This window comes from Falco biarmicus, unplaced genomic scaffold, assembly GCF_023638135.1.
Source record: "Falco biarmicus isolate bFalBia1 unplaced genomic scaffold, bFalBia1.pri scaffold_70, whole genome shotgun sequence".
NCBI lineage: Eukaryota > Metazoa > Chordata > Aves > Falconiformes > Falconidae > Falco > Falco biarmicus.
The window spans coordinates 272,725-342,950 of record NW_026612000.1 but is presented as its reverse complement, the minus strand read 5'-3'; positions in this window follow the sequence as shown (position 1 = coordinate 342,950).

Genomic DNA, 70,226 nt, shown 5'->3' with positions numbered 1-70,226 from the left:
GTTTCTGGCACCTTCCCCGGTGGAGTTGTGCATGGGGTGTGTTTGGAACATTTTGTCACCAGCCGAGTCCAAAACTCATTGATTCCCCATCTCAGCCCAGAAAGCAGGTAGAATAAGTTTTGTGGTGCCTTTCTCTTGCCTACCGGGGTAGTGTAAAAACTACCAACAGAACTTGTTTCTGGCACCTTCCCCGGTGGAGTTGTGCATGGGGTGTTTTTGGAACATTTTGTCACCAGCCGAGTCCAAAACTCAGCTGTTCCCCATCTCAGCCCAGAAAGCAGGTAGAACAAGTTTTGTGGTGCCTTTCTCTTGCCTACCGGGGTAGTGTAAAAACTACCAACAGAACTCGTTTCTGGCACCTTCCCCGGTGGAGTTGTGCATGGGGTGTGTTTGGAACATTTTGTCAACAGCCGAGTCCAAAATTCAGCCGTTCCCCATCTCAGCCCAGAAAGCAGGTAGAACAAGTTTTGTGGTGCCTTTCAGCTGCCAACCGGGGTAGTTTAAATCTACCAACAGAACTCGTTTCTGGCACCTTCCCTGGTGGAGTTGTGCATGGGGTGTGTTTGGAACATTTTGTCACCAGCCAAGTCCAAAATTCAGCTGTTCCCCATCTCAGCCCAGAAAGCAGGTAGAACAAGTTTTGTGGTGCCTTTCTCTTGCCTACCGGCGTACTGTAAAAACTACAAACAGAACTCGTTTCTGGCACCTTCCCCGGTGGAGTTGTGCATGGGGTGTGTTTGGAACATTCTGTCACCAGCAGAGTCCAAAATTCAGCTGTTCCCCATCTCTAGCCCAGGAAGCAGGTAGAACGGGTTTTGTGGTGCCTTTCAGCTGCCTACCGGGGTAGTGTAAAAACTACCAACAGAACTTGTTTCTGGCACCTTTGCCGGTGGAGTTGTGCATGGCGTGTGTTTGGAACATTTTGTCAACAGCCGAGTCCAAAATTCAGCTGTTCCCCATCTCAGCCCAGAAAGCAGGTAGAAAAACTTTTGTGGTGCCTTTCTCTTGCCTACCGGGGTAGTGTAAAAACTACCAACAGAACTCATTTCTGGCACCTTCCCCGGTGGAGTTGTGCATGGGCTGTGCTTGGAACATTTTGTCACCAGCCGAGTCCAAAATTCAGCCGTTCCCCATCTCAGCCCAGAAAGCAGGTAGAACAAGTTTTGTGGTGCCTTTCAGCTGCCTACCGGGGTAGTGTATAAACTACCAACAGAACTCGTTTCTGGCACCTTCCCCGGTGGAGTTGTGCATGGGGTGTGTTTGGAACATTCTGTCACCAGCAGAGTCCAAAATTCAGCCGTTCCCCATCTCAGCCCAGGAAGCAGATAGAACCGGTTTTGTGGTGCCTTTCAGCTGCCTACCGGGGTAGTGTAAAAACTACCAACAGAACTCGTTTCTGGCACCTTCCCCGGTGGAGTTGTGCATGGGGTGTGTTTGGAACATTTTGTCACCAGCCGAGTCCAAAACTCATTGATTCCCCATCTCAGCCCAGAAAGCAGGTAGAACAAGTTTTGTGGTGCCTTTCAGCTGCCAACCGGGGTAGTTTAAATCTACCAACAGAACTCGTTTCTGGCACCTTCCCCGGAGGAGTTGTGCATGGGGTGTGTTTGGAACATTTTGTCACCAGCCGAGTCCAAAACTCAGCCGTTCCCCATCTCAGCCCAGAAAGCAGGTAGAACAAGTTTTGTGGTGCCTTTCAGCTGCCTACCGGGGTACTGTAAAAACTACAAACAGAACTCATTTCTGGCACCTTCCCCGGTGGAGGTGTGCATGGGGTGTGTTTGGAACATTTTGTCACCAGCCGAGTCCAAAATTCAGCCGTTCCCCATCTCAGCCCAGAAAGCAGGTAGAACAAGTTTTGTGGTGCCTTTCAGCTGCCTACCGGGGTAGTGTAGAAACTACCAACAGAACTCGATTCTGGCACCTTCCCCGGTGGAGTTGTGCATGGGGTGTGTTTGGAACATTTTGTCAACAGCCGAGTCCAAAACTCAGCGATTCCCCATCTCAGCCCAGAAAGCAGGTAGAACAAGTTTTGTGGTGCCTTTCAGCTGCCTACCGGGGTAGTGTAGAAACTACCAACAGAACTCCTTTCTGGCACCTTCCCCGGTGGAGTTGTGCATGGGGTGTGTTTGGAACATTTTGTCAACAGCCGAGTCCAAAACTCAGCGATTCCCCATCTCAGCCCAGAAAGCAGGTAGAACAAGTTTTGTGGTGCCTTTCAGCTGCCTACCGGGGGAGTGTAAAAACTACCAACAGAACTCGATTTTGGCACCTTCCCCGGTGGAGTTGTGCATGGGGTGTGTTTGGAACATTCTGTCACCAGCCGAGTCCAAAATTCAGCTGTTCCCCATCTCTAGCCCAGGAAGCAGATAGAACCGGTTTTGTGGTGCCTTTCAGCTGCCTACCGGGGTAGTGTAAAAACTACCAACAGAACTCGTTTCTGGCACCTTCCCCGGAGGAGTTGTGCATGGGGTGTGTTTGGAACATTTTGTCACCAGCCGAGTCCAAAACTCATTGATTCCCCATCTCAGCCCAGAAAGCAGGTAGAACAAGTTTTGTGGTGCCTTTCAGCTGCCAACCGGGGTACTGTAAAAACTACAAACAGAACTCATTTCTGGCACCTTCCCCGGTGGAGGTGTGCATGGGGTGTGTTTGGAACATTTTGTCACCAGCCGAGTCCAAAATTCAGCCGTTCCCCATCTCAGCCCAGAAAGCAGGTAGAACAAGTTTTGTGGTGCCTTTCAGCTGCCTACCGGGGTAGTGTAGAAACTACCAACAGAACTCGTTTCTGGCACCTTCCCCGGTGGAGTTGTGCATGGGGTGTGTTTGGAACATTTTGTCAACAGCCGAGTCCAAAACTCAGCGATTCCCCATCTCAGCCCAGAAAGCAGGTAGAACAAGTTTTGTGGTGCCTTTCAGCTGCCTACCGGGGTAGTGTAGAAACTACCAACAGAACTCGTTTCTGGCACCTTCCCCGGTGGAGGTGTGCATGGGGTGTGTTTGGAACATTTTGTCACCAGCCGAGTCCAAAACTCAGCGATTCCCCATCTCAGCCCAGAAAGCAGGTAGAAAAACAAGTTTTGTGGTGCCTTTCAGCTGCCTACCGGGGTACTGTAAAAACTACCAACAGAACTCGATTTTGGCACCTTCCCCGGTGGAGTTGTGCATGGGGTGTGTTTGGAACATTCTGTCACCAGCCGAGTCCAAAATTCAGCCGTTCCCCATCTCTAGCCCAGGAAGCAGATAGAACCGGTTTTGTGGTGCCTTTCAGCTGCCTACCGGGGTAGTGTAAAAACTACCAACAGAACTCGTTTCTGGCACCTTCCCCGGTGGAGTTGTGCATGGCGTGTGTTTGGAACATTCTGTCAGCAGCCGAATCCAAAATTCAGCTGTTCCCCATCTCAGCCCAGAAAGCAGGTAGAACAAGTTTTGTGGTGCCTTTCAGCTGCCTACCGGGGTAGTGTAAAAACTACCAACAGAACTCGTTTCTGGCACCTTCCCCGGTGGAGTTGTGCATGGGGTGTGTTTTGAACATTCTGTCACCAGCAGAGTCCAAAATTCAGCTGTTCCCTATCTCTAGCCCAGGAAGCAACTAGAACCGGTTTAGTGGTGCCTTTCAGCTGCCTACCGGGGGTAGTGTAAAAACTACCAACAGAACTCGTTTCTGGCACCTTCCCCGGTGGAGTTGTGCATGGGGTGTGTTTGGAACATTCTGTCACCAGCAGAGTCCAAAATTCAGCCGTTCCCCATCTCAGCCCAGAAAGCAGGTATAAACAAGTTTTGTGGTGCCTTTCAGCTGCCTACCAGGGTAGTGTAAAAACTACCAACAAAACTCGCTTCTGGCACCTTCCCCGGTGGAGTTGTGCATGGGGTGTGTTTGGAACATTTTGTCAACAGCCGAGTCCAAAATTCAGCTGTTCCCCATCTCAGCCCAGAAAGCACGTAGAAAAACTTTTGTGGTGCCTTTCTCTTGCCTACCGGGGTCGTGTAAAAACTACCAACAGAACTCATTTCTGGCACCTTCCTTGGTGGAGTTGTGCATGGGGTGTGTTTGGAACATTCTGTCACCAGCCGAGTCCAAAATTCAGCCGTTCCCCATCTCAGCCCAGAAAGCAGGTATGAACAAGTTTTGTGGTGCCTTTCTCTTGCCTACCGGGGTAGTGTAAAAACTACCAACAGAACTCGTTTCTGGCACCTTCCCCGGTGGAGTTGTGCATGGGGTGTGTTTGGAACATTTTGTCACCAGCCGGGTCCAAAACTCAGCGATTCCCCATCACAGCACAGAAAGCAGGTAGAACAAGTTTTGTGGTGCCTTTCTCTTGCCTACCGGGGTAGTTTAAACCTACCAACAGAACTCGTTTCTGGCACCTTCCCCGGTGGAGTTGTGCATGGGGTGTGTTTGGAACATTTTGTCACCAGCCAAGTCCAAAACTCAGCGATTCCCCATCTCAGCCCAGAAAGCAGGTAGAACAAGTTTTGTGGTGCCTTTCAGCTGCCTACCGGGGTAGTGTAGAAACTACCAACAGAACTCGTTTCTGGCACCTTCCCCGGTGGAGTTGTGCATGGGGTGTGTTTGGAACATTTTGTCACCAGCCGAGTCCAAAACTCAGCGATTCCCCATCTCAGCCCAGAAAGCAGGTAGAACAAGTTTTGTGGTGCCTTTCAGCTGCCAACCGGGGTAGTGTAAAAACTACCAACAGAACTCGTTTCTGGCACCTTCCCCGGTGGAGTTGTGCATGGGGTGTGTTTGGAACATTTTGTCACCAGCCGAGTCCAAAACTCAGCGATTCCCCATCTCAGCCCAGAAAGCAGGTAGAACAAGTTTTGTGGTGCCTTTCAGCTGCCTACCGGGGTAGTGTAGAAACTACCAACAGAACTCGATTCTGGCACCTTCCCCGGTGGAGTTGTGCATGGGGTGTGTTTGGAACATTTTGTCAACAGCCGAGTCCAAAACTCAGCGATTCCCCATCTCAGCCCAGAAAGCAGGTAGAACAAGTTTTGTGGTGCCTTTCAGCTGCCTACCGGGGTAGTGTAGAAACTACCAACAGAACTCCTTTCTGGCACCTTCCCCGGTGGAGTTGTGCATGGGGTGTGTTTGGAACATTTTGTCAACAGCCGAGTCCAAAACTCAGCGATTCCCCATCTCAGGCCAGAAAGCAGGTAGAACAAGTTTTGTGGTGCCTTTCAGCTGCCTACCGGGGGAGTGTAAAAACTACCAACAGAACTCGATTTTGGCACCTTTGCCGGTGGAGTTGTGCATGGGGTGTGTTTGGAACATTCTGTCACCAGCAGAGTCCAAAATTCAGCTGTTCCCCATCTCTAGCCCAGGAAGCAGATAGAACCGGTTTTGTGGTGCCTTTCAGCTGCCTACCGGGGTAGTGTAAAAACTACCAACAGAACTCGTTTCTGGCACCTTCCCCGGTGGAGTTGTGCATGGGGTGTGTTTGGAACATTTTGTCACCAGCCGAGTCCAAAACTCATTGATTCCCCATCTCAGCCCAGAAAGCAGGTAGAACAAGTTTTGTGGTGCCTTTCAGCTGCCAACCGGGGTACTGTAAAAACTACAAACAGAACTCATTTCTGGCACCTTCCCCGGTGGAGGTGTGCATGGGGTGTGTTTGGAACATTTTGTCACCAGCCGAGTCCAAAATTCAGCCGTTCCCCATCTCAGCCCAGAAAGCAGGTAGAACAAGTTTTGTGGTGCCTTTCAGCTGCCTACCGGGGTAGTGTAGAAACTACCAACAGAACTCGTTTCTGGCACCTTCCCCGGTGGAGTTGTGCATGGGGTGTGTTTGGAACATTTTGTCAACAGCCGAGTCCAAAACTCAGCGATTCCCCATCTCAGCCCAGAAAGCAGGTAGAACAAGTTTTGTGGTGCCTTTCAGCTGCCTACCGGGGTAGTGTAGAAACTACCAACAGAACTCCTTTCTGGCACCTTCCCCGGTGGAGGTGTGCATGGGGTGTGTTTGGAACATTTTGTCACCAGCCGAGTCCAAAACTCAGCGATTCCCCATCTCAGCCCAGAAAGCAGGTAGAAAAACAAGTTTTGTGGTGCCTTTCAGCTGCCTACCGGGGTACTGTAAAAACTACCAACAGAACTCGATTTTGGCACCTTCCCCGGTGGAGTTGTGCATGGGGTGTGTTTGGAACATTCTGTCACCAGCCGAGTCCAAAATTCAGCCGTTCCCCATCTCTAGCCCAGGAAGCAGATAGAACCGGTTTTGTGGTGCCTTTCAGCTGCCTACCGGGGTAGTGTAAAAACTACCAACAGAACTCGTTTCTGGCACCTTCCCCGGTGGAGTTGTGCATGGCGTGTGTTTGGAACATTCTGTCAGCAGCCGAATCCAAAATTCAGCTGTTCCCCATCTCAGCCCAGAAAGCAGGTAGAACAAGTTTTGTGGTGCCTTTCAGCTGCCTACCGGGGTAGTGTAAAAACTACCAACAGAACTCGTTTCTGGCACCTTCCCCGGTGGAGTTGTGCATGGGGTGTGTTTTGAACATTCTGTCACCAGCAGAGTCCAAAATTCAGCTGTTCCCTATCTCTAGCCCAGGAAGCAACTAGAACCGGTTTAGTGGTGCCTTTCAGCTGCCTACCGGGGTAGTGTAAAAACTACCAACAGAACTCGTTTCTGGCACCTTCCCCGGTGGAGTTGTGCATGGGGTGTGTTTGGAACATTCTGTCACCAGCAGAGTCCAAAATTCAGCCGTTCCCCATCTCAGCCCAGAAAGCAGGTATAAACAAGTTTTGTGGTGCCTTTCAGCTGCCTACCAGGGTAGTGTAAAAACTACCAACAGAACTCGCTTCTGGCACCTTCCCCGGTGGAGTTGTGCATGGGGTGTGTTTGGAACATTTTGTCAACAGCCGAGTCCAAAATTCAGCTGTTCCCCATCTCAGCCCAGAAAGCACGTAGAAAAACTTTTGTGGTGCCTTTCTCTTGCCTACCGGGGTCGTGTAAAAACTACCAACAGAACTCATTTCTGGCACCTTCCTTGGTGGAGTTGTGCATGGGGTGTGTTTGGAACATTCTGTCACCAGCCGAGTCCAAAATTCAGCCGTTCCCCATCTCAGCCCAGAAAGCAGGTATGAACAAGTTTTGTGGTGCCTTTCTCTTGCCTACTGGGGTAGTGTAAAAACTACCAACAGAACTCGTTTCTGGCACCTTCCCCGGTGGAGTTGTGCATGGGGTGTGTTTGGAACATTTTGTCACCAGCCGGGTCCAAAACTCAGCGATTCCCCATCACAGCACAGAAAGCAGGTAGAACAAGTTTTGTGGTGCCTTTCTCTTGCCTACCGGGGTAGTTTAAACCTACCAACAGAACTCGTTTCTGGCACCTTCCCCGGTGGAGTTGTGCATGGGGTGTGTTTGGAACATTTTGTCACCAGCCAAGTCCAAAACTCAGCGATTCCCCATCTCAGCCCAGAAAGCAGGTAGAACAAGTTTTGTGGTGCCTTTCAGCTGCCTACCGGGGTAGTGTAGAAACTACCAACAGAACTCGTTTCTGGCACCTTCCCCGGTGGAGTTGTGCATGGGGTGTGTTTGGAACATTTTGTCACCAGCCGAGTCCAAAACTCAGCGATTCCCCATCTCAGCCCAGAAAGCAGGTAGAACAAGTTTTGTGGTGCCTTTCAGCTGCCAACCGGGGTAGTGTAAAAACTACCAACAGAACTCGTTTCTGGCACCTTCCCCGGAGGAGTTGTGCATGGGGTGTGTTTGGAACATTTTGTCACCAGCCGAGTCCAAAACTCAGCGATTCCCCATCTCAGCCCAGAAAGCAGGTAGAACAAGTTTTGTGGTGCCTTTCAGCTGCCTACCGGGGTAGTGTAAAAACTACAAACAGAACTCATTTCTGGCACCTTCCCCGGTGGAGGTGTGCATGGGGTGTGTTTGGAACATTTTGTCACCAGCCGAGTCCAAAATTCAGCCGTTCCCCATCTCAGCCCAGAAAGCAGGTAGAACAAGTTTTGTGGTGCCTTTCAGCTGCCTACCGGGGTAGTGTAGAAACTACCAACAGAACTCGTTTCTGGCACCTTCCCCGGAGGAGTTGTGCATGGGGTGTGTTTGGAACATTTTGTCAACAGCCGAGTCCAAAACTCAGCGATTCCCCATCTCAGCCCAGAAAGCAGGTAGAACAAGTTTTGTGGTGCCTTTCAGCTGCCTACCGGGGTAGTGTAGAAACTACCAACAGAACTCGTTTCTGGCACCTTCCCCGGTGGAGTTGTGCATGGCGTGTGTTTGGAACATTTTGTCACCAGCCGAGTCCCAAATTCAGCTGTTCCCCATCTCAGCCCAGAAAGCAGGTAGAACAAGTTTTGTGGTGCCTTTCTCTTGCCTACCGGGGTACTGTAAGAACTACCAACAGAACTCCTTTCTCGCACCTTACCCGGTGGAGGTGTGCATGGGGTGTGTTTGGAACATTCTGTCACCAGCCGAGTCCAAAATTCAGCCGTTCCCCATCTCAGCCCAGAAAGCAGATAGAACCGGTTTTGTGGTGCCTTTCAGCTGCCAACCGGGGTACTGTAAAAACTACCAACAGAACTCGTTTCTGGCACCTTCCCCGGTGGAGTTGTGCATGGCGTGTGTTTGGAACATTTTGTCACCAGCCGGGTCCAAAACTCATTGATTCCCCATCACAGCACAGAAAGCAGGTAGAACAAGTTTTGTGGTGCCTTTCAGCTGCCAACCGGGATACTGTAAAAACTACAAACAGAACTCATTTCTGGCACCTTCCCCGGTGGAGGTGTGCATGGGGTGTGTTTGGAACATTTTGTCACCAGCCGAGTCCAAAATTCAGCCGTTCCCCATCTCAGCCCAGAAAGCAGGTAGAACAAGTTTTGTGGTGCCTTTCAGCTGCCAACCGGGGTAGTGTAGAAACTACCAACAGAACTCGTTTCTGGCACCTTCCCCGGTGGAGTTGTGCATGGGGTGTGTTTGGAACATTTTGTCACCAGCCGGGTCCAAAACTCAGCGATTCCACATCTCAGCCCAGAAAGCAGGTAGAACAAGTTTTGTGGTGCCTTTCAGCTGCCTACCGGGGTAGTGTAGAAACTACCAACAGAACTCATTTCTGGCACCTTCCCCGGTGGAGGTGTGCATGGGGTGTGTTTGGAACATTTTGTCAACAGCCGAGTCCATAACTCAGCGATTCCCCATCTCAGCCCAGAAAGCAGGTAGAAAAACAAGTTTTGTGGTGCCTTTCAGCTGCCTACCGGGGTACTGTAAAAACTACCAACAGAACTCGATTTTGGCACCTTCCCCGGTGGAGTTGTGCATGGGGTGTGTTTGGAACATTCTGTCACCAGCCGAGTCCAAAATTCAGCCGTTCCCCATCTCTAGCCCAGGAAGCAGATAGAACCGGTTTTGTGGTGCCTTTCAGCTGCCTACCGGGGTAGTGTAAAAACTACCAACAGAACTCGTTTCTGGCACCTTCCCCGGTGGAGTTGTGCATGGGGTGTGTTTGGAACATTCTGTCAGCAGCCGAATCCAAAATTCAGCTGTTCCCCATCTCTAGCCCAGGAAGCAGATAGAACCGGTTTTGTGGTGCCTTTCAGCTGCCTACCGGGGTAGTGTAAAAACTACCAACAGAACTCGTTTCTGGCACCTTCCCCGGTGGAGTTGTGCATGGGGTGTGTTTGGAACATTTTGTCACCAGCCGAGTCCAAAATTCAGCCGTTCCCCATCTCAGCCCAGAAAGCAGGTATGAACAAGTTTTGTGGTGCCTTTCAGCTGCCTACCGGGGTAGTGTAAAAACTACCAACAGAACTCATTTCTGGCACCTTCCCCGGTGGAGGTGTGCATGGGGTGTGTTTGGAACATTTTGTCACCAGCCGAGTCCAAAATTCAGCCGTTCCCCATCTCAGCCCAGAAAGCAGGTAGAACAAGTTTTGTGGTGCCTTTCAGCTGCCTACCGGGGTACTGTAAAAACTACCAACAGAACTCGTTTCTGGCACCTTCCCCGGTGGAGTTGTGCATGGGGTGTGTTTGGAACATTCTGTCACCAGCAGAGTCCAAAATTCAGCTGTTCCCTATCTCTAGCCCAGGAAGCAACTAGAACTGGTTTAGTGGTGCCTTTCAGCTGCCTACCGGGGTAGTGTAAAAACTACCAACAGAACTCATTTCTGGCACCTTCCTCGGTGGAGTTGTGCATGGGGTGTGTTTGGAACATTCTGTCACCAGCAGAGTCCAAAATTCAGCCGTTCCCCATCTCAGCCCAGAAAGCAGGTATGAACAAGTTTTGTGGTGCCTTTCAGCTGCCTACCGGGGTAGTGTAAAAACTACCAACAGAACACGTTTCTGGCACCTTCCCCGGTGGAGTTGTGCATGGGGTGTGTTTGGAACATTTTGTCACCAGCCGAGTCCAAAATTCAGCTGTTCCCCATCTCTAGCCCAGGAAGCAGATAGAACCGGTTTTGTGGTGCCTTTCAGCTGCCTACCGGGGTAGTGTAAAAACTACCAACAGAACTCGTTTCTGGCACCTTCCCCGGTGGAGTTGTGCATGGGGTGTGTTTGGAACATTCTGTCACCAGCCGAGTCCAAAATTCAGCTGTTCCCCATCTCAGCCCAGAAAGCAGGTATGAACAAGTTTTGTGGTGCCTTTCAGCTGCCTACCGGGGTAGTGTAAAAACTACCAACAGAACTCGTTTCTGGCACCTTCCCCGGAGGAGTTGTGCATGGGGTGTGTTTGGAACATTTTGTCAGCAGCCGAGTCCAAAACTCAGCTGTTCCCCATCTCAGCCCAGAAAGCAGGTAGAAAAACTTTTGTGGTGCCTTTCAGCTGCCTACCGGGGTACTGTAAAAACTACCAACAGAACTCATTTCTGGCACCTTCCCCGGTGGAGGTGTGCATGGGGTGTGTTTGGAACATTTTGTCACCAGCCGAGTCCAAAATTCAGCCGTTCCCCATCTCAGCCCAGAAAGCAGGTAGAACAAGTTTTGTGGTGCCTTTCAGCTGCCTACCGGGGTAGTTTAAACCTACCAACAGAACTCGTTTCTGGCACCTTCCCCGGTGGAGTTGTGCATGGGGTGTGTTTGGAACATTTTGTCAGCAGCCGAGTCCAAAATTCAGCTGTTCCCCATCTCAGCCCAGAAAGCAGGTAGAACAAGTTTTGTGGTGCCTTTCAGCTGCCTACCGGGGTACTGTAAGAACTACCAACAGAACTCGTTTCTGGCACCTTCCCCGGTGGAGTTGTGCATGGGGTGTGTTTGGAACATTTTGTCAACAGCCGAGTCCAAAACTCAGCGATTCCCCATCTCAGCCCAGAAAGCAGGTAGAACAAGTTTTGTGGTGCCTTTCAGCTGCCAACCGGGGTAGTGTAAAAACTACCAACAGAACTCATTTCTGGCACCTTCCCCGGTGGAGTTGTGCATGGGGTGTGTTTGGAACATTCTGTCACCAGCAGAGTCCAAAATTCAGCCGTTCCCCATCTCAGCCCAGAAAGCAGATAGAACCGGTTTTGTGGTGCCTTTCAGCTGCCTACCGGGGTAGTGTAAAAACTACCAACAGAACTCGTTTCTGGCACCTTCCCCGGTGGAGTTGTGCATGGGGTGTGTTTGGAACATTTTGTCACCAGCCGAGTCCAAAACTCAGCGATTCCCCATCTCAGCCCAGAAAGCAGGTAGAACAAGTTTTGTGGTGCCTTTCAGCTGCCAACCGGGGTAGTTTAAATCTACCAACAGAACTCGTTTCTGGCACCTTCCCCGGAGGAGTTGTGCATGGGGTGTGTTTGGAACATTTTGTCACCAGCCGAGTCCAAAACTCATTGATTCCCCATCTCAGCCCAGAAAGCAGGTAGAACAAGTTTTGTGGTGCCTTTCTCTTGCCTACCGGGGTAGTGTAAAAACTACAAACAGAACTCATTTCTGGCACCTTCCCCGGTGGAGGTGTGCATGGGGTGTGTTTGGAACATTTTGTCACCAGCCGAGTCCAAAATTCAGCCGTTCCCCATCTCAGCCCAGAAAGCAGGTAGAACAAGTTTTGTGGTGCCTTTCAGCTGCCTACCGGGGTAGTGTAGAAACTACCAACAGAACTCGTTTCTGGCACCTTCCCCGGTGGAGTTGTGCATGGGGTGTGTTTGGAACAGTTTGTCACCAGCCGAGTCCAAAACTCAGCGATTCCCCATCTCAGCCCAGAAAGCAGGTAGAACAAGTTTTGTGGTGCCTTTCAGCTGCCTACCGGGGTACTGTAAAAACTACCAACAGAACTCGATTTTGGCACCTTCCCCGGTGGAGTTGTGCATGGGGTGTGTTTGGAACATTCTGTCACCAGCCGAGTCCAAAATTCAGCTGTTCCCCATCTCTAGCCCAGGAAGCAGGTAGAACCGGTTTTGTGGTGCCTTTCAGCTGCCTACCGGGGTAGTGTAAAAACTACCAACAGAACTTGTTTCTGGCACCTTCCCCGGTGGAGTTGTGCATGGGGTGTGTTTGGAACATTCTGTCACCAGCAGAGTCCAAAATTCAGCCGTTCCCCATCTCAGCCCAGGAAGCAGATAGAACCGGTTTTGTGGTGCCTTTCAGCTGCCTACCGGGGTAGTGTAAAAACTACCAACAGAACTCGTTTCTGGCACCTTCCCCGGTGGAGTTGTGCATGGCGTGTGTTTGGAACATTTTGTCAACAGCCGAGTCCAAAATTCAGCTGTTCCCCATCTCAGCCCAGAAAGCAGGTAGAAAAACTTTTGTGGTGCCTTTCTCTTGCCTACCGGGGTAGTGTAAAAACTACCAAAAGAACTCATTTCTGGCACCTTCCCCGGTGGAGTTGTGCATGGGGTGTGTTTGGAACATTTTGTCACCAGCCGAGTCCAAAATTCAGCCGTTCCCCATCTCAGCCCAGAAAGCAGGTATGAACAAGTTTTGTGGTGCCTTTCAGCTGCCTACCGGGGTAGTGTAAAAACTACCAACAGAACACGTTTCTGGCACCTTCCCCGGTGGAGTTGTGCATGGGGTGTGTTTGGAACATTTTGTCACCAGCCGAGTCCAAAATTCAGCCGTTCCCCATCTCTAGCCCAGGAAGCAGATAGAACCGGTTTTGTGGTGCCTTTCAGCTGCCTACCGGGGTAGTGTAAAAACTACAAACAGAACTCGTTTCGGGCACCTTCCCCGGTGGAGTTGTGCATGGGGTGTGTTTGGAACATTCTGTCACCAGCCGAGTCCAAAATTCAGCCGTTCCCCATCTCAGCCCAGAAAGCAGGTATGAACAAGTTTTGTGGTGCCTTTCTCTTGCCTACCGGGGTAGTCTAAAAACTACCAACAGAACTCGTTTCTGGCACCTTCCCCGGAGGAGTTGTGCATGGGGTGTGTTTGGAACATTTTGTCAGCAGCCGAGTCCAAAACTCAGCTGTTCCCCATCTCAGCCCAGAAAGCAGGTAGAAAAACTTTTGTGGTGCCTTTCTCTTGCCTACCGGGGTACTGTAAAAACTACCAACAGAACTCATTTCTGGCACCTTCCCCGGTGGAGGTGTGCATGGGGTGTGTTTGGAACATTTTGTCACCAGCCGAGTCCAAAATTCAGCCGTTCCCCATCTCAGCCCAGAAAGCAGGTAGAACAAGTTTTGTGGTGCCTTTCAGCTGCCTACCGGGGTAGTGTAGAAACTACCAACAGAACTCGTTTCTGGCACCTTCCCCGGTGGAGTTGTGCATGGGGTGTGTTTGGAACATTTTGTCACCAGCCGAGTCCAAAATTCAGCTGTTCCCCATCTCAGCCCAGAAAGCAGGTAGAACAAGTTTTGTGGTGCCTTTCAGCTGCCAACCGGGGTAGTTTAAATCTACCAACAGAACTCGTTTCTGGCACCTTCCCCGGAGGAGTTGTGCATGGGGTGTGTTTGGAACATTTTGTCACCAGCCGAGTCCAAAACTCATTGATTCCCCATCTCAGCCCAGAAAGCAGGTAGAACAAGTTTTGTGGTGCCTTTCTCTTGCCTACCGGGGTACTGTAAAAATAACAAACAGAACTCATTTCTGGCACCTTCCCCGGTGGAGGTGTGCATGGGGTGTGTTTGGAACATTTTGTCACCAGCCGAGTCCAAAATTCAGCCGTTCCCCATCTCAGCCCAGAAAGCAGGTAGAACAAGTTTTGTGGTGCCTTTCAGCTGCCTACCGGGGTAGTGTAGAAACTACCAACAGAACTCGTTTCTGGCACCTTCCCCGGTGGAGTTGTGCATGGGGTGTGTTTGGAACATTCTGTCACCAGCCGAGTCCAAAATTCAGCGGTTCCCCATCTCAGCCCAGAAAGCAGGTAGAACAAGTTTTGTGGTGCCTTTCTCTTGCCTACCAGGGGTAGTGTAAAAACTACCAACAGAACTCGTTTCTGGCACCTTCCCCGGTGGAGTTGTGCATGGGGTGTGTTTGGAACATTTTGTCAGCAGCCGAGTCCAAAACTCAGCGATTCCCCATCTCAGCCCAGAAAGCAGGTAGAACAAGTTTTGTGGTGCCTTTCAGCTGCCTACCGGGGTACTGTAAAAACTACCAACAGAACTCGATTTTGGCACCTTCCCCGGTGGAGGTGTGCATGGGGTGTGTTTGGAACATTTTGTCAGCAGCCGAGTCCAAAATTCAGCTGTTCCCCATCTCTAGCCCAGGAAGCAGATAGAACCGGTTTTGTGGTGCCTTTCAGCTGCCAACCGGGGTAGTGTAAAAACTACCAACAGAACTCGTTTCTGGCACCTTCCCCGGTGGAGTTGTGCATGGCGTGTGTTTGGAACATTTTGTCACCAGCCGAGTCCAAAATTCAGCCGTTCCCCATCTCAGCCCAGAAAGCAGGTATGAACAAGTTTTGTGGTGCCTTTCAGCTGCCTACCGGGGTAGTGTAAAAACTACCAACAGAACTCGTTTCTGGCACCTTCCCCGGTGGAGGTGTGCATGGGGTGTGTTTGGAACATTTTGTCACCAGCCGAGTCCAAAATTCAGCTGTTCCCCATCTCAGCCCAGAAAGCAGGTAGAACAAGTTTTGTGGTGCCTTTCAGCTGCCTACCGGGGTAGTGTAAAAACTACCAACAGAACTCGTTTCTGGCACCTTTCCCATTGGAGTTGTGCATGGGGTGTGTTTTGAACATTCTGTCACCAGCAGAGTCCAAAATTCAGCTGTTCCCTATCTCTAGCCCAGGAAGCAACTAGAACCGGTTTAGTGGTGCCTTTCAGCTGCCTACCAGGGTAGTGTAAAAACTACCAACAGAACTCGTTTCTGGCACCTTCCCCGGTGGAGTTGTGCATGGGGTGTGTTTGGAACATTTTGTCAACAGCCGAGTCCAAAATTCAGCCGTTCCCCATCTCAGCCCAGAAAGCAGGTATGAACAAGTTTTGTGGTGCCTTTCAGCTGCCAACCGGGGTAGTGTAAAAACTACCAACAGAACTCGTTTCTGGCACCTTCCCCGGAGGAGTTGTGCATGGGGTGTGTTTGGAACATTTTGTCACCAGCCGAGTCCAAAATTCAGCCGTTCCCCATCTCAGCCCAGAAAGCAGGTATGAACAAGTTTTGTGGTGCCTTTCAGCTGCCAACCGGGGTAGTGTAAAAACTACCAACAGAACTCGTTTCTGGCACCTTCCCCGGTGGAGTTGTGCATGGGGTGTGTTTGGAACATTTTGTCAACAGCCGAGTCCAAAATACAGCTGTTCCCCATCTCAGCCCAGAAAGCAGGTAGAACAAGTTTTGTGGTGCCTTTCTCTTGCCTACCGGGGTACTGTAAAAACTACCAACAGAACTCGTTTCTGGCACCTTCCCCGGTGGAGTTGTGCATGGGGTGTGTTTGGAACATTTTGTCAGCAGCCGAGTCCAAAACTCAGCGATTCCCCATCTCAGCCCAGAAAGCAGGTAGAACAAGTTTTGTGGTGCCTTTCAGCTGCCTACCGGGGTACTGTAAAAACTACCAACAGAACTCGATTTTGGCACCTTCCCCGGTGGAGTTGTGCATGGGGTGTGTTTGGAACATTTTGTCAACAGCCGAGTCCAAAACTCAGCGATTCCCCATCTCAGCCCAGAAAGCAGGTAGAACAAGTTTTGTGGTGCCTTTCAGCTGCCAACCGGGGTAGTGTAAAAACTACCAACAGAACTCGTTTCTGGCACCTTCCCCGGTGGAGTTGTGCATGGGGTGTGTTTGGAACATTTTGTCACCAGCCGAGTCCAAAATTCAGCCGTTCCCCATCTCAGCCCAGAAAGCAGGTAGAACAAGTTTTGTGGTGCCTTTCAGCTGCCAACCGGGGTAGTTTAAATCTACCAACAGAACTCGTTTCTGGCACCTTCCCCGGAGGAGTTGTGCATGGGGTGTGTTTGGAACATTCTGTCACCAGCAGAGTCCAAAATTCAGCCGTTCCCCATCTCAGCCCAGAAAGCAGGTATGAACAAGTTTTGTGGTGCCTTTCAGCTGCCTACCGGGGTAGTGTAAAAACTACCAACAGAACACGTTTCTGGCACCTTCCCCGGTGGAGTTGTGCATGGGGTGTGTTTGGAACATTTTGTCACCAGCCGAGTCCAAAATTCAGCTGTTCCCCATCTCTAGCCCAGGAAGCAGATAGAACCGGTTTTGTGGTGCCTTTCAGCTGCCTACCGGGGTAGTGTAAAAACTACCAACAGAACTCGTTTCTGGCACCTTCCCCGGTGGAGTTGTGCATGGGGTGTGTTTGGAACATTCTGTCACCAGCCGAGTCCAAAATTCAGCTGTTCCCCATCTCAGCCCAGAAAGCAGGTATGAACAAGTTTTGTGGTGCCTTTCAGCTGCCTACCGGGGTAGTGTAAAAACTACCAACAGAACTCGTTTCTGGCACCTTCCCCGGAGGAGTTGTGCATGGGGTGTGTTTGGAACATTTTGTCAGCAGCCGAGTCCAAAACTCAGCTGTTCCCCATCTCAGCCCAGAAAGCAGGTAGAAAAACTTTTGTGGTGCCTTTCAGCTGCCTACCGGGGTACTGTAAAAACTACCAACAGAACTCATTTCTGGCACCTTCCCCGGTGGAGGTGTGCATGGGGTGTGTTTGGAACATTTTGTCACCAGCCGAGTCCAAAATTCAGCCGTTCCCCATCTCAGCCCAGAAAGCAGGTAGAACAAGTTTTGTGGTGCCTTTCAGCTGCCTACCGGGGTAGTTTAAACCTACCAACAGAACTCGTTTCTGGCACCTTCCCCGGTGGAGTTGTGCATGGGGTGTGTTTGGAACATTTTGTCAGCAGCCGAGTCCAAAATTCAGCTGTTCCCCATCTCAGCCCAGAAAGCAGGTAGAACAAGTTTTGTGGTGCCTTTCAGCTGCCTACCGGGGTACTGTAAGAACTACCAACAGAACTCGTTTCTGGCACCTTCCCCGGTGGAGTTGTGCATGGGGTGTGTTTGGAACATTTTGTCAACAGCCGAGTCCAAAACTCAGCGATTCCCCATCTCAGCCCAGAAAGCAGGTAGAACAAGTTTTGTGGTGCCTTTCAGCTGCCAACCGGGGTAGTGTAAAAACTACCAACAGAACTCATTTCTGGCACCTTCCCCGGTGGAGTTGTGCATGGGGTGTGTTTGGAACATTCTGTCACCAGCAGAGTCCAAAATTCAGCCGTTCCCCATCTCAGCCCAGAAAGCAGGTAGAACCGGTTTTGTGGTGCCTTTCAGCTGCCTACCGGGGTAGTGTAAAAACTACCAACAGAACTCGTTTCTGGCACCTTCCCCGGTGGAGTTGTGCATGGGGTTTGTTTGGAACATTCTGTCACCAGCCGAGTCCAAAATTCAGCCGTTCCCCATCTCAGCCCAGGAAGCAGATAGAACCGGTTTTGTGGTGCCTTTCAGCTGCCAACCGGGGTAGTTTAAATCTACCAACAGAACTCGTTTCTGGCACCTTCCCCGGAGGAGTTGTGCATGGGGTGTGTTTGGAACATTTTGTCACCAGCCGAGTCCAAAACTCATTGATTCCCCATCTCAGCCCAGAAAGCAGGTAGAACAAGTTTTGTGGTGCCTTTCTCTTGCCTACCGGGGTAGTGTAAAAACTACAAACAGAACTCATTTCTGGCACCTTCCCCGGTGGAGGTGTGCATGGGGTGTGTTTGGAACATTTTGTCACCAGCCGAGTCCAAAATTCAGCCGTTCCCCATCTCAGCCCAGAAAGCAGGTAGAACAAGTTTTGTGGTGCCTTTCAGCTGCCTACCGGGGTAGTGTAGAAACTACCAACAGAACTCGTTTCTGGCACCTTCCCCGGTGGAGTTGTGCATGGGGTGTGTTTGGAACAGTTTGTCACCAGCCGAGTCCAAAACTCAGCGATTCCCCATCTCAGCCCAGAAAGCAGGTAGAACAAGTTTTGTGGTGCCTTTCAGCTGCCTACCGGGGTACTGTAAAAACTACCAACAGAACTCGATTTTGGCACCTTCCCCGGTGGAGTTGTGCATGGGGTGTGTTTGGAACATTCTGTCACCAGCCGAGTCCAAAATTCAGCTGTTCCCCATCTCTAGCCCAGGAAGCAGGTAGAACCGGTTTTGTGGTGCCTTTCAGCTGCCTACCGGGGTAGTGTAAAAACTACCAACAGAACTTGTTTCTGGCACCTTCCCCGGTGGAGTTGTGCATGGGGTGTGTTTGGAACATTCTGTCACCAGCAGAGTCCAAAATTCAGCCGTTCCCCATCTCAGCCCAGGAAGCAGATAGAACCGGTTTTGTGGTGCCTTTCAGCTGCCTACCGGGGTAGTGTAAAAACTACCAACAGAACTCGTTTCTGGCACCTTCCCCGGTGGAGTTGTGCATGGCGTGTGTTTGGAACATTTTGTCAACAGCCGAGTCCAAAATTCAGCTGTTCCCCATCTCAGCCCAGAAAGCAGGTAGAAAAACTTTTGTGGTGCCTTTCTCTTGCCTACCGGGGTAGTGTAAAAACTACCAAAAGAACTCATTTCTGGCACCTTCCCCGGTGGAGTTGTGCATGGGGTGTGTTTGGAACATTTTGTCACCAGCCGAGTCCAAAATTCAGCCGTTCCCCATCTCAGCCCAGAAAGCAGGTATGAACAAGTTTTGTGGTGCCTTTCAGCTGCCTACCGGGGTAGTGTAAAAACTACCAACAGAACACGTTTCTGGCACCTTCCCCGGTGGAGTTGTGCATGGGGTGTGTTTGGAACATTTTGTCACCAGCCGAGTCCAAAATTCAGCCGTTCCCCATCTCTAGCCCAGGAAGCAGATAGAACCGGTTTTGTGGTGCCTTTCAGCTGCCTACCGGGGTAGTGTAAAAACTACAAACAGAACTCGTTTCGGGCACCTTCCCCGGTGGAGTTGTGCATGGGGTGTGTTTGGAACATTCTGTCACCAGCCGAGTCCAAAATTCAGCCGTTCCCCATCTCAGCCCAGAAAGCAGGTATGAACAAGTTTTGTGGTGCCTTTCTCTTGCCTACCGGGGTAGTCTAAAAACTACCAACAGAACTCGTTTCTGGCACCTTCCCCGGAGGAGTTGTGCATGGGGTGTGTTTGGAACATTTTGTCAGCAGCCGAGTCCAAAACTCAGCTGTTCCCCATCTCAGCCCAGAAAGCAGGTAGAAAAACTTTTGTGGTGCCTTTCTCTTGCCTACCGGGGTACTGTAAAAACTACCAACAGAACTCATTTCTGGCACCTTCCCCGGTGGAGGTGTGCATGGGGTGTGTTTGGAACATTTTGTCACCAGCCGAGTCCAAAATTCAGCCGTTCCCCATCTCAGCCCAGAAAGCAGGTAGAACAAGTTTTGTGGTGCCTTTCAGCTGCCTACCGGGGTAGTGTAGAAACTACCAACAGAACTCGTTTCTGGCACCTTCCCCGGTGGAGTTGTGCATGGGGTGTGTTTGGAACATTCTGTCACCAGCCGAGTCCAAAATTCAGCGGTTCCCCATCTCAGCCCAGAAAGCAGGTAGAACAAGTTTTGTGGTGCCTTTCTCTTGCCTACCAGGGGTAGTGTAAAAACTACCAACAGAACTCGTTTCTGGCACCTTCCCCGGTGGAGTTGTGCATGGGGTGTGTTTGGAACATTTTGTCAGCAGCCGAGTCCAAAACTCAGCGATTCCCCATCTCAGCCCAGAAAGCAGGTAGAACAAGTTTTGTGGTGCCTTTCAGCTGCCTACCGGGGTACTGTAAAAACTACCAACAGAACTCGATTTTGGCACCTTCCCCGGTGGAGTTGTGCATGGGGTGTGTTTGGAACATTTTGTCAGCAGCCGAGTCCAAAATTCAGCTGTTCCCCATCTCTAGCCCAGGAAGCAGATAGAACCGGTTTTGTGGTGCCTTTCAGCTGCCAACCGGGGTAGTGTAAAAACTACCAACAGAACTCGTTTCTGGCACCTTCCCCGGTGGAGTTGTGCATGGCGTGTGTTTGGAACATTTTGTCACCAGCCGAGTCCAAAATTCAGCCGTTCCCCATCTCAGCCCAGAAAGCAGGTATGAACAAGTTTTGTGGTGCCTTTCAGCTGCCTACCGGGGTAGTGTAAAAACTACCAACAGAACTCGTTTCTGGCACCTTCCCCGGTGGAGGTGTGCATGGGGTGTGTTTGGAACATTTTGTCACCAGCCGAGTCCAAAATTCAGCTGTTCCCCATCTCAGCCCAGAAAGCAGGTAGAACAAGTTTTGTGGTGCCTTTCAGCTGCCTACCGGGGTAGTGTAAAAACTACCAACAGAACTCGTTTCTGGCACCTTTCCCATTGGAGTTGTGCATGGGGTGTGTTTTGAACATTCTGTCACCAGCAGAGTCCAAAATTCAGCTGTTCCCTATCTCTAGCCCAGGAAGCAACTAGAACCGGTTTAGTGGTGCCTTTCAGCTGCCTACCAGGGTAGTGTAAAAACTACCAACAGAACTCGTTTCTGGCACCTTCCCCGGTGGAGTTGTGCATGGGGTGTGTTTGGAACATTTTGTCAACAGCCGAGTCCAAAATTCAGCCGTTCCCCATCTCAGCCCAGAAAGCAGGTATGAACAAGTTTTGTGGTGCCTTTCAGCTGCCAACCGGGGTAGTGTAAAAACTACCAACAGAACTCGTTTCTGGCACCTTCCCCGGAGGAGTTGTGCATGGGGTGTGTTTGGAACATTTTGTCACCAGCCGAGTCCAAAATTCAGCCGTTCCCCATCTCAGCCCAGAAAGCAGGTATGAACAAGTTTTGTGGTGCCTTTCAGCTGCCAACCGGGGTAGTGTAAAAACTACCAACAGAACTCGTTTCTGGCACCTTCCCCGGTGGAGTTGTGCATGGGGTGTGTTTGGAACATTTTGTCAACAGCCGAGTCCAAAATACAGCTGTTCCCCATCTCAGCCCAGAAAGCAGGTAGAACAAGTTTTGTGGTGCCTTTCTCTTGCCTACCGGGGTACTGTAAAAACTACCAACAGAACTCGTTTCTGGCACCTTCCCCGGTGGAGTTGTGCATGGGGTGTGTTTGGAACATTTTGTCAGCAGCCGAGTCCAAAACTCAGCGATTCCCCATCTCAGCCCAGAAAGCAGGTAGAACAAGTTTTGTGGTGCCTTTCAGCTGCCTACCGGGGTACTGTAAAAACTACCAACAGAACTCGATTTTGGCACCTTCCCCGGTGGAGTTGTGCATGGGGTGTGTTTGGAACATTTTGTCAACAGCCGAGTCCAAAACTCAGCGATTCCCCATCTCAGCCCAGAAAGCAGGTAGAACAAGTTTTGTGGTGCCTTTCAGCTGCCAACCGGGGTAGTGTAAAAACTACCAACAGAACTCGTTTCTGGCACCTTCCCCGGTGGAGTTGTGCATGGGGTGTGTTTGGAACATTTTGTCACCAGCCGAGTCCAAAATTCAGCCGTTCCCCATCTCAGCCCAGAAAGCAGGTAGAACAAGTTTTGTGGTGCCTTTCAGCTGCCAACCGGGGTAGTTTAAATCTACCAACAGAACTCGTTTCTGGCACCTTCCCCGGAGGAGTTGTGCATGGGGTGTGTTTGGAACATTTTGTCACCAGCCGAGTCCAAAACTCATTGATTCCCCATCTCAGCCCAGAAAGCAGGTAGAACAAGTTTTGTGGTGCCTTTCTCTTGCCTACCGGGGTACTGTAAAAATAACAAACAGAACTCATTTCTGGCACCTTCCCCGGTGGAGGTGTGCATGGGGTGTGTTTGCAACATTTTGTCACCAGCCGAGTCCAAAATTCAGCCGTTCCCCATCTCAGCCCAGAAAGCAGGTAGAACAAGTTTTGTGGTGCCTTTCAGCTGCCTACCGGGGTAGTGTAGAAACTACCAACAGAACTCGTTTCTGGCACCTTCCCCGGTGGAGTTGTGCATGGGGTGTGTTTGGAACATTCTGTCACCAGCCGAGTCCAAAATTCAGCGGTTCCCCATCTCAGCCCAGAAAGCAGGTAGAACAAGTTTTGTGGTGCCTTTCAGCTGCCTACCGGGGTACTGTAAAAACTACCAACAGAACTCGATTTTGGCACCTTCCCCGGTGGAGTTGTGCATGGGGTGTGTTTGGAACATTTTGTCACCAGCCGAGTCCAAAATTCAGCCGTTCCCCATCTCTAGCCCAGGAAGCAGATAGAACCGGTTTTGTGGTGCCTTTCAGCTGCCAACCGGGGTAGTGTAAAAACTACCAACAGAACTCGTTTCTGGCACCTTCCCCGGTGGAGTTGTGCATGGCGTGTGTTTGGAACATTCTGTCACCAGCCGAGTCCAAAATTCAGCTGTTCCCCATCTCTAGCCCAGGAAGCAGATAGAACCGGTTTTGTGGTGCCTTTCAGCTGCCAACCGGGGTAGTGTAAAAACTACAAACAGAACTCGTTTCTGGCACCTTCCCCGGTGGAGTTGTGCATGGGGTGTGTTTGGAACATTTTGTCACCAGCCGAGTCCAAAACTCAGCCGTTCCCCATCTCAGCCCAGAAAGCAGGTATGAACAAGTTTTGTGGTGCCTTTCAGCTGCCTACCGGGGTAGTGTAAAAACTACCAACAGAACTCGTTTCTGGCACCTTCCCCGGTGGAGGTGTGCATGGGGTGTGTTTGGAACATTTTGTCACCAGCCGAGTCCAAAATTCAGCTGTTCCCCATCTCAGCCCAGAAAGCAGGTAGAACAAGTTTTGTGGTGCCTTTCAGCTGCCTACCGGGGTAGTGTAAAAACTACCAACAGAACTCGTTTCTGGCACCTTCCCCGGTGGAGTTGTGCATGTGGTGTGTTTTGAACATTCTGTCACCAGCAGAGTCCAAAATTCAGCTGTTCCCTATCTCTAGCCCAGGAAGCAACTAGAACCGGTTTAGTGGTGCCTTTCAGCTGCCTACCAGGGTAGTGTAAAAACTACCAACAGAACTCGTTTCTGGCACCTTCCCCGGTGGAGTTGTGCATGGGGTGTGTTTGGAACATTTTGTCAACAGCCGAGTCCAAAATTCAGCTGTTCCCCATCTCAGCCCAGAAAGCAGGTAGAACAAGTTTTGTGGTGCCTTTCTCTTGCCTACCGGGGTACTGTAAAAACTACCAACAGAACTCGTTTCTGGCACCTTCCCCGGTGGAGTTGTGCATGGGGTGTGTTTGGAACATTTTGTCAGCAGCCGAGTCCAAAACTCAGCGATTCCCCATCTCAGCCCAGAAAGCAGGTAGAACAAGTTTTGTGGTGCCTTTCAGCTGCCTACCGGGGTACTGTAAAAACTACCAACAGAACTCGATTTTGGCACCTTCCCCGGTGGAGTTGTGCATGGGGTGTGTTTGGAACATTTTGTCACCAGCCGAGTCCAAAATTCAGCTGTTCCCCATCTCTAGCCCAGGAAGCAGATAGAACCGGTTTTGTGGTGCCTTTCAGCTGCCAACCGGGGTAGTTTAAACCTACCAACAGAACTCGTTTCTGGCACCTTCCCCGGTGGAGTTGTGCATGGGGTGTGTTTGGAACATTCTGTCACCAGCAGAGTCCAAAATTCAGCCGTTCCCCATCTCAGCCCAGAAAGCAGATAGAACCGGTTTTGTGGTGCCTTTCAGCTGCCTACCGGGGTAGTGTAAAAACTACCAACAGAACTCGTTTCTGGCACCTTCCCCGGTGGAGTTGTGCATGGGGTGTGTTTGGAACATTTTGTCACCAGCCGAGTCCAAAACTCAGCGATTCCCCATCTCAGCCCAGAAAGCAGGTAGAACAAGTTTTGTGGTGCCTTTCAGCTGCCAACCGGGGTAGTTTAAATCTACCAACAGAACTCGTTTCTGGCACCTTCCCCGGAGGAGTTGTGCATGGGGTGTGTTTGGAACATTTTGTCACCAGCCGAGTCCAAAACTCATTGATTCCCCATCTCAGCCCAGAAAGCAGGTAGAACAAGTTTTGTGGTGCCTTTCTCTTGCCTACCGGGGTAGTGTAAAAACTACAAACAGAACTCATTTCTGGCACCTTCCCCGGTGGAGTTGTGCATGGGGTGTGTTTGGAACATTTTGTCACCAGCCGAGTCCAAAATTCAGCCGTTCCCCATCTCAGCCCAGAAAGCAGGTAGAACAAGTTTTGTGGTGCCTTTCAGCTGCCTACCGGGGTAGTGTAGAAACTACCAACAGAACTCGTTTCTGGCACCTTCCCCGGAGGAGTTGTGCATGGGGTGTGTTTGGAACATTTTGTCACCAGCCGAGTCCAAAACTCATTGATTACCCATCTCAGCCCAGAAAGCAGGTAGAACAAGTTTTGTGGTGCCTTTCAGCTGCCTACCGGGGTAGTGTAGAAACTACCAACAGAACTCGTTTCTGGCACCTTCCCCGGTGGAGTTGTGCATGGGGTGTGTTTGGAACAGTTTGTCACCAGCCGAGTCCAAAACTCAGCGATTCCCCATCTCAGCCCAGAAAGCAGGTAGAACAAGTTTTGTGGTGCCTTTCAGCTGCCTACCGGGGTACTGTAAAAACTACCAACAGAACTCGATTTTGGCACCTTCCCCGGTGGAGTTGTGCATGGGGTGTGTTTGGAACATTCTGTCACCAGCCGAGTCCAAAATTCAGCTGTTCCCCATCTCTAGCCCAGGAAGCAGGTAGAACCGGTTTTGTGGTGCCTTTCAGCTGCCTACCGGGGTAGTGTAAAAACTACCAACAGAACTTGTTTCTGGCACCTTCCCCGGTGGAGTTGTGCATGGGGTGTGTTTGGAACATTCTGTCACCAGCAGAGTCCAAAATTCAGCCGTTCCCCATCTCAGCCCAGGAAGCAGATAGAACCGGTTTTGTGGTGCCTTTCAGCTGCCTACCGGGGTAGTGTAAAAACTACCAACAGAACTCGTTTCTGGCACCTTCCCCGGTGGAGTTGTGCATGGCGTGTGTTTGGAACATTTTGTCAACAGCCGAGTCCAAAATTCAGCTGTTCCCCATCTCAGCCCAGAAAGCAGGTAGAAAAACTTTTGTGGTGCCTTTCTCTTGCCTACCGGGGTAGTGTAAAAACTACCAAAAGAACTCATTTCTGGCACCTTCCCCGGTGGAGTTGTGCATGGGGTGTGTTTGGAACATTTTGTCACCAGCCGAGTCCAAAATTCAGCCCGTTCCCCATCTCAGCCCAGAAAGCAGGTATGAACAAGTTTTGTGGTGCCTTTCAGCTGCCTACCGGGGTAGTGTAAAAACTACCAACAGAACACGTTTCTGGCACCTTCCCCGGTGGAGTTGTGCATGGGGTGTGTTTGGAACATTTTGTCACCAGCCGAGTCCAAAATTCAGCCGTTCCCCATCTCTAGCCCAGGAAGCAGATAGAACCGGTTTTGTGGTGCCTTTCAGCTGCCTACCGGGGTAGTGTAAAAACTACAAACAGAACTCGTTTCGGGCACCTTCCCCGGTGGAGTTGTGCATGGGGTGTGTTTGGAACATTCTGTCACCAGCCGAGTCCAAAATTCAGCCGTTCCCCATCTCAGCCCAGAAAGCAGGTATGAACAAGTTTTGTGGTGCCTTTCAGCTGCCTACCGGGGTAGTCTAAAAACTACCAACAGAACTCGTTTCTGGCACCTTCCCCGGAGGAGTTGTGCATGGGGTGTGTTTGGAACATTTTGTCAGCAGCCGAGTCCAAAACTCAGCTGTTCCCCATCTCAGCCCAGAAAGCAGGTAGAAAAACTTTTGTGGTGCCTTTCTCTTGCCTACCGGGGTACTGTAAAAACTACCAACAGAACTCATTTCTGGCACCTTCCCCGGTGGAGGTGTGCATGGGGTGTGTTTGGAACATTTTGTCACCAGCCGAGTCCAAAATTCAGCCGTTCCCCATCTCAGCCCAGAAAGCAGGTAGAACAAGTTTTGTGGTGCCTTTCAGCTGCCTACCGGGGTAGTATAGAAACTACCAACAGAACTCGTTTCTGGCACCTTCCCCGGTGGAGTTGTGCATGGGGTGTGTTTGGAACATTTTGTCACCAGCCGAGTCCAAAATTCAGCTGTTCCCCATCTCAGCCCAGAAAGCAGGTAGAACAAGTTTTGTGGTGCCTTTCAGCTGCCAACCGGGGTAGTTTAAATCTACCAACAGAACTCGTTTCTGGCACCTTCCCCGGAGGAGGTGTGCATGGGGTGTGTTTGGAACATTTTGTCACCAGCCGAGTCCAAAACTCAGCGATTCCCCATCTCAGCCCAGAAAGCAGGTAGAACAAGTTTTGTGGTGCCTTTCTCTTGCCTACCGGGGTACTGTAAAAATAACAAACAGAACTCATTTCTGGCACCTTCCCCGGTGGAGGTGTGCATGGGGTGTGTTTGGAACATTTTGTCACCAGCCGAGTCCAAAATTCAGCCGTTCCCCATCTCAGCCCAGAAAGCAGGTAGAACAAGTTTTGTGGTGCCTTTCAGCTGCCTACCGGGGTAGTGTAGAAACTACCAACAGAACTCGTTTCTGGCACCTTCCCCGGTGGAGTTGTGCATGGGGTGTGTTTGGAACATTCTGTCACCAGCCGAGTCCAAAATTCAGCGGTTCCCCATCTCAGCCCAGAAAGCAGGTAGAACAAGTTTTGTGGTGCCTTTCTCTTGCCTACCAGGGGTAGTGTAAAAACTACCAACAGAACTCGTTTCTGGCACCTTCCCCGGTGGAGTTGTGCATGGGGTGTGTTTGGAACATTTTGTCAGCAGCCGAGTCCAAAACTCAGCGATTCCCCATCTCAGCCCAGAAAGCAGGTAGAACAAGTTTTGTGGTGCCTTTCAGCTGCCTACCGGGGTACTGTAAAAACTACCAACAGAACTCGATTTTGGCACCTTCCCCGGTGGAGTTGTGCATGGGGTGTGTTTGGAACATTCTGTCACCAGCCGAGTCCAAAATTCAGCTGTTCCCCATCTCTAGCCCAGGAAGCAGATAGAACCGGTTTTGTGGTGCCTTTCAGCTGCCAACCGGGGTAGTGTAAAAACTACCAACAGAACTCGTTTCTGGCACCTTCCCCGGTGGAGTTGTGCATGGCGTGTGTTTGGAACATTTTGTCACCAGCCGAGTCCAAAATTCAGCCGTTCCCCATCTCAGCCCAGAAAGCAGGTATGAACAAGTTTTGTGGTGCCTTTCAGCTGCCAACCGGGGGAGTGTAAAAACTACCAACAGAACTCGTTTCTGGCACCTTCCCCGGTGGAGGTGTGCATGGGGTGTGTTTGGAACATTTTGTCACCAGCCGAGTCCAAAATTCAGCTGTTCCCCATCTCAGCCCAGAAAGCAGGTAGAACAAGTTTTGTGGTGCCTTTCAGCTGCCTACCGGGGTAGTGTAAAAACTACCAACAGAACTCGTTTCTGGCACCTTTCCCATTGGAGTTGTGCATGTGGTGTGTTTTGAACATTCTGTCACCAGCAGAGTCCAAAATTCAGCTGTTCCCTATCTCTAGCCCAGGAAGCAACTAGAACCGGTTTAGTGGTGCCTTTCAGCTGCCTACCAGGGTAGTGTAAAAACTACCAACAGAACTCGTTTCTGGCACCTTCCCCGGTGGAGTTGTGCATGGGGTGTGTTTGGAACATTTTGTCAACAGCCGAGTCCAAAATTCAGCCGTTCCCCATCTCAGCCCAGAAAGCAGGTATGAACAAGTTTTGTGGTGCCTTTCAGCTGCCAACCGGGGTAGTGTAAAAACTACCAACAGAACTCGTTTCTGGCACCTTCCCCGGTGGAGTTGTGCATGGGGTGTGTTTGGAACATTTTGTCAACAGCCGAGTCCAAAATTCAGCCGTTCCCCATCTCAGCCCAGAAAGCAGGTATGAACAAGTTTTGTGGTGCCTTTCAGCTGCCAACCGGGGTAGTGTAAAAACTACCAACAGAACTCGTTTCTGGCACCTTCCCCGGTGGAGTTGTGCATGGGGTGTGTTTGGAACATTTTGTCAACAGCCGAGTCCAAAATACAGCTGTTCCCCATCTCAGCCCAGAAAGCAGGTAGAACAAGTTTTGTGGTGCCTTTCTCTTGCCTACCGGGGTACTGTAAAAACTACCAACAGAACTCGTTTCTGGCACCTTCCCCGGTGGAGTTGTGCATGGGGTGTGTTTGGAACATTTTGTCAGCAGCCGAGTCCAAAACTCAGCGATTCCCCATCTCAGCCCAGAAAGCAGGTAGAACAAGTTTTGTGGTGCCTTTCAGCTGCCTACCGGGGTACTGTAAAAACTACCAACAGAACTCGATTTTGGCACCTTCCCCGGTGGAGTTGTGCATGGGGTGTGTTTGGAACATTTTGTCAACAGCCGAGTCCAAAACTCAGCGATTCCCCATCTCAGCCCAGAAAGCAGGTAGAACAAGTTTTGTGGTGCCTTTCAGCTGCCAACCGGGGTAGTGTAAAAACTACCAACAGAACGCATTTCTGGCACCTTCCCCGGTGGAGGTGTGCATGGGGTGTGTTTGGAACATTCTGTCACCAGCAGAGTCCAAAATTCAGCCGTTCCCCATCTCAGCCCAGGAAGCAGATAGAACCGGTTTTGTGGTGCCTTTCAGCTGCCTACCGGGGTAGTGTAAAAACTACCAACAGAACTCGTTTCTGGCACCTTCCCCGGTGGAGTTGTGCATGGGGTGTGTTTGGAACATTTTGTCACCAGCCGAGTCCAAAACTCAGCGATTCCCCATCTCAGCCCAGGAAGCAGGTAGAACAAGTTTTGTGGTGCCTTTCAGCTGCCAACCGGGGTAGTTTAAATCTACCAACAGAACTCGTTTCTGGCACCTTCCCCGGAGGAGTTGTGCATGGGGTGTGTTTGGAACATTTTGTCACCAGCCGAGTCCAAAACTCATTGATTCCCCATCTCAGCCCAGAAAGCAGGTAGAACAAGTTTTGTGGTGCCTTTCTCTTGCCTACCGGGGTACTGTAAAAATAACAAACAGAACTCATTTCTGGCACCTTCCCCGGTGGAGGTGTGCATGGGGTGTGTTTGCAACATTTTGTCACCAGCCGAGTCCAAAATTCAGCCGTTCCCCATCTCAGCCCAGAAAGCAGGTAGAACAAGTTTTGTGGTGCCTTTCAGCTGCCTACCGGGGTAGTGTAGAAACTACCAACAGAACTCGTTTCTGGCACCTTCCCCGGTGGAGTTGTGCATGGGGTGTGTTTGGAACATTCTGTCACCAGCCGAGTCCAAAATTCAGCGGTTCCCCATCTCAGCCCAGAAAGCAGGTAGAACAAGTTTTGTGGTGCCTTTCTCTTGCCTACCAGGGGTAGTGTAAAAACTACCAACAGAACTCGTTTCTGGCACCTTCCCCGGTGGAGTTGTGCATGGGGTGTGTTTGGAACATTTTGTCAGCAGCCGAGTCCAAAACTCAGCGATTCCCCATCTCAGCCCAGAAAGCAGGTAGAACCGGTTTTGTGGTGCCTTTCAGCTGCCTACCGGGGTACTGTAAAAACTACCAACAGAACTCGATTTTGGCACCTTCCCCGGTGGAGTTGTGCATGGGGTGTGTTTGGAACATTTTGTCACCAGCCGAGTCCAAAATTCAGCTGTTCCCCATCTCTAGCCCAGAAAGCAGATAGAACCGGTTTTGTGGTGCCTTTCAGCTGCCAACCGGGGTAGTGTAAAAACTACCAACAGAACTCGTTTCTGGCACCTTCCCCGGTGGAGTTGTGCATGGCGTGTGTTTGGAACATTCTGTCACCAGCCGAGTCCAAAATTCAGCTGTTCCCCATCTCTAGCCCAGGAAGCAGATAGAACCGGTTTTGTGGTGCCTTTCAGCTGCCAACCGGGGTAGTGTAAAAACTACAAACAGAACTCGTTTCTGGCACCTTCCCCGGTGGAGTTGTGCATGGGGTGTGTTTGGAACATTTTGTCACCAGCCGAGTCCAAAACTCAGCCGTTCCCCATCTCAGCCCAGAAAGCAGGTATGAACAAGTTTTGTGGTGCCTTTCAGCTGCCTACCGGGGTAGTGTAAAAACTACCAACAGAACTCGTTTCTGGCACCTTCCCCGGTGGAGGTGTGCATGGGGTGTGTTTGGAACATTTTGTCACCAGCCGAGTCCAAAATTCAGCTGTTCCCCATCTCAGCCCAGAAAGCAGGTAGAACAAGTTTTGTGGTGCCTTTCAGCTGCCTACCGGGGTAGTGTAAAAACTACCAACAGAACTCGTTTCTGGCACCTTCCCCGGTGGAGTTGTGCATGTGGTGTGTTTTGAACATTCTGTCACCAGCAGAGTCCAAAATTCAGCTGTTCCCTATCTCTAGCCCAGGAAGCAACTAGAACCGGTTTAGTGGTGCCTTTCAGCTGCCTACCAGGGTAGTGTAAAAACTACCAACAGAACTCGTTTCTGGCACCTTCCCCGGTGGAGTTGTGCATGGGGTGTGTTTGGAACATTTTGTCAACAGCCGAGTCCAAAATTCAGCTGTTCCCCATCTCAGCCCAGAAAGCAGGTAGAACAAGTTTTGTGGTGCCTTTCTCTTGCCTACCGGGGTACTGTAAAAACTACCAACAGAACTCGTTTCTGGCACCTTCCCCGGTGGAGTTGTGCATGGGGTGTGTTTGGAACATTTTGTCAGCAGCCGAGTCCAAAACTCAGCGATTCCCCATCTCAGCCCAGAAAGCAGGTAGAACAAGTTTTGTGGTGCCTTTCAGCTGCCTACCGGGGTACTGTAAAAACTACCAACAGAACTCGATTTTGGCACCTTCCCCGGTGGAGTTGTGCATGGGGTGTGTTTGGAACATTCTGTCACCAGCCGAGTCCAAAATTCAGCTGTTCCCCATCTCTAGCCCAGGAAGCAGATAGAACCGGTTTTGTGGTGCCTTTCAGCTGCCAACCGGGGTAGTGTAAAAACTACCAACAGAACTCGTTTCTGGCACCTTCCCCGGTGGAGGTGTGCATGGGGTGTGTTTGGAACATTTTGTCACCAGCCGAGTCCAAAATCCAGCCGTTCCCCATCTCAGCCCAGAAAGCAGGTATGAACAAGTTTTCTAGTGCCTTTCAGCTGCCTACCGGGGTAGTGTAAAAACTACCAACAGAACTCGTTTCTGGCACCTTCCCCGGTGGAGTTGTGCATGGGGTGTGTTTGGCACATTTTGTCACCAGCCGCGTCCAAAATTCAGCCGTTCCCCATCTCTAGCCCAGAAAGCAGGTATGAACAAGTTTTGTGGTGCCTTTCAGCTGCCTACCGGGGTAGTGTAAAAACTACCAACAGAACTCGTTTCTGGCACCTTCCCCGGTGGAGGTGTGCATGGGGTGTGTTTGGAACATTTTGTCACCAGCCAAGTCCAAAATTCAGCTGTTCCCCATCTCAGCCCAGAAAGCAGGTAGAACAAGTTTTGTGGTGCCTTTCAGCTGCCTACCGGGGTAGTGTAAAAACTACCAACAGAACTCGTTTCTGGCACCTTCCCCGGTGGAGTTGTGCATGGGGTGTGTTTGGAACATTCTGTCACCAGCAGAGTCCAAAATTCATCTGTTCCCTATCTCTAGCCCAGGAAGCAACTAGAACCGGTTTAGTGGTGCCTTTCAGCTGCCTACCGGGGTAGTGTAAAAACTACCAACAGAACTCGATTTTGGCACCTTCCTCGGTGGAGTTGTGCATGGGGTGTGTTTGGAACATTATGTCACCAGCAGAGTCCAAAATTCAGCCGTTCCCCATCTCAGCCCAGAAAGCAGGTAGAACAAGTTTTGTGGTGCCTTTCAGCTGCCTACCGGGGTAGTGTAAAAACTACCAACAGAACTCGTTTCTGGCACCTTCCCCGGTGGAGTTGTGCATGGGGTGTGTTTGGAACATTTTGTCAGCAGCCGAGTCCAAAATTCAGCTGTTCCCCATCTCTAGCCCAGGAAGCAGATAGAACAAGTTTTGTGGTGCCTTTCTCTTGCCTACCGGGGTACTGTAAAAACTACCAAAAGAACTCATTTCTGGCACCTTCCCCGGTGGAGTTGTGCATGGGGTGTGTTTGGAACATTTTGTCACCAGCTGAGTCCAAAATTCAGCCGTTCCCCATCTCAGCCCAGAAAGCAGGTAGAACAAGTTTTGTGGTGCCTTTCAGCTGCCTACCGGGGTAGTGTATAAACTACCAACAGAACTTGTTTCTGGCACCTTCCCCGGTGGAGTTGTGCATGGGGTGTGTTTGGAACATTTTGTCAGCAGCTGAGTCCAAAATTCAGCTGTTCCCCATCTCTAGCCCAGGAAGCAGGTAGAACAAGTTTTGTGGTGCCTTTCAGCTGCCTACCGGGGTAGTGTAAAAACTACCAACAGAACTCGTTTCTGGCACCTTCCCCGGTGGAGTTGTGCATGGGGTGTGTTTGGAACATTTTGTCACCAGCCATGTCCAAAATTCAGCCGTTCCCCATATCAGCCCAGAAAGCAGGTAGAACAAGTTTTGTGGTGCCTTTCAGCTGCCAACCGGGGTAGTGTAAAAACTACCAACAGAACTCTTTTCTGGCACCTTCCCCGGTGGAGGTGTGCATGGGGTGTGTTTGGAACATTTTGTCACCAGCAGAGTCCAAAACTCGGCCGTTTCCCAACTCAGCCCAGAAAGCAGGTAGAACAAGTTTTGTGGTGCCTTTCAGCTGCCTACCGGGGTAGTGTAAAAACTACCAACAGAACTCGTTTCTGGCACCTTCCCCGGTGGAGTTGTGCATGGGGTGTGTTTGGAACATTCTGTCACCAGCCGAGTCCAAAACTCAGCCGTTCCCCATCTCAGCCCAGAAAGCAGGTAGAAAAACTTTTGTGGTGCCTTTCTCTTGCCTACCGGGGTAGTGTAAAAACTACCAACAGAACTCGTTTCTGGCACCTTCCCCGGTGGAGCTGTGTATGGGGTGTGTTTGGAACATTTTGTCACCAGCCGAGTCCAAAATTCAGCCGTTCCCCATCTCAGCCCAGAAAGCAGGTATGAACAAGTTTTGTGGTGCCTTTCAGCTGCCTACCGGGGTAGTGTAAAAACTACCAACAGAACTCGTTTCTGGCACCTTCCCCGGTGGAGTTGTGCATGGGGTGTGTTTGGAACATTTTGTCACCAGCCGAGTCCAAAACTCAGCGATTCCCCATCTCAGCCCAGAAAGCAGGTAGAACAAGTTTTGTGGTGCCTTTCAGCTGCCTACCGGGGTAGTGTAAAAACTACCAACAGAACTCATTTCTGGCACCTTCCTCGGTGGAGTTGTGCATGGGGTGTGTTTGGAACATTATGTCACCAGCAGAGTCCAAAACTCAGCTGTTCCCCATCTCAGCCCAGAAAGCAGGTAGAACAAGTTTTGTGGTGCCTTTCTCTTGCCTACCGGGGTAGTGTAAAAACTACCAACAGAACTCGTTTCTGGCACCTTCCCCGGTGGAGTTGTGCATGGGGTGTGTTTGGAACATTTTGTCACCAGCCGAGTCCAAAATTCAGCGATTCCCCATCTCAGCCCAGAAAGCAGGTAGAACAAGTTTTGTGGTGCCTTTCAGCTGCCTACCGGGGTAGTGTAGAAACTACCAACAGAACTCCTTTCTGGCACCTTCCTCGGTGGAGTTGTGCATGGGGTGTGTTTGGAACATTATGTCACCAGCAGAGTCCAAAATTCAGCTGTTCCCCATCTCTAGCCCAGGAAGCAGATAGAACCGGTTTTGTGGTGCCTTTCAGCTGCCTACCAGGGTAGTGTAAAAACTACCAACAGAACTCGTTTCTGGCACCTTCCCCGGTGGAGTTGTGCATGGGGTGTGTTTGGAACATTTTGTCACCAGCCGAGTCCAAACTTCAGCCGTTCCCCATCTCTAGCCCAGAAAGCAGGTAGAACAAGTTTTGTGGTGCCTTTCTCTTGCCTACCGGGGTACTGTAAGAACTACCAACAGAACTCCTTTCTCGCACCTTACCCGGTGGAGGTGTGCATGGGGTGTGTTTGGAACATTCTGTCACCAGCCGAGTCCAAAATTCAGCCGTTCCCCATCTCAGCCCAGAAAGCAGATAGAACCGGTTTTGTGGTGCCTTTCAGCTGCCTACCGGGGTAGTGCAAAAACTACCAACAGAACTCGTTTCTGGCACCTTCCCCGGTGGAGTTGTGCATGGGGTGTGTTTGGAACATTTTGTCACCAGCCGGGTCCAAAACTCAGCGATTCCCCATCACAGCACAGAAAGCAGGTAGAACAAGTTTTGTGGTGCCTTTCAGCTGCCTACCGGGGTAGTGTAAAACCTACCAACAGAACTCATTTCTGGCACCTTCCGCGGAGGAGTTGTGCATGGGGTGTGTTTGGAACATTTTGTCACCAGCCGAGTCCAAAATTCAGCTGTTCCCCATCTCAGCCCAGAAAGCAGGTAGAACAAGTTTTGTGGTGCCTTTCAGCTGCCTACCGGGGTAGTGTAAAAACTACCAACAGAACTCGTTTCTGGCACTTTCCCCGGTGGAGGTGTGCATGGGGTGTGTTTGGAACATTTTGTCAACAGCCGAGTCCAAAACTCATTGATTCCCCATCTCAGCCCAGAAAGCAGGTAGAACAAGTTTTGTGGTGCCTTTCAGCTGCCAACCGGGGGAGTGTAAGAACTACAAACAGAACTCATTTCTGGCACCTTCCCCGGTGGAGTTGTGCATGGGGTGTGTTTGGAACATTCTCTCACCAGCAGAGTCCAAAATTCAGCCGTTCCCCATCTCAGCCCAGGAAGCAGATAGAACCGGTTTTGTGGTGCCTTTCAGCTGCCTACCGGGGTAGTGTAAAAACTACCAACAGAACTCGTTTCTGGCACTTTCCCCGGTGGAGGTGTGCATGGGGTGTGTTTGGAACATTTTGTCAACAGCCGAGTCCAAAACTCATTGATTCCCCATCTCAGCCCAGAAAGCAGGTAGAACAAGTTTTGTGGTGCCTTTCAGCTGCCAACCGGGGGAGTGTAAGAACTACAAACAGAACTCATTTCTGGCACCTTCCCCGGTGGAGTTGTGCATGGGGTGTGTTTGGAACATTCTCTCACCAGCAGAGTCCAAAATTCAGCCGTTCCCCATCTCAGCCCAGGAAGCAGATAGAACCGGTTTTGTGGTGCCTTTCAGCTGCCTACCGGGGTAGTGTAAAAACTACCAACAGAACTCGTTTCTGGCACCTTCCCCGGTGGAGTTGTGCATGGGGTGTGTTTGGAACATTTTGTCACCAGCCGAGTCCAAAATTCAGCCGTTCCCCATCTCAGCCCAGAAAGCAGGTAGAACAAGTTTTGTAGTGCCTTTCAGCTGCCAACCGGGGTAGTTTAAATCTACCAACAGAACTCGTTTCTGGCACCTTCCCCGGAGGAGTTGTGCATGGGGTGTGTTTGGAACATTTTGTCACCAGCCGAGTCCAAAACTCATTGATTCCCCATCTCAGCCCAGAAAGCAGGTAGAACAAGTTTTGTGGTGCCTTTCAGCTGCCAACCGGGGGAGTGTAAAAACTACCAAAAGAACTTGTTTCTGGCACCTTCCCCGGTGGAGGTGTGCATGGGGTGTGTTTGGAACATTTTGTCACCAGCCGAGTCCAAAATTCAGCCGTTCCCCATCTCAGCCCAGAAAGCAGGTAGAACAAGTTTTGTGGTGCCTTTCAGCTGCCTACCGGGGTAGTGTAGAAACTACCAACAGAACTCGTTTCTGGCACCTTCCCCGGTGGAGTTGTGCATGGGGTGTGTTTGGAACATTTTGTCAACAGCCGAGTCCAAAACTCAGCGATTCCCCATCTCAGCCCAGAAAGCAGGTAGAACAAGTTTTGTCGTGCCTTTCACCTGCCTACCGGGGTAGTGTAGAAACTACCAACAGAACTCGTTTCTGGCACCTTCCCCGGTGGAGGTGTGCATGGGGTGTGTTTGGAACATTTTGTCAACAGCCGAGTCCAAAATTCAGCGATTCCCCATCTCAGCCCAGAAAGCAGGTAGAACAAGTTTTGTGGTGCCTTTCAGCTGCCTACCGGGGTAGTGTATAAACTACCAACAGAACTTGTTTCTGGCACCTTCCCCGGTGGAGTTGTGCATGGGGTGTGTTTGGAACATTCTGTCACCAGCCGAGTCCAAAATTCAGCTGTTCCCCATCTCTAGCCCAGGAAGCAGATAGAACCGGTTTTGTGGTGCCTTTCAGCTGCCTACCGGGGTAGTGTAAAAACTACCAACAGAACTCGTTTCTGGCACCTTCCCCGGAGGAGTTGTGCATGGGGTGTGTTTGGAACATTTTGTCACCAGCCATGTCCAAAATTCAGCCGTTCCCCATATCAGCCCAGAAAGCAGGTAGAACAAGTTTTGTGGTGCCTTTCAGCTGCCTACCGGGGTAGTGTAAAAACTACCAACAGAACTCGTTTCTGGCACCTTCCCCGGTGGAGTTGTGCATGGGGTGTGTTTGGAACATTCTGTCACCAGCCATGTCCAAAATTCAGCCGTTCCCCATATCAGCCCAGAAAGCAGGTAGAACAAGTTTTGTGGTGCCTTTCAGCTGCCAACCGGGGTAGTGTAAAAACTACCAACAGAACTCTTTTCTGGCACCTTCCCCGGTGGAGTTGTGCATGGGGTGTGTTTGGAACATTTTGTCACCAGCAGAGTCCAAAACTCGGCCGTTTCCCAACTCAGCCCAGAAAGCAGGTAGAACAAGTTTTGTGGTGCCTTTCAGCTGCCTACCGGGGTAGTGTAAAAACTACCAACAGAACTCGTTTCTGGCACCTTCCCCGGTGGAGTTGTGCATGGGGTGTGTTTGGAACATTCTGTCACCAGCCGAGTCCAAAACTCAGCTGTTCCCCATCTCAGCCCAGAAAGCAGGTAGAAAAACTTTTGTGGTGCCTTTCTCTTGCCTACCGGGGTAGTGTAAAAACTACCAACAGAACTCGTTTCTGGCACCTTCCCCGGTGGAGCTGTGCATGGGGTGTGTTTGGAACATTTTGTCACCAGCCGAGTCCAAAATTCAGCCGTTCCCCATCTCAGCCCAGAAAGCAGGTATGAACAAGTTTTGTGGTGCCTTTCTCTTGCCTACCGGGGTAGTGTAAAAACTACCAACAGAACTCGTTTCTGGCACCTTCCCCGGTGGAGTTGTGCATGGGGTGTGTTTGGAACATTTTTTCACCAGCCGAGTCCAAAACTCAGCGATTCCCCATCTCAGCCCAGAAAGCAGGTAGAACAAGTTTTGTGGTGCCTTTCAGCTGCCTACCGGGGTAGTGTAGAAACTACCAACAGAACTCATTTCTGGCACCTTCCTCGGTGGAGTTGTGCATGGGGTGTGTTTGGAACATTATGTCACCAGCAGAGTCCAAAACTCAGCTGTTCCCCATCTCAGCCCAGAAAGCAGGTAGAAAAACTTTTGTGGTGCCTTTCTCTTGCCTACCGGGGTAGTGTAAAAACTACCAACAGAACTCGTTTCTGGCACCTTCCCCGGTGGAGTTGTGCATGGGGTGTGTTTGGAACATTTTGTCACCAGCCGAGTCCAAAACTCAGCCGTTCCCCATCTCAGCCCAGAAAGCAGGTAGAACAAGTTTTGTGGTGCCTTTCAGCTGCCAACCGGGGTAGTTTAAATCTACCAACAGAACTCGTTTCTGGCACCTTCCCCGGAGGAGTTGTGCATGGGGTGTGTTTGGAACATTTTGTCACCAGCCGAGTCCAAAACTCATTGATTCCCCATCTCAGCCCAGAAAGCAGGTAGAACAAGTTTTGTGGTGCCTTTCAGCTGCCAACCGGGGGAGTGTAAAAACTACCAAAAGAACTTGTTTCTGGCACCTTCCCCGGTGGAGTTGTGCATGGGGTGTGTTTGGAACATTTTGTCACCAGCCGAGTCCAAAACTCAGCCGTTCCCCATCTCAGCCCAGAAAGCAGGTAGAACAAGTTTTGTGGTGCCTTTCAGCTGCCTACCGGGGTAGTGTAGAAACTACCAACAGAACTCGTTTCTGGCACCTTCCCCGGTGGAGTTGTGCATGGGGTGTGTTTGGAACATTTTGTCAACAGCCGAGTCCAAAACTCAGCGATTCCCCATCTCAGCCCAGAAAGCAGGTAGAACAAGTTTTGTGGTGCCTTTCAGCTGCCTACCGGGGTAGTGTAGAAACTACCAACAGAACTCGTTTCTGGCACCTTCCCCGGTGGAGGTGTGCATGGGGTGTGTTTGGAACATTTTGTCAACAGCCGAGTCCAAAATTCAGCGATTCCCCATCTCAGCCCAGAAAGCAGGTAGAACAAGTTTTGTGGTGCCTTTCAGCTGCCTACCGGGGTAGTGTATAAACTACCAACAGAACTTGTTTCTGGCACCTTCCCCGGTGGAGTTGTGCATGGGGTGTGTTTGGAACATTCTGTCACCAGCCGAGTCCAAAATTCAGCTGTTCCCCATCTCTAGCCCAGGAAGCAGATAGAACCGGTTTTGTGGTGCCTTTCAGCTGCCTACCGGGGTAGTGTAAAAACTACCAACAGAACTCGTTTCTGGCACCTTCCCCGGAGGAGTTGTGCATGGGGTGTGTTTGGAACATTTTGTCACCAGCCGCGTCCAAAACTCATTGATTCCCCATCTCAGCCCAGAAAGCAGGTAGAACAAGTTTTGTGGTGCCTTTCAGCTGCCAACCGGGGTACTGTAAAAACTACAAACAGAACTCGTTTCTGGCACCTTCCCCGGTGGAGGTGTGCATGGGGTGTGTTTGGAACATTTTGTCACCAGCCGAGTCCAAAATTCAGCCGTTCCCCATCTCAGCCCAGAAAGCAGGTATGAACAAGTTTTGTGGTGCCTTTCTCTTGCCTACCGGGGTAGTGTAAAAACTACCAACAGAACTCGTTTCTGGCACCTTCCCCGGTGGAGCTGTGCATGGGGTGTGTTTGGAACATTCTGTCACCAGCAGAGTCCAAAATTCACCTGTTCCCCATCTCTAGCCCAGGAAGCAGATAGAACCGGTTTTGTGGTGCCTTTCTCTTGCCTACCGGGGTAGTGTAAAAACTACCAACAGAACTCATTTCTGCCACCTTCCCCGGTGGAGTTGTGCATGGGGTGTGTTTGGAACATTCTGTCACCAGCCGAGTCCAAAATTCAGCTGTTCCCCATCTCTAGCCCAGGAAGCAGGTAGAACCGGTTTTGTGGTGCCTTTCAGCTGCCTACCGGGGTAGTGTAAAAACTACCAACAGAACTCGTTTCTGGCACCTTCCCCAGTGGAGTTGTGCATGGGGTTTGTTTGGAACATTCTGTCACCAGCAGAGTCCAAAATTCAGCCGTTCCCCATCTCAGCCCAGGAAGCAGATAGAACCGGTTTTGTGGTGCCTTTCAGCTGCCTACCGGGGTAGTGTAAAAACTACCAACAGAACTCATTTCTGGCACCTTCCCCGGTGGAGGTGTGCATGGGGTGTGTTTGGAACATTCTGTCACCAGCCGAGTCCAAAACTCAGCTGTTCCCCATCTCAGCCCAGAAAGCAGGTAGAAAAACTTTTGTGGTGCCTTTCTCTTGCCTACCGGGGTAGTGTAAAAACTACCAACAGAACTCGTTTCTGGCACCTTCCCCGGTGGAGTTGTGCATGGGGTGTGTTTGGAACATTTTGTCACCAGCCGAGTCCAAAATCCAGCCGTTCCCCATCTCAGCCCAGAAAGCAGGTATGAACAAGTTTTGTAGTGCCTTTCAGCTGCCTACCGGGGTAGTGTAAAAACTACCAACAGAACTCGTTTCTGGCACCTTCCCCGGTGGAGTTGTGCATGGGGTGTGTTTGGAACATTTTGTCAGCAGCCGAGTCCAAAACTCAGCTGTTCCCCATCTCAGCCCAGAAAGCAGGTAGAAAAACTTTTGTGGTGCCTTTCTCTTGCCTACCGGGGTAGTGTAAAAACTACCAACAGAACTCATTTCTGGCACCTTCCCCGGTGGAGGTGTGCATGGGGTGTGTTTGGAACATTTTGTCACCAGCCGAGTCCAAAATTCAGCCGTTCCCCATCTCAGCCCAGAAAGCAGGTAGAACAAGTTTTGTGGTGCCTTTCAGCTGCCTACCGGGGTAGTGTAAAAACTACCAACAGAACTCGTTTCTGGCACCTTCCCCGGTGGAGTTGTGCATGGGGTGTGTTTGGAACATTTTGTCACCAGCCGGGTCCAAAACTCAGCGATTCCCCATCTCAGCACAGAAAGCAGGTAGAACAAGTTTTGTGGTGCCTTTCAGCTTCCTACCGGGGTAGTTTAAACCTACCAACAGAACGCGTTTCTGGCACCTTCCCCGGTGGAGTTGTGCATGGGGTGTGTTTGGAACATTTTGTCAACAGCCGAGTCCAAAACTCATTGATTCCCCATCTCAGCCCAGAAAGCAGGTAGAATAAGTTTTGTGGTGCCTTTCAGCTGCCAACCGGGGGAGTGTAAAAACTACCAACAGAACTTGTTTCTGGCACCTTCCCCGGTGGAGTTGTGCATGGGGTGTTTTTGGAACATTTTGTCAGCAGCCGAGTCCAAAACTCAGCTGTTCCCCATCTCAGCCCAGAAAGCAGGTAGAACAAGTTTTGTGGTGCCTTTCTCTTGCCTACCGGGGTAGTGTAAAAACTACCAACAGAACTCGTTTCTGGCACCTTCCCCGGTGGAGTTGTGCATGGGGTGTGTTTGGAACATTTTGTCACCAGCCGAGTCCAAAATTCAGCGATTCCCCATCTCAGCCCAGAAAGCAGGTAGAACAAGTTTTGTGGTGCCTTTCAGCTGCCAACCGGGGTAGTTTAAATCTACCAACAGAACTCGTTTCTGGCACCTTCCCCGGAGGAGTTGTGCATGGGGTGTGTTTGGAACATTTTGTCACCAGCCAAGTCCAAAATTCAGCTGTTCCCCATCTCAGCCCAGAAAGCAGGTAGAACAAGTTTTGTGGTGCCTTTCTCTTGCCTACCGGGGTACTGTAAAAACTACAAACAGAACTCGTTTCTGGCACCTTCCCCGGTGGAGTTGTGCATGGGGTGTGTTTGGAACATTCTGTCACCAGCAGAGTCCAAAATTCAGCTGTTCCCCATCTCTAGCCCAGGAAGCAGGTAGAACGGGTTTTGTGGTGCCTTTCAGCTGCCTACCGGGGTAGTGTAAAAACTACCAACAGAACTTGTTTCTGGCACCTTCCCCGGTGGAGTTGTGCATGGGGTGTGTTTGGAACATTCTGTCACCAGCAGAGTCCAAAATTCAGCCGTTCCCCATCTCAGCCCAGAAAGCAGGTAGAACCGGTTTTGTGGTGCCTTTCAGCTGCCTACCGGGGTAGTGTAAAAACTACCAACAGAACTCGTTTCTTGCACCTTCCCCGGTGGAGTTGTGCATGGCGTGTGTTTGGAACATTTTGTCAACAGCCGAGTCCAAAATTCAGCTGTTCCCCATCTCAGCCCAGAAAGCAGGTAGAAAAACTTTTGTGGTGCCTTTCTCTTGCCTACCGGGGTAGTGTAAAAACTACCAACAGAACTCATTTCTGGCACCTTCCCCGGTGGAGGTGTGCATGGGCTGTGCTTGGAACATTTTGTCAACAGCCGAGTCCAAAATTCAGCCGTTCCCCATCTCAGCCCAGAAAGCAGGTAGAACAAGTTTTGTGGTGCCTTTCAGCTGCCTACCGGGGTAGTGTATAAACTACCAACAGAACTCGTTTCTGGCACCTTCCCCGGTGGAGTTGTGCATGGGGTGTGTTTGGAACATTTTGTCACCAGCCGAGTCCAAAATTCAGCTGTTCCCCATCTCTAGCCCAGGAAGCAGATAGAACCGGTTTTGTGGTGCCTTTCAGCTGCCTACCGGGGTAGTGTAAAAACTACCAACAGAACTCGTTTCTGGCACCTTCCCCGGTGGAGTTGTGCATGGGGTTTGTTTGGAACATTCTGTCACCAGCCGAGTCCAAAATTCAGCTGTTCCCCATCTCTAGCCCAGGAAGCAGATAGAACCGGTTTTGTGGTGCCTTTCAGCTGCCAACCGGGGTAGTGTAAAAACTACCAACAGAACTCGTTTCTGGCACCTTCCCCGGTGGAGTTGTGCATGGCGTGTGTTTGGAACATTTTGTCACCAGCCGAGTCCAAAATTCAGCCGTTCCCCATCTCAGCCCAGAAAGCAGGTATGAACAAGTTTTGTGGTGCCTTTCAGCTGCCTACCAGGGTAGTGTAAAAACTACCAACAGAACTCGATTTTGGCACCTTCCTCGGTGGAGTTGTGCATGGGGTGTGTTTGGAACATTCTGTCACCAGCAGAGTCCAAAATTCAGCTGTTCCCCATCTCTAGCCTAGGAAGCAGATAGAACCGGTTTTGTGGTGCCTTTCAGCTGCCTACCGGGGTAGTGTAAAAACTACCAACAGAACTCGTTTCTGGCACCTTCCCCGGTGGAGTTGTGCATGGGGTGTGTTTGGAACATTTTGTCAACAGCCGAGTCCAAAAATCAGCGATTCCCCATCTCAGCCCAGAAAGCAGGTAGAACAAGTTTTGTGGTGCCTTTCAGCTGCCTACCGGGGTAGTTTAAACCTACAAACAGAACTCGTTTCGGGCACCTTTGCCGGTGGAGTTGTGCATGGGGTGTGTTTGGAACATTTTGTCACCAGCCGAGTCCAAAACTCAGCTGTTCCCCATCTCAGCCCAGAAAGCAGGTAGAACAAGTTTTGTGGTGCCTTTCAGCTGCCTACCGGGGTAGTGTAAAAACTACCAACAGAACTCGTTTCTGGCACCTTCCCCGGTGGAGGTGTGCATGGGGTGTGTTTGGAACATTTTGTCACCAGCCGAGTCCAAAATTCAGCTGTTCCCCATCTCAGCCCAGAAAGCAGGTAGAACAAGTTTTGTGGTGCCTTTCAGCTGCCTACCGGGGTAGTGTAAAAACTACCAACAGAACTCGTTTCTGGCACCTTTCCCATTGGAGTTGTGCATGTGGTGTGTTTTGAACATTCTGTCACCAGCAGAGTCCAAAATTCAGCTGTTCCCTATCTCTAGCCCAGGAAGCAACTAGAACCGGTTTAGTGGTGCCTTTCAGCTGCCTACCAGGGTAGTGTAAAAACTACCAACAGAACTCGTTTCTGGCACCTTCCCCGGTGGAGTTGTGCATGGGGTGTGTTTGGAACATTTTGTCAACAGCCGAGTCCAAAATTCAGCCGTTCCCCATCTCAGCCCAGAAAGCAGGTATGAACAAGTTTTGTGGTGCCTTTCAGCTGCCAACCGGGGTAGTGTAAAAACTACCAACAGAACTCGTTTCTGGCACCTTCCCCGGTGGAGTTGTGCATGGGGTGTGTTTGGAACATTTTGTCAACAGCCGAGTCCAAAATTCAGCCGTTCCCCATCTCAGCCCAGAAAGCAGGTATGAACAAGTTTTGTGGTGCCTTTCAGCTGCCAACCGGGGTAGTGTAAAAACTACCAACAGAACTCGTTTCTGGCACCTTCCCCGGTGGAGTTGTGCATGGGGTGTGTTTGGAACATTTTGTCAACAGCCGAGTCCAAAATTCAGCTGTTCCCCATCTCAGCCCAGAAAGCAGGTAGAACAAGTTTTGTGGTGCCTTTCTCTTGCCTACCGGGGTACTGTAAAAACTACCAACAGAACTCGTTTCTGGCACCTTCCCCGGTGGAGTTGTGCATGGGGTGTGTTTGGAACATTTTGTCAGCAGCCGAGTCCAAAACTCAGCGATTCCCCATCTCAGCCCAGAAAGCAGGTAGAACAAGTTTTGTGGTGCCTTTCAGCTGCCTACCGGGGTACTGTAAAAACTACCAACAGAACTCGATTTTGGCACCTTCCCCGGTGGAGTTGTGCATGGGGTGTGTTTGGAACATTTTGTCAACAGCCGAGTCCAAAACTCAGCGATTCCCCATCTCAGCCCAGAAAGCAGGTAGAACAAGTTTTGTGGTGCCTTTCAGCTGCCAACCGGGGTAGTGTAAAAACTACCAACAGAACGCATTTCTGGCACCTTCCCCGGTGGAGGTGTGCATGGGGTGTGTTTGGAACATTCTCTCACCAGCAGAGTCCAAAATTCAGCCGTTCCCCATCTCAGCCCAGGAAGCAGATAGAACCGGTTTTGTGGTGCCTTTCAGCTGCCTACCGGGGTAGTGTAAAAACTACCAACAGAACTCGTTTCTGGCACCTTCCCCGGTGGAGTTGTGCATGGGGTGTGTTTGGAACATTTTGTCACCAGCCGAGTCCAAAACTCAGCGATTCCCCATCTCAGCCCAGAAAGCAGGTAGAACAAGTTTTGTGGTGCCTTTCAGCTGCCAACCGGGGTAGTTTAAATCTACCAACAGAACTCGTTTCTGGCACCTTCCCCGGAGGAGTTGTGCATGGGGTGTGTTTGGAACATTTTGTCACCAGCCGAGTCCAAAACTCATTGATTCCCCATCTCAGCCCAGAAAGCAGGTAGAACAAGTTTTGTGGTGCCTTTCTCTTGCCTACCGGGGTACTGTAAAAATAACAAACAGAACTCATTTCTTGCACCTTCCCCGGTGGAGGTGTGCATGGGGTGTGTTTGCAACATTTTGTCACCAGCCGAGTCCAAAATTCAGCCGTTCCCCATCTCAGCCCAGAAAGCAGGTAGAACAAGTTTTGTAGTGCCTTTCAGCTGCCTACCGGGGTAGTGTAGAAACTACCAACAGAACTCGTTTCTGGCACCTTCCCCGGTGGAGTTGTGCATGGGGTGTGTTTGGAACATTCTGTCACCAGCCGAGTCCAAAATTCAGCGGTTCCCCATCTCAGCCCAGAAAGCAGGTAGAACAAGTTTTGTGGTGCCTTTCTCTTGCCTACCAGGGGTAGTGTAAAAACTACCAACAGAACTCGTTTCTGGCACCTTCCCCGGTGGAGTTGTGCATGGGGTGTGTTTGGAACATTTTGTCAGCAGCCGAGTCCAAAACTCAGCGATTCCCCATCTCAGCCCAGAAAGCAGGTAGAACAAGTTTTGTGGTGCCTTTCAGCTGCCTACCGGGGTACTGTAAAAACTACCAACAGAACTCGATTTTGGCACCTTCCCCGGTGGAGTTGTGCATGGGGTGTGTTTGGAACATTTTGTCACCAGCCGAGTCCAAAATTCAGCTGTTCCCCATCTCTAGCCCAGAAAGCAGATAGAACCGGTTTTGTGGTGCCTTTCAGCTGCCAACCGGGGTAGTGTAAAAACTACCAACAGAACTCGTTTCTGGCACCTTCCCCGGTGGAGTTGTGCATGGCGTGTGTTTGGAACATTCTGTCACCAGCCGAGTCCAAAATTCAGCTGTTCCCCATCTCTAGCCCAGGAAGCAGATAGAACCGGTTTTGTGGTGCCTTTCAGCTGCCAACCGGGGTAGTGTAAAAACTACAAACAGAACTCGTTTCTGGCACCTTCCCCGGTGGAGTTGTGCATGGGGTGTGTTTGGAACATTTTGTCACCAGCCGAGTCCAAAACTCAGCCGTTCCCCATCTCAGCCCAGAAAGCAGGTATGAACAAGTTTTGTGGTGCCTTTCAGCTGCCTACCGGGGTAGTGTAAAAACTACCAACAGAACTCGTTTCTGGCACCTTCCCCGGTGGAGGTGTGCATGGGGTGTGTTTGGAACATTTTGTCAACAGCCGAGTCCAAAATTCAGCTGTTCCCCATCTCAGCCCAGAAAGCAGGTAGAACAAGTTTTGTGGTGCCTTTCAGCTGCCTACCGGGGTAGTGTAAAAACTACCAACAGAACTCGTTTCTGGCACCTTCCCCGGTGGAGTTGTGCATGTGGTGTGTTTTGAACATTCTGTCACCAGCAGAGTCCAAAATTCAGCTGTTCCCTATCTCTAGCCCAGGAAGCAACTAGAACCGGTTTAGTGGTGCCTTTCAGCTGCCTACCAGGGTAGTGTAAAAACTACCAACAGAACTCGTTTCTGGCACCTTCCCCGGTGGAGTTGTGCATGGGGTGTGTTTGGAACATTTTGTCAACAGCCGAGTCCAAAATTCAGCTGTTCCCCATCTCAGCCCAGAAAGCAGGTAGAACAAGTTTTGTGGTGCCTTTCTCTTGCCTACCGGGGTACTGTAAAAACTACCAACAGAACTCGTTTCTGGCACCTTCCCCGGTGGAGTTGTGCATGGGGTGTGTTTGGAACATTTTGTCAGCAGCCGAGTCCAAAACTCAGCGATTCCCCATCTCAGCCCAGAAAGCAGGTAGAACAAGTTTTGTGGTGCCTTTCAGCTGCCTACCGGGGTACTGTAAAAACTACCAACAGAACTCGATTTTGGCACCTTCCCCGGTGGAGTTGTGCATGGGGTGTGTTTGGAACATTCTGTCACCAGCCGAGTCCAAAATTCAGCTGTTCCCCATCTCTAGCCCAGGAAGCAGATAGAACCGGTTTTGTGGTGCCTTTCAGCTGCCAACCGGGGTAGTGTAAAAACTACCAACAGAACTCGTTTCTGGCACCTTCCCCGGTGGAGGTGTGCATGGGGTGTGTTTGGAACATTTTGTCACCAGCCGAGTCCAAAATCCAGCCGTTCCCCATCTCAGCCCAGAAAGCAGGTATGAACAAGTTTTGTAGTGCCTTTCAGCTGCCTACCGGGGTAGTGTAAAAACTACCAACAGAACTCGTTTCTGGCACCTTCCCCGGTGGAGTTGTGCATGGGGTGTGTTTGGCACATTTTGTCACCAGCCGCGTCCAAAATTCAGCCGTTCCCCATCTCTAGCCCAGAAAGCAGGTATGAACAAGTTTTGTGGTGCCTTTCAGCTGCCTACCGGGGTAGTGTAAAAACTACCAACAGAACTCGTTTCTGGCACCTTCCCCGGTGGAGGTGTGCATGGGGTGTGTTTGGAACATTTTGTCACCAGCCAAGTCCAAAATTCAGCTGTTCCCCATCTCAGCCCAGAAAGCAGGTAGAACAAGTTTTGTGGTGCCTTTCAGCTGCCTACCGGGGTAGTGTAAAAACTACCAACAGAACTCGTTTCTGGCACCTTCCCCGGTGGAGTTGTGCATGGGGTGTGTTTGGAACATTCTGTCACCAGCAGAGTCCAAAATTCATCTGTTCCCTATCTCTAGCCCAGGAAGCAACTAGAACCGGTTTAGTGGTGCCTTTCAGCTGCCTACCGGGGTAGTGTAAAAACTACCAACAGAACTCGATTTTGGCACCTTCCTCGGTGGAGTTGTGCATGGGGTGTGTTTGGAACATTATGTCACCAGCAGAGTCCAAAATTCAGCTGTTCCCCATCTCAGCCCAGAAAGCAGGTAGAACAAGTTTTGTGGTGCCTTTCAGCTGCCTACCGGGGTAGTGTAAAAACTACCAACAGAACTCGTTTCTGGCACCTTCCCCGGTGGAGTTGTGCATGGGGTGTGTTTGGAACATTTTGTCAGCAGCCGAGTCCAAAATTCAGCTGTTCCCCATCTCTAGCCCAGAAAGCAGGTAGAAAAACTTTTGTGGTGCCTTTCTCTTGCCTACCGGGGTAGTGTAAAAACTACCAAAAGAACTCATTTCTGGCACCTTCCCCGGTGGAGTTGTGCATGGGGTGTGTTTGGAACATTTTGTCACCAGCTGAGTCCAAAATTCAGCCGTTCCCCATCTCAGCCCAGAAAGCAGGTAGAACAAGTTTTGTGGTGCCTTTCAGCTGCCTACCGGGGTAGTGTATAAACTACCAACAGAACTCGTTTCTGGCACCTTCCCCGGTGGAGTTGTGCATGGGGTGTGTTTGGAACATTTTGTCAGCAGCTGAGTCCAAAATTCAGCTGTTCCCCATCTCTAGCCCAGGAAGCAGGTAGAACAAGTTTTGTGGTGCCTTTCAGCTGCCTACCGGGGTAGTGTAAAAACTACCAACAGAACTCGTTTCTGGCACCTTCCCCGGTGGAGTTGTGCATGGGGTGTGTTTGGAACATTTTGTCACCAGCCATGTCCAAAATTCAGCCGTTCCCCATATCAGCCCAGAAAGCAGGTAGAACAAGTTTTGTGGTGCCTTTCAGCTGCCAACCGGGGTAGTGTAAAAACTACCAACAGAACTCTTTTCTGGCACCTTCCCCGGTGGAGGTGTGCATGGGGTGTGTTTGGAACATTTTGTCACCAGCAGAGTCCAAAACTCGGCCGTTTCCCAACTCAGCCCAGAAAGCAGGTAGAACAAGTTTTGTGGTGCCTTTCAGCTGCCTACCGGGGTAGTGTAAAAACTACCAACAGAACTCGTTTCTGGCACCTTCCCCGGTGGAGTTGTGCATGGGGTGTGTTTGGAACATTCTGTCACCAGCCGAGTCCAAAACTCAGCTGTTCCCCATCTCAGCCCAGAAAGCAGGTAGAAAAACTTTTGTGGTGCCTTTCTCTTGCCTACCGGGGTAGTGTAAAAACTACCAACAGAACTCGTTTCTGGCACCTTCCCCGGTGGAGCTGTGTATGGGGTGTGTTTGGAACATTTTGTCACCAGCCGAGTCCAAAATTCAGCCGTTCCCCATCTCAGCCCAGAAAGCAGGTATGAACAAGTTTTGTGGTGCCTTTCTCTTGCCTACCGGGGTAGTGTAAAAACTACCAACAGAACTCGTTTCTGGCACCTTCCCCGGTGGAGTTGTGCATGGGGTGTGTTTGGAACATTTTGTCACCAGCCGAGTCCAAAACTCAGCGATTCCCCACCTCAGCCCAGAAAGCAGGTAGAACAAGTTTTGTGGTGCCTTTCAGCTGCCTACCGGGGTAGTGTAGAAACTACCAACAGAACTCATTTCTGGCACCTTCCTCGGTGGAGTTGTGCATGGGGTGTGTTTGGAACATTATGTCACCAGCAGAGTCCAAAACTCAGCTGTTCCCCATCTCAGCCCAGAAAGCAGGTAGAAAAACTTTTGTGGTGCCTTTCTCTTGCCTACCGGGGTAGTGTAAAAACTACCAACAGAACTCGTTTCTGGCACCTTCCCCGGTGGAGTTGTGCATGGGGTGTGTTTGGAACATTTTGTCACCAGCCATGTCCAAAATTCAGCCGTTCCCCATATCAGCCCAGAAAGCAGGTAGAACAAGTTTTGTGGTGCCTTTCAGCTGCCAACCGGGGTAGTGTAAAAACTACCAACAGAACTCTTTTCTGGCACCTTCCCCGGTGGAGGTGTGCATGGGGTGTGTTTGGAACATTTTGTCACCAGCAGAGTCCAAAACTCGGCCGTTTCCCAACTCAGCCCAGAAAGCAGGTAGAACAAGTTTTGTGGTGCCTTTCAGCTGCCTACCGGGGTAGTGTAAAAACTACCAACAGAACTCGTTTCTGGCACCTTCCCCGGTGGAGTTGTGCATGGGGTGTGTTTGGAACATTCTGTCACCAGCCGAGTCCAAAACTCAGCTGTTCCCCATCTCAGCCCAGAAAGCAGGTAGAAAAACTTTTGTGGTGCCTTTCTCTTGCCTACCGGGGTAGTGTAAAAACTACCAACAGAACTCGTTTCTGGCACCTTCCCCGGTGGAGCTGTGTATGGGGTGTGTTTGGAACATTTTGTCACCAGCCGAGTCCAAAATTCAGCCGTTCCCCATCTCAGCCCAGAAAGCAGGTATGAACAAGTTTTGTGGTGCCTTTCTCTTGCCTACCGGGGTAGTGTAAAAACTACCAACAGAACTCGTTTCTGGCACCTTTGCCGGTGGAGTTGTGCATGGGGTGTGTTTGGAACATTTTGTCACCAGCCGAGTCCAAAACTCAGCGATTCCCCATCTCAGCCCAGAAAGCAGGTAGAACAAGTTTTGTGGTGCCTTTCAGCTGCCTACCGGGGTAGTGTAGAAACTACCAACAGAACTCATTTCTGGCACCTTCCTCGGTGGAGTTGTGCATGGGGTGTGTTTGGAACATTATGTCACCAGCAGAGTCCAAAACTCAGCTGTTCCCCATCTCAGCCCAGAAAGCAGGTAGAAAAACTTTTGTGGTGCCTTTCTCTTGCCTACCGGGGTAGTGTAAAAACTACCAACAGAACTCGTTTCTGGCACCTTCCCCGGTGGAGTTGTGCATGGGGTGTGTTTGGAACATTTTGTCACCAGCCGAGTCCAAAACTCATTGATTCCCCATCTCAGCCCAGAAAGCAGGTAGAACAAGTTTTGTGGTGCCTTTCAGCTGCCTACCGGGGTAGTGTAGAAACTACCAACAGAACTCCTTTCTGGCACCTTCCTCGGTGGAGTTGTGCATGGGGTGTGTTTGGAACATTATGTCACCAGCAGAGTCCAAAATTCAGCTGTTCCCCATCTCTAGCCCAGGAAGCAGATAGAACCGGTTTTGTGGTGCCTTTCAGCTGCCTACCGGGGTAGTGTAAAAACTACCAACAGAACTCGTTTCTGGCACCTTCCCCGGTGGAGTTGTGCATGGGGTGTGTTTGGAACATTTTGTCAACAGCCGAGTCCAAACTTCAGCCGTTCCCCATCTCTAGCCCAGAAAGCAGGTAGAACAAGTTTTGTGGTGCCTTTCTCTTGCCTACCGGGGTACTGTAAGAACTACCAACAGAACTCCTTTCTCGCACCTTACCCGGTGGAGGTGTGCATGGGGTGTGTTTGGAACATTCTGTCACCAGCCGAGTCCAAAATTCAGCCGTTCCCCATCTCAGCCCAGAAAGCAGATAGAACCGGTTTTGTGGTGCCTTTCAGCTGCCTACCGGGGTAGTGCAAAAACTACCAACAGAACTCGTTTCTGGCACCTTCCCCGGTGGAGTTGTGCATGGGGTGTGTTTGGAACATTTTGTCACCAGCCGGGTCCAAAACTCAGCGATTCCCCATCACAGCACAGAAAGCAGGTAGAACAAGTTTTGTGGTGCCTTTCAGCTGCCTACCGGGGTAGTGTAAAACCTACCAACAGAACTCATTTCTGGCACCTTCCGCGGAGGAGTTGTGCATGGGGTGTGTTTGGAACATTTTGTCACCAGCCGAGTCCAAAATTCAGCTGTTCCCCATCTCAGCCCAGAAAGCAGGTAGAACAAGTTTTGTGGTGCCTTTCAGCTGCCTACCGGGGTAGTGTAAAAACTACCAACAGAACTCGTTTCTGGCACTTTCCCCGGTGGAGGTGTGCATGGGGTGTGTTTGGAACATTTTGTCAACAGCCGAGTCCAAAACTCAGCGATTCCCCATCTCAGCCCAGAAAGCAGGTAGAACAAGTTTTGTGGTGCCTTTCAGCTGCCAACCGGGGGAGTGTAAGAACTACAAACAGAACTCATTTCTGGCACCTTCCCCGGTGGAGTTGTGCATGGGGTGTGTTTGGAACATTCTCTCACCAGCAGAGTCCAAAATTCAGCCGTTCCCCATCTCAGCCCAGGAAGCAGATAGAACCGGTTTTGTGGTGCCTTTCAGCTGCCTACCGGGGTAGTGTAAAAACTACCAACAGAACTCGTTTCTGGCACCTTCCCCGGTGGAGTTGTGCATGGGGTGTGTTTGGAACATTTTGTCACCAGCCGAGTCCAAAATTCAGCCGTTCCCCATCTCAGCCCAGAAAGCAGGTAGAACAAGTTTTGTGGTGCCTTTCAGCTGCCAACCGGGGTAGTTTAAATCTACCAACAGAACTCGTTTCTGGCACCTTCCCCGGAGGAGTTGTGCATGGGGTGTGTTTGGAACATTTTGTCACCAGCCGAGTCCAAAACTCATTGATTCCCCATCTCAGCCCAGAAAGCAGGTAGAACAAGTTTTGTGGTGCCTTTCAGCTGCCAACCGGGGGAGTGTAAAAACTACCAAAAGAACTTGTTTCTGGCACCTTCCCCGGTGGAGGTGTGCATGGGGTGTGTTTGGAACATTTTGTCACCAGCCGAGTCCAAAATTCAGCCGTTCCCCATCTCAGCCCAGAAAGCAGGTAGAACAAGTTTTGTGGTGCCTTTCAGCTGCCTACCGGGGTAGTGTAGAAACTACCAACAGAACTCGTTTCTGGCACCTTCCCCGGTGGAGTTGTGCATGGGGTGTGTTTGGAACATTTTGTCAACAGCCGAGTCCAAAACTCAGCGATTCCCCATCTCAGCCCAGAAAGCAGGTAGAACAAGTTTTGTGGTGCCTTTCAGCTGCCTACCGGGGTAGTGTATAAACTACCAACAGAACTTGTTTCTGGCACCTTCCCCGGTGGAGTTGTGCATGGGGTGTGTTTGGAACATTCTGTCACCAGCCGAGTCCAAAATTCAGCTGTTCCCCATCTCTAGCCCAGGAAGCAGATAGAACCGGTTTTGTGGTGCCTTTCAGCTGCCTACCGGGGTAGTGTAAAAACTACCAACAGAACTCGTTTCTGGCACCTTCCCCGGAGGAGTTGTGCATGGGGTGTGTTTGGAACATTTTGTCACCAGCCATGTCCAAAATTCAGCCGTTCCCCATATCAGCCCAGAAAGCAGGTAGAACAAGTTTTGTGGTGCCTTTCAGCTGCCTACCGGGGTAGTGTAAAAACTACCAACAGAACTCGTTTCTGGCACCTTCCCCGGTGGAGTTGTGCATGGGGTGTGTTTGGAACATTTTGTCACCAGCCATGTCCAAAATTCAGCCGTTCCCCATATCAGCCCAGAAAGCAGGTAGAACAAGTTTTGTGGTGCCTTTCAGCTGCCTACCGGGGTAGTGTAAAAACTACCAACAGAACTCTTTTCTGGCACCTTCCCCGGTGGAGTTGTGCATGGGGTGTGTTTGGAACATTTTGTCACCAGCAGAGTCCAAAACTCGGCCGTTTCCCAACTCAGCCCAGAAAGCAGGTAGAACAAGTTTTGTGGTGCCTTTCAGCTGCCTACCGGGGTAGTGTAAAAACTACCAACAGAACTCGTTTCTGGCACCTTCCCCGGTGGAGTTGTGCATGGGGTGTGTTTGGAACATTCTGTCACCAGCCGAGTCCAAAACTCATTGATTCCCCATCTCAGCCCAGAAAGCAGGTAGAACAAGTTTTGTGGTGCCTTTCTCTTGCCTACCGGGGTAGTGTAAAAACTACCAACAGAACTCGTTTCTGGCACCTTTGCCGGTGGAGTTGTGCATGGGGTGTGTTTGGAACATTTTTTCACCAGCCGAGTCCAAAACTCAGCGATTCCCCATCTCAGCCCAGAAAGCAGGTAGAACAAGTTTTGTGGTGCCTTTCAGCTGCCTACCGGGGTAGTGTAGAAACTACCAACAGAACTCATTTCTGGCACCTTCCTCGGTGGAGTTGTGCATGGGGTGTGTTTGGAACATTATGTCACCAGCAGAGTCCAAAACTCAGCTGTTCCCCATCTCAGCCCAGAAAGCAGGTAGAAAAACTTTTGTGGTGCCTTTCTCTTGCCTACCGGGGTAGTGTAAAAACTACCAACAGAACTCGTTTCTGGCACCTTCCCCGGTGGAGTTGTGCATGGGGTGTGTTTGGAACATTTTGTCACCAGCCGAGTCCAAAACTCATTGATTCCCCATCTCAGCCCAGAAAGCAGGTAGAACAAGTTTTGTGGTGCCTTTCAGCTGCCTACCGGGGTAGTGTAGAAACTACCAACAGAACTCCTTTCTGGCACCTTCCTCGGTGGAGTTGTGCATGGGGTGTGTTTGGAACATTATGTCACCAGCAGAGTCCAAAATTCAGCTGTTCCCCATCTCTAGCCCAGGAAGCAGATAGAACCGGTTTTGTGGTGCCTTTCAGCTGCCTACCGGGGTAGTGTAAAAACTACCAACAGAACTCGTTTCTGGCACCTTCCCCGGTGGAGTTGTGCATGGGGTGTGTTTGGAACATTTTGTCACCAGCCGAGTCCAAACTTCAGCCGTTCCCCATCTCTAGCCCAGAAAGCAGGTAGAACAAGTTTTGTGGTGCCTTTCTCTTGCCTACCGGGGTACTGTAAGAACTACCAACAGAACTCCTTTCTCGCACCTTACCCGGTGGAGGTGTGCATGGGGTGTGTTTGGAACATTCTGTCACCAGCCGAGTCCAAAATTCAGCCGTTCCCCATCTCAGCCCAGAAAGCAGATAGAACCGGTTTTGTGGTGCCTTTCAGCTGCCTACCGGGGTAGTGCAAAAACTACCAACAGAACTCGTTTCTGGCACCTTCCCCGGTGGAGTTGTGCATGGGGTGTGTTTGGAACATTTTGTCACCAGCCGGGTCCAAAACTCAGCGATTCCCCATCACAGCACAGAAAGCAGGTAGAACAAGTTTTGTGGTGCCTTTCAGCTGCCTACCGGGGTAGTGTAAAACCTACCAACAGAACTCATTTCTGGCACCTTCCGCGGAGGAGTTGTGCATGGGGTGTGTTTGGAACATTTTGTCACCAGCCGAGTCCAAAATTCAGCTGTTCCCCATCTCAGCCCAGAAAGCAGGTAGAACAAGTTTTGTGGTGCCTTTCAGCTGCCTACCGGGGTAGTGTAAAAACTACCAACAGAACTCGTTTCTGGCAGTTTCCCCGGTGGAGGTGTGCATGGGGTGTGTTTGGAACATTTTGTCAACAGCCGAGTCCAAAACTCATTGATTCCCCATCTCAGCCCAGAAAGCAGGTAGAACAAGTTTTGTGGTGCCTTTCAGCTGCCAACCGGGGGAGTGTAAGAACTACAAACAGAACTCATTTCTGGCACCTTCCCCGGTGGAGTTGTGCATGGGGTGTGTTTGGAACATTCTCTCACCAGCAGAGTCCAAAATTCAGCCGTTCCCCATCTCAGCCCAGGAAGCAGATAGAACCGGTTTTGTGGTGCCTTTCAGCTGCCTACCGGGGTAGTGTAAAAACTACCAACAGAACTCGTTTCTGGCACCTTCCCCGGAGGAGTTGTGCATGGGGTGTGTTTGGAACATTTTGTCACCAGCCGAGTCCAAAATTCAGCCGTTCCCCATCTCAGCCCAGAAAGCAGGTAGAACAAGTTTTGTGGTGCCTTTCAGCTGCCAACCGGGGTAGTTTAAATCTACCAACAGAACTCGTTTCTGGCACCTTCCCCGGAGGAGTTGTGCATGGGGTGTGTTTGGAACATTTTGTCACCAGCCGAGTCCAAAACTCATTGATTCCCCATCTCAGCCCAGAAAGCAGGTAGAACAAGTTTTGTGGTGCCTTTCAGCTGCCAACCGGGGGAGTGTAAAAACTACCAAAAGAACTTGTTTCTGGCACCTTCCCCGGTGGAGGTGTGCATGGGGTGTGTTTGGAACATTTTGTCACCAGCCGAGTCCAAAATTCAGCCGTTCCCCATCTCAGCCCAGAAAGCAGGTAGAACAAGTTTTGTGGTGCCTTTCAGCTGCCTACCGGGGTAGTGTAGAAACTACCAACAGAACGCATTTCTGGCACCTTCCCCGGTGGAGTTGTGCATGGGGTGTGTTTGGAACATTTTGTCAACAGCCGAGTCCAAAACTCAGCGATTCCCCATCTCAGCCCAGAAAGCAGGTAGAACAAGTTTTGTGGTGCCTTTCAGCTGCCTACCGGGGTAGTGTAGAAACTACCAACAGAACTCGTTTCTGGCACCTTCCCCGGTGGAGGTGTGCATGGGGTGTGTTTGGAACATTTTGTCAACAGCCGAGTCCAAAATTCAGCGATTCCCCATCTCAGCCCAGAAAGCAGGTAGAACAAGTTTTGTGGTGCCTTTCAGCTGCCTACCGGGGTAGTGTATAAACTACCAACAGAACTTGTTTCTGGCACCTTCCCCGGTGGAGTTGTGCATGGGGTGTGTTTGGAACATTCTGTCACCAGCCGAGTCCAAAATTCAGCTGTTCCCCATCTCTAGCCCAGGAAGCAGATAGAACCGGTTTTGTGGTGCCTTTCAGCTGCCTACCGGGGTAGTGTAAAAACTACCAACAGAACTCGTTTCTGGCACCTTCCCCGGAGGAGTTGTGCATGGGGTGTGTTTGGAACATTTTGTCACCAGCCGCGTCCAAAACTCATTGATTCCCCATCTCAGCCCAGAAAGCAGGTAGAACAAGTTTTGTGGTGCCTTTCAGCTGCCAACCGGGGTACTGTAAAAACTACAAACAGAACTCGTTTCTGGCACCTTCCCCGGTGGAGGTGTGCATGGGGTGTGTTTGGAACATTTTGTCACCAGCCGAGTCCAAAATTCAGCCGTTCCCCATCTCAGCCCAGAAAGCAGGTATGAACAAGTTTTGTGGTGCCTTTCTCTTGCCTACCGGGGTAGTGTAAAAACTACCAACAGAACTCGTTTCTGGCACCTTCCCCGGTGGAGCTGTGCATGGGGTGTGTTTGGAACATTCTGTCACCAGCCGAGTCCAAAATTCACCTGTTCCCCATCTCTAGCCCAGGAAGCAGATAGAACCGGTTTTGTGGTGCCTTTCTCTTGCCTACCGGGGTAGTGTAAAAACTACCAACAGAACTCATTTCTGCCACCTTCCCCGGTGGAGTTGTGCATGGGGTGTGTTTGGAACATTCTGTCACCAGCCGAGTCCAAAATTCAGCTGTTCCCCATCTCTAGCCCAGGAAGCAGGTAGAACCGGTTTTGTGGTGCCTTTCAGCTGCCTACCGGGGTAGTGTAAAAACTACCAACAGAACTCGTTTCTGGCACCTTCCCCAGTGGAGTTGTGCATGGGGTTTGTTTGGAACATTCTGTCACCAGCAGAGTCCAAAATTCAGCCGTTCCCCATCTCAGCCCAGGAAGCAGATAGAACCGGTTTTGTGGTGCCTTTCAGCTGCCTACCGGGGTAGTGTAAAAACTACCAACAGAACTCATTTCTGGCACCTTCCCCGGTGGAGGTGTGCATGGGGTGTGTTTGGAACATTCTGTCACCAGCCGAGTCCAAAACTCAGCTGTTCCCCATCTCAGCCCAGAAAGCAGGTAGAAAAACTTTTGTGGTGCCTTTCTCTTGCCTACCGGGGTAGTGTAAAAACTACCAACAGAACTCGTTTCTGGCACCTTCCCCGGTGGAGTTGTGCATGGGGTGTGTTTGGAACATTTTGTCACCAGCCGAGTCCAAAATCCAGCCGTTCCCCATCTCAGCCCAGAAAGCAGGTATGAACAAGTTTTGTAGTGCCTTTCAGCTGCCTACCGGGGTAGTGTAAAAACTACCAACAGAACTCGTTTCTGGCACCTTCCCCGGTGGAGTTGTGCATGGGGTGTGTTTGGAACATTTTGTCAGCAGCCGAGTCCAAAACTCAGCTGTTCCCCATCTCAGCCCAGAAAGCAGGTAGAAAAACTTTTGTGGTGCCTTTCTCTTGCCTACCGGGGTAGTGTAAAAACTACCAACAGAACTCATTTCTGGCACCTTCCCCGGTGGAGGTGTGCATGGGGTGTGTTTGGAACATTTTGTCACCAGCCGAGTCCAAAATTCAGCCGTTCCCCATCTCAGCCCAGAAAGCAGGTAGAACAAGTTTTGTGGTGCCTTTCAGCTGCCTACCGGGGTAGTGTAAAAACTACCAACAGAACTCGTTTCTGGCACCTTCCCCGGTGGAGTTGTGCATGGGGTGTGTTTGGAACATTTTGTCAACAGCCGGGTCCAAAACTCAGCGATTCCCCATCTCAGCACAGAAAGCAGGTAGAACAAGTTTTGTGGTGCCTTTCAGCTTCCTACCGGGGTAGTTTAAACCTACCAACAGAACGCGTTTCTGGCACCTTCCCCGGTGGAGTTGTGCATGGGGTGTGTTTGGAACATTTTGTCAACAGCCGAGTCCAAAACTCATTGATTCCCCATCTCAGCCCAGAAAGCAGGTAGAATAAGTTTTGTGGTGCCTTTCAGCTGCCAACCGGGGGAGTGTAAAAACTACCAACAGAACTTGTTTCTGGCACCTTCCCCGGTGGAGTTGTGCATGGGGTGTTTTTGGAACATTTTGTCAGCAGCCGAGTCCAAAACTCAGCTGTTCCCCATCTCAGCCCAGAAAGCAGGTAGAACAAGTTTTGTGGTGCCTTTCTCTTGCCTACCGGGGTAGTGTAAAAACTACCAACAGAACTCGTTTCTGGCACCTTCCCCGGTGGAGTTGTGCATGGGGTGTGTTTGGAACATTTTGTCACCAGCCGAGTCCAAAACTCAGCGATTCCCCATCTCAGCCCAGAAAGCAGGTAGAACAAGTTTTGTGGTGCCTTTCAGCTGCCAACCGGGGTAGTTTAAATCTACCAACAGAACTCGTTTCTGGCACCTTCCCCGGAGGAGTTGTGCATGGGGTGTGTTTGGAACATTTTGTCACCAGCCAAGTCCAAAATTCAGCTGTTCCCCATCTCAGCCCAGAAAGCAGGTAGAACAAGTTTTGTGGTGCCTTTCAGCTGCCTACCGGGGTAGTGTAAAAACTACCAACAGAACTCGTTTCTGGCACCTTCCCCGGTGGAGTTGTGCATGGGGTGTGTTTGGAACATTCTGTCACCAGCAGAGTCCAAAATTCAGCCGTTCCCCATCTCAGCCCAGGAAGCAGATAGAACCGGTTTTGTGGTGCCTTTCAGCTGCCTACCGGGGTAGTGTAAAAACTACCAACAGAACTCGTTTCTGGCACCTTCCCCGGTGGAGTTGTGCATGGCGTGTGTTTGGAACATTTTGTCAACAGCCGAGTCCAAAATTCAGCTGTTCCCCATCTCAGCCCAGAAAGCAGGTAGAAAAACTTTTGTGGTGCCTTTCTCTTGCCTACCGGGGTAGTGTAAAAACTACCAACAGAACTCATTTCTGGCACCTTCCCCGGTGGAGTTGTGCATGGGCTGTGCTTGGAACATTTTGTCACCAGCCGAGTCCAAAATTCAGCCGTTCCCCATCTCAGCCCAGAAAGCAGGTAGAACAAGTTTTGTGGTGCCTTTCAGCTGCCTACCGGGGTAGTGTAAAAACTACCAACAGAACTCATTTCTGCCACCTTCCCCGGTGGAGTTGTGCATGGGGTGTGTTTGGAACATTTTGTCACCAGCCGAGTCCAAAATTCAGCTGTTCCCCATCTCTAGCCCAGGAAGCAGATAGAACCGGTTTTGTGGTGCCTTTCAGCTGCCTACCGGGGTAGTGTAAAAACTACCAACAGAACTCGTTTCTGGCACCTTCCCCGGTGGAGTTGTGCATGGGGTTTGTTTGGAACATTCTGTCACCAGCCGAGTCCAAAATTCAGCTGTTCCCCATCTCAGCCCAGAAAGCAGGTAGAAAAACTTTTGTGGTGCCTTTCAGCTGCCTACCGGGGTAGTGTAAAAACTACCAAAAGAACTCATTTCTGGCACCTTCCCCGGTGGAGGTGTGCATGGGGTGTGTTTGGAACATTTTGTCACCAGCCGAGTCCAAAATTCAGCCGTTCCCCATCTCAGCCCAGAAAGCAGGTATGAACAAGTTTTGTGGTGCCTTTCAGCTGCCTACCGGGGTAGTGTAAAAACTACCAACAGAACTCATTTCTGGCACCTTCCCCGGTGGAGGTGTGCATGGGGTGTGTTTGGAACATTTTGTCACCAGCCGAGTCCAAAATTCAGCCGTTCCCCATCTCAGCCCAGAAAGCAGGTAGAACAAGTTTTGTGGTGCCTTTCAGCTGCCTACCGGGGTACTGTAAAAACTACCAACAGAACTCGTTTCTGGCACCTTCCCCGGTGGAGTTGTGCATGGGGTGTGTTTGGAACATTTTGTCAGCAGCCGAGTCCAAAATTCAGCGATTCCCCATCTCAGCCCAGAAAGCAGGTAGAACAAGTTTTGTGGTGCCTTTCAGCTGCCTACCGGGGTAGTTTAAACCTACCAACAGAACTCGTTTCTGGCACCTTCCCCGGTGGAGTTGTGCATGGGGTGTGTTTGGAACATTTTGTCACCAGCCGAGTCCAAAATTCAGCTGTTCCCCATCTCAGCCCAGAAAGCAGGTAGAACAAGTTTTGTGGTGCCTTTCAGCTGCCTACCGGGGTACTGTAAGAACTACCAACAGAACTCGTTTCTGGCACCTTCCCCGGTGGAGTTGTGCATGGGGTGTGTTTGGAACATTCTGTCACCAGCCGAGTCCAAAAATCAGCGATTCCCCATCTCAGCCCAGAAAGCAGGTAGAACAAGTTTTGTGGTGCCTTTCAGCTGCCAACCGGGGTAGTGTAAAAACTACCAACAGAACTCATTTCTGGCACCTTCCCCGGTGGAGTTGTGCATGGGGTGTGTTTGGAACATTCTGTCACCAGCAGAGTCCAAAATTCAGCCGTTCCCCATCTCAGCCCAGGAAGCAGATAGAACCGGTTTTGTGGTGCCTTTCAGGTGCCTACCGGGGTACTGTAAAAACTACCAACAGAACTCGTTTCTGGCACCTTCCCCGGTGGAGTTGTGCATGGGGTGTGTTTGGAACATTTTGTCACCAGCCGAGTCCAAAACTCAGCGATTCCCCATCTCAGCCCAGAAAGCAGGTAGAACAAGTTTTGTGGTGCCTTTCAGCTGCCAACCGGGGTAGTGTAAAAACTACCAACAGAACTCATTTCTGGCACCTTCCCCGGTGGAGTTGTGCATGGGGTGTGTTTGGAACATTCTGTCACCAGCAGAGTCCAAAATTCAGCCGTTCCCCATCTCAGCCCAGGAAGCAGATAGAACCGGTTTTGTGGTTCCTTTCAGCTGCCTACCGGGGTAGTGTAAAAACTACCAACAGAACTCGTTTCTGGCACCTTCCCCGGTGGAGTTGTGCATGGGGTGTGTTTGGAACATTTTGTCACCAGCCGAGTCCAAAACTCAGCGATTCCCCATCTCAGCCCAGAAAGCAGGTAGAACAAGTTTTGTGGTGCCTTTCAGCTGCCTACCGGGGTAGTGTAGAAACTACCAACAGAACTCCTTTCTGGCACCTTCCCCGGTGGAGTTGTGCATGGGGTGTGTTTGGAACATTTTGTCAACAGCCGAGTCCAAAATCCAGCCGTTCCCCATCTCAGCCCAGAAAGCAGGTATGAACAAGTTTTGTAGTGCCTTTCAGCTGCCTACCGGGGTAGTGTAAAAACTACCAACAGAACTCGTTTCTGGCACCTTCCCCGGTGGAGTTGTGCATGGGCTGTGTTTGGAACATTTTGTCAGCAGCCGAGTCCAAAACTCAGCTGTTCCCCATCTCAGCCCAGAAAGCAGGTAGAAAAACTTTTGTAGTGCCTTTCTCTTGCCTACCGGGGTAGTGTAAAAACTACCAACAGAACTCATTTCTGGCACCTTCCCCGGTGGAGGTGTGCATGGGGTGTGTTTGGAACATTTTGTCACCAGCCGAGTCCAAAATTCAGCCGTTCCCCATCTCAGCCCAGAAAGCAGGTAGAACAAGTTTTGTGGTGCCTTTCAGCTGCCTACCGGGGTAGTTTAAACCTACCAACAGAACTCATTTCTGGCACCTTCCCCGGAGGAGTTGTGCATGGGGTGTGTTTGGAACATTTTGTCACCAGCCGAGTCCAAAATTCAGCTGTTCCCCATCTCAGCCCAGAAAGCAGGTAGAACAAGTTTTGTGGTGCCTTTCAGCTGCCTACCGGGGTAGTGTAGAAACTACCAACAGAACTCGTTTCTGGCACCTTCCCCGGTGGAGTTGTGCATGGGGTGTGTTTGGAACATTTTGTCACCAGCCGAGTCCAAAACTCAGCGATTCCCCATCTCAGCCCAGAAAGCAGGTAGAACAAGTTTTGTGGTGCCTTTCAGCTGCCAACCGGGGTAGTGTAAAAACTACCAACAGAACTCGTTTCTGGCACCTTCCCCGGTGGAGTTGTGCATGGGGTGTGTTTGGAACATTTTGTCACCAGCCGAGTCCAAAACTCATTGATTCCCCATCTCAGCCCAGAAAGCAGGTAGAACAAGTTTTGTGGTGCCTTTCAGCTGCCTACCGGGGTAGTGTAAAAACTACCAACAGAACTCATTTCTGGCACCTTCCCCGGTGGAGGTGTGCATGGGGTGTGTTTGGAACATTTTGTCACCAGCCGAGTCCAAAATTCAGCTGTTCCCCATCTCTAGCCCAGGAAGCAGGTAGAACAAGTTTTGTGGTGCCTTTCAGCTGCCTACCGGGGTAGTGTAGAAACTACCAACAGAACTCGTTTCTGGCACCTTCCCCGGTGGAGGTGTGCATGGGGTGTGTTTGGAACATTTTGTCACCAGCCGAGTCCAAAATCCAGCCGTTCCCCATCTCAGCCCAGAAAGCAGGTAGAACAAGTTTTGTGGTGCCTTTCAGCTGCCTACCGGGGTAGAGTAGAAACTACCAACAGAACTCCTTTCTGGCACCTTCCCCGGTGGAGTTGTGCATGGGGTGTGTTTGGAACATTTTGTCACCAGCCGAGTCCAAAACTCAGCGATTCCCCATCTCAGCCCAGAAAGCAGGTAGAACAAGTTTTGTGGTGCCTTTCAGCTGCCTACCGGGGTACTGTAAAAACTACCAACAGAACTCGATTTTGGCACCTTCCCCGGTGGAGTTGTGCATGGGGTGTGTTTGGAACATTCTGTCACCAGCCGAGTCCAAAATTCAGCTGTTCCCCATCTCTAGCCCAGGAAGCAGATAGAACCGGTTTTGTGGTGCCTTTCAGCTGCCTACTGGGGTACTGTAAAAACTACCAACAGAACTCGTTTCTGGCACCTTCCCCGGAGGAGTTGTGCATGGGGTGTGTTTGGAACATTTTGTCACCAGCCGAGTCCAAAACTCATTGATTCCCCATCTCAGCCCAGAAAGCAGGTAGAACAAGTTTTGTGGTGCCTTTCAGCTGCCAACCGGGATACTGTAAAAACTACAAACAGAACTCATTTCTGGCACCTTCCCCGGTGGAGGTGTGCATGGGGTGTGTTTGGAACATTTTGTCACCAGCCGAGTCCAAAATTCAGCCGTTCCCCATCTCAGCCCAGAAAGCAGGTAGAACAAGTTTTGTGGTGCCTTTCAGCTGCCAACCGGGGTAGTGTAGAAACTACCAACAGAACTCGTTTCTGGCACCTTCCCCGGTGGAGTTGTGCATGGGGTGTGTTTGGAACATTTTGTCACCAGCAGAGTCCAAAACTCAGCGATTCCACATCTCAGCCCAGAAAGCAGGTAGAACAAGTTTTGTGGTGCCTTTCAGCTGCCTACCGGGGTAGTGTAGAAACTACCAACAGAACTCATTTCTGGCACCTTCCCCGGTGGAGGTGTGCATGGGGTGTGTTTGGAACATTTTGTCAACAGCCGAGTCCATAACTCAGCGATTCCCCATCTCAGCCCAGAAAGCAGGTAGAAAAACAAGTTTTGTGGTGCCTTTCAGCTGCCTACCGGGGTACTGTAAAAACTACCAACAGAACTCGATTTTGGCACCTTCCCCGGTGGAGTTGTGCATGGGGTGTGTTTGGAACATTCTGTCACCAGCCGAGTCCAAAATTCAGCCGTTCCCCATCTCAGCCCAGAAAGCAGGTAGAACAAGTTTTGTGGTGCCTTTCAGCTGCCTACCGGGGTAGTGTAGAAACTACCAACAGAACTCGTTTCTGGCACCTTCCCCGGTGGAGTTGTGCATGGCGTGTGTTTGGAACATTCTGTCAGCAGCCGAATCCAAAATTCAGCTGTTCCCCATCTCTAGCCCAGGAAGCAGATAGAACCGGTTTTGTGGTGCCTTTCAGCTGCCTACCGGGGTAGTGTAAAAACTACCAACAGAACTCGTTTCTGGCACCTTCCCCGGTGGAGTTGTGCATGGGGTGTGTTTGGAACATTTTGTCACCAGCCGAGTCCAAAATTCAGCCGTTCCCCATCTCAGCCCAGAAAGCAGGTATGAACAAGTTTTGTGGTGCCTTTCAGCTGCCTACCGGGGTAGTGTAAAAACTACCAACAGAACTCGTTTCTGGCACCTTTGCCGGTGGAGTTGTGCATGGGGTGTGTTTGGAACATTTTGTCACCAGCCAAGTCCAAAATTCAGCTGTTCCCCATCTCAGCCCAGAAAGCAGGTAGAACAAGTTTTGTGGTGCCTTTCAGCTGCCTACCGGGGTAGTGTAAAAACTACCAACAGAACTCGTTTCTGGCACCTTCCCCGGTGGAGTTGTGCATGGGGTGTGTTTGGAACATTCTGTCACCAGCAGAGTCCAAAATTCAGCTGTTCCCTATCTCTAGCCCAGGAAGCAACTAGAACCGGTTTAGTGGTGCCTTTCAGCTGCCTACCGGGGTAGTGTAAAAACTACCAACAGAACTCATTTCTGGCACCTTCCTCGGTGGAGTTGTGCATGGGGTGTGTTTGGAACATTCTGTCACCAGCAGAGTCCAAAATTCAGCCGTTCCCCATCTCAGCCCAGGAAGCAGGTATGAACAAGTTTTGTGGTGCCTTTCAGCTGCCTACCGGGGTAGTGTAAAAACTACCAACAGAACACGTTTCTGGCACCTTCCCCGGTGGAGTTGTGCATGGGGTGTGTTTGGAACATTTTGTCACCAGCCGAGTCCAAAATTCAGCTGTTCCCCATCTCTAGCCCAGGAAGCAGATAGAACCGGTTTTGTGGTGCCTTTCAGCTGCCTACCGGGGTAGTGTAAAAACTACCAACAGAACTCGTTTCTGGCACCTTCCCCGGTGGAGTTGTGCATGGGGTGTGTTTGGAACATTCTGTCACCAGACGAGTCCAAAATTCAGCCGTTCCCCATCTCAGCCCAGAAAGCAGGTATGAACAAGTTTTGTGGTGCCTTTCAGCTGCCTACCGGGGTAGTGTAAAAACTACCAACAGAACTCGTTTCTGGCACCTTCCCCGGAGGAGTTGTGCATGGGGTGTGTTTGGAACATTTTGTCAGCAGCCGAGTCCAAAACTCAGCTGTTCCCCATCTCAGCCCAGAAAGCAGGTAGAAAAACTTTTGTGGTGCCTTTCTCTTGCCTACCGGGGTACTGTAAAAACTACCAACAGAACTCATTTCTGGCACCTTCCCCGGTGGAGGTGTGCATGGGGTGTGCTTGGAACATTTTGTCACCAGCCGAGTCCAAAACTCAGCGATTCCCCATCTCAGCCCAGAAAGCAGGTAGAACAAGTTTTGTGGTGCCTTTCAGCTGCCAACCGGGGTAGTGTAAAAACTACCAACAGAACTCATTTCTGGCACCTTCCCCGGTGGAGTTGTGCATGGGGTGTGTTTGGAACATTCTGTCACCAGCAGAGTCCAAAATTCAGCCGTTCCCCATCTCAGCCCAGGAAGCAGATAGAACCGGTTTTGTGGTGCCTTTCAGCTGCCTACCGGGGTAGTGTAAAAACTACCAACAGAACTCGTTTCTGGCACCTTCCCCGGTGGAGTTGTGCATGGGGTGTGTTTGGAACATTTTGTCACCAGCCGAGTCCAAAACTCAGCGATTCCCCATCTCAGCCCAGAAAGCAGGTAGAACAAGTTTTGTGGTGCCTTTCAGCTGCCAACCGGGGTAGTTTAAATCTACCAACAGAACTCGTTTCTGGCACCTTCCCCGGTGGAGTTGTGCATGGGGTGTGTTTGGAACATTTTGTCACCAGCCGAGTCCAAAACTCATTGATTCCCCATCTCAGCCCAGAAAGCAGGTAGAACAAGTTTTGTGGTGCCTTTCTCTTGCCTACCGGGGTAGTGTAAAAACTACAAACAGAACTCATTTCTGGCACCTTCCCCGGTGGAGTTGTGCATGGGGTGTGTTTGGAACATTTTGTCACCAGCCGAGTCCAAAATTCAGCCGTTCCCCATCTCAGCCCAGAAAGCAGGTAGAACAAGTTTTGTGGTGCCTTTCAGCTGCCTACCGGGGTAGTGTAGAAACTACCAACAGAACTCCTTTCTGGCACCTTCCCCGGTGGAGTTGTGCATGGGGTGTGTTTGGAACATTTTGTCAACAGCCGAGTCCAAAATTCAGCGATTCCCCATCTCAGCCCAGAAAGCAGGTAGAACAAGTTTTGTGGTGCCTTTCAGCTGCCTACCGGGGTAGTGTAGAAACTACCAACAGAACTCGTTTCTGGCACCTTCCCCGGTGGAGTTGTGCATGGGGTGTGTTTGGAACAGTTTGTCACCAGCCGAGTCCAAAACTCAGCGATTCCCCATCTCAGCCCAGAAAGCAGGTAGAACAAGTTTTGTGGTGCCTTTCAGCTGCCTACCGGGGTACTGTAAAAACTACCAACAGAACTCGATTTTGGCACCTTCCCCGGTGGAGTTGTGCATGGGGTGTGTTTGGAACATTCTGTCACCAGCCGAGTCCAAAACTCATTGATTCCCCATCTCTAGCCCAGGAAGCAGGTAGAACCGGTTTTGTGGTGCCTTTCAGCTGCCTACCGGGGTAGTGTAAAAACTACCAACAGAACTTGTTTCTGGCACCTTCCCCGGTGGAGTTGTGCATGGGGTGTGTTTGGAACATTCTGTCACCAGACGAGTCCAAAATTCAGCCGTTCCCCATCTCAGCCCAGAAAGCAGGTATGAACAAGTTTTGTGGTGCCTTTCAGCTGCCTACCGGGGTAGTGTAAAAACTACCAACAGAACTCGTTTCTGGCACCTTCCCCGGAGGAGTTGTGCATGGGGTGTGTTTGGAACATTTTGTCACCAGCCGAGTCCAAAACTCAGCTGTTCCCCATCTCAGCCCAGAAAGCAGGTAGAAAAACTTTTGTGGTGCCTTTCTCTTGCCTACCGGGATACTGTAAAAACTACCAACAGAACTCATTTCTGGCACCTTCCCCGGTGGAGGTGTGCATGGGGTGTGCTTGGAACATTTTGTCACCAGCCGAGTCCAAAACTCAGCGATTCCCCATCTCAGCCCAGAAAGCAGGTAGAACAAGTTTTGTGGTGCCTTTCAGCTGCCAACCGGGGTAGTGTAAAAACTACCAACAGAACTCATTTCTGGCACCTTCCCCGGTGGAGTTGTGCATGGGGTGTGTTTGGAACATTCTGTCACCAGCAGAGTCCAAAATTCAGCCGTTCCCCATCTCAGCCCAGGAAGCAGATAGAACCGGTTTTGTGGTGCCTTTCAGCTGCCTACCGGGGTAGTGTAAAAACTACCAACAGAACTCGTTTCTGGCACCTTCCCCGGTGGAGTTGTGCATGGGGTGTGTTTGGAACATTTTGTCACCAGCCGAGTCCAAAACTCAGCGATTCCCCATCTCAGCCCAGAAAGCAGGTAGAACAAGTTTTGTGGTGCCTTTCAGCTGCCAACCGGGGTAGTTTAAATCTACCAACAGAACTCGTTTCTGGCACCTTCCCCGGAGGAGTTGTGCATGGGGTGTGTTTGGAACATTTTGTCACCAGCCGAGTCCAAAACTCATTGATTCCCCATCTCAGCCCAGAAAGCAGGTAGAACAAGTTTTGTGGTGCCTTTCTCTTGCCTACCGGGGTAGTGTAAAAACTACAAACAGAACTCATTTCTGGCACCTTCCCCGGTGGAGGTGTGCATGGGGTGTGTTTGGAACATTTTGTCACCAGCCGAGTCCAAAATTCAGCCGTTCCCCATCTCAGCCCAGAAAGCAGGTAGAACAAGTTTTGTGGTGCCTTTCAGCTGCCTACCGGGGTAGTGTAGAAACTACCAACAGAACTCCTTTCTGGCACCTTCCCCGGTGGAGTTGTGCATGGGGTGTGTTTGGAACATTTTGTCAACAGCCGAGTCCAAAATTCAGCGATTCCCCATCTCAGCCCAGAAAGCAGGTAGAACAAGTTTTGTGGTGCCTTTCAGCTGCCTACCGGGGTAGTGTAGAAACTACCAACAGAACTCGTTTCTGGCACCTTCCCCGGTGGAGTTGTGCATGGGGTGTGTTTGGAACAGTTTGTCACCAGCCGAGTCCAAAACTCAGCGATTCCCCATCTCAGCCCAGAAAGCAGGTAGAACAAGTTTTGTGGTGCCTTTCAGCTGCCTACCGGGGGAGTGTAAAAACTACCAACAGAACTCGATTTTGGCACCTTCCCCGGTGGAGTTGTGCATGGGGTGTGTTTGGAACATTCTGTCACCAGCCGAGTCCAAAACTCATTGATTCCCCATCTCTAGCCCAGGAAGCAGGTAGAACCGGTTTTGTGGTGCCTTTCAGCTGCCTACCGGGGTAGTGTAAAAACTACCAACAGAACTTGTTTCTGGCACCTTCCCCGGTGGAGTTGTGCATGGGGTGTGTTTGGAACATTCTGTCACCAGCAGAGTCCAAAATTCAGCCGTTCCCCATCTCACCCCAGGAAGCAGATAGAACCGGTTTTGTGGTGCCTTTCAGCTGCCTACCGGGGTAGTGTAAAAACTACCAACAGAACTCGTTTCTGGCACCTTCCCCGGTGGAGTTGTGCATGGCGTGTGTTTGGAACATTTTGTCAACAGCCGAGTCCCAAATTCAGCTGTTCCCCATCTCAGCCCAGAAAGCAGGTAGAAAAACTTTTGTGGTGCCTTTCTCTTGCCTACCGGGGTAGTGTAAAAACTACCAAAAGAACTCATTTCTGGCACCTTCCCCGGTGGAGGTGTGCATGGGGTGTGTTTGGAACATTTTGTCACCAGCCGAGTCCAAAATTCAGCCGTTCCCCATCTCAGCCCAGAAAGCAGGTATGAACAAGTTTTGTGGTGCCTTTCAGCTGCCTACCGGGGTAGTGTAAAAACTACCAACAGAACACGTTTCTGGCACCTTCCCCGGTGGAGTTGTGCATGGGGTGTGTTTGGAACATTTTGTCACCAGCCGAGTCCAAAATTCAGCTGTTCCCCATCTCTAGCCCAGGAAGCAGATAGAACCGGTTTTGTGGTGCCTTTCAGCTGCCTACCGGGGTAGTGTAAAAACTACCAACAGAACTCGTTTCTGGCACCTTCCCCGGTGGAGTTGTGCATGGGGTGTGTTTGGAACATTTTGTCAACAGCCGAGTCCAAAACTCAGCGATTCCCCATCTCAGCCCAGAAAGCAGGTAGAACAAGTTTTGTGGTGCCTTTCAGCTGCCAACCGGGGTAGTGTAAAAACTACCAACAGAACTCATTTCTGGCACCTTCCCCGGTGGAGTTGTGCATGGGGTGTGTTTGGAACATTCTGTCACCAGCAGAGTCCAAAATTCAGCCGTTCCCCATCTCAGCCCAGGAAGCAGATAGAACCGGTTTTGTGGTTCCTTTCAGCTGCCTACCGGGGTAGTGTAAAAACTACCAACAGAACTCGTTTCTGGCACCTTCCCCGGTGGAGTTGTGCATGGGGTGTGTTTGGAACATTTTGTCACCAGCCGAGTCCAAAACTCAGCGATTCCCCATCTCAGCCCAGAAAGCAGGTAGAACAAGTTTTGTGGTGCCTTTCAGCTGCCAACCGGGGTAGTTTAAATCTACCAACAGAACTCGTTTCTGGCACCTTCCCCGGAGGAGTTGTGCATGGGGTGTGTTTGGAACATTTTGTCACCAGCCGAGTCCAAAACTCATTGATTCCCCATCTCAGCCCAGAAAGCAGGTAGAACAAGTTTTGTGGTGCCTTTCTCTTGCCTACCAGGGTACTGTAAAAATAACAAACAGAACTCATTTCTGGCACCTTCCCCGGTGGAGTTGTGCATGGGGTGTGTTTGGAACATTTTGTCACCAGCCGAGTCCAAAACTCAGCGATTCCCCATCTCAGCCCAGAAAGCAGGTAGAACAAGTTTTGTGGTGCCTTTCAGCTGCCTACCGGGGTAGTGTAGAAACTACCAACAGAACTCGTTTCTGGCACCTTCCCCGGTGGAGTTGTGCATGGGGTGTGTTTGGAACATTCTGTCACCAGCCGAGTCCAAAATTCAGCGGTTCCCCATCTCAGCCCAGAAAGCAGGTAGAACAAGTTTTGTGGTGCCTTTCTCTTGCCTACCAGGGGTAGTGTAAAAACTACCAACAGAACTCGTTTCTGGCACCTTCCCCGGTGGAGTTGTGCATGGGGTGTGTTTGGAACATTTTGTCACCAGCCGAGTCCAAAACTCAGCGATTCCCCATCTCAGCCCAGAAAGCAGGTAGAACAAGTTTTGTGGTGCCTTTCAGCTGCCTACCGGGGTACTGTAAAAACTACCAACAGAACTCGATTTTGGCACCTTCCCCGGTGGAGTTGTGCATGGGGTGTGTTTGGAACATTCTGTCACCAGCCGAGTCCAAAATTCAGCTGTTCCCCATCTCTAGCCCAGGAAGCAGATAGAACCGGTTTTGTGGTGCCTTTCAGCTGCCAACCGGGGTAGTGTAAAAACTACCAACAGAACTCGTTTCTGGCACCTTCCCCGGTGGAGTTGTGCATGGCGTGTGTTTGGAACATTCTGTCACCAGCAGAGTCCAAAATTCAGCTGTTCCCCATCTCTAGCCCAGGAAGCAGATAGAACCGGTTTTGTGGTGCCTTTCAGCTGCCAACCGGGGTAGTGTAAAAACTACAAACAGAACTCGTTTCTGGCACCTTCCCCGGTGGAGTTGTGCATGGGGTGTGTTTGGAACATTTTGTCACCAGCCGAGTCCAAAATTCAGCCGTTCCCCATCTCAGCCCAGAAAGCAGGTATGAACAAGTTTTGTGGTGCCTTTCAGCTGCCAACCGGGGGAGTGTAAAAACTACCAACAGAACTCGTTTCTGGCACCTTCCCCGGTGGAGGTGTGCATGGGGTGTGTTTGGAACATTTTGTCACCAGCCGAGTCCAAAATTCAGCTGTTCCCCATCTCAGCCCAGAAAGCAGGTAGAACAAGTTTTGTGGTGCCTTTCAGCTGCCTACCGGGGTAGTGTAAAAACTACC